Genomic DNA, 72,089 nt, shown 5'->3' on the forward strand with positions numbered 1-72,089 from the left:
TAGCCTTTGTCACACATTGTGTCCTATCTTTGGGCCTTGATAGGTTGAGAATTATGATCGATAGAAATTATCACTGTCTACCTATAAGGGGCAGTGTGACAGTAGCTATTCAGGAAACTATTGTGAGGCCTCTCCTCATGAAAGCATCTTTGAGGCAGACACTTTTGTTAACTATGGACCGGTTTCTAATCTTCTGTTTAAATATTGTAATGGCAGTTCACTAATGATAAAATTTTAATTCCTGTATTTAATTTTCCTTGAGTTTATCTGTGGAGACTAGAATATGAGAGAGATGGGTGTAGTTAAAATCTAAACAAATAATGTGAAATTTACTGAAAGCTGGAAGCTAGACTGTACCGACAAGATTCTGAGACCTTCAGAGGAGGGCTCCATGGTGGCATCACTAATTCAGAAAATGGCCAGGTCAGTGTAGTAGTGGGTCAGAGAGCGGTTACTCAGTCACTCTGTGGTCAGGACACTTTGAGACCCAGAAGAGGACAAAGCAGCTCATACAAACAAAATCCATGCCTCATCAACCTGGTTTCTGCAGATTCTGACCTGCCTCCACCCCCAACCTCTTAGAGAGGGATTGCAGGATGTAGCCCCCATTGAAGGACTTCTGTGGAAAACAGGAGGCCTCAGAATGGGTAGAGTTTGGGAGGCTCATGTAGGAACATGGGTTTCTGTTGGGTCTCCTGTGCTTGCAAAAGGGAAATGAGGGTCCAGGAACTGGTTATAGTTACTTTAAGAACTACTTGTAGTTCATACAAGTTTCAGATAGAAAGTTGACAATGTCCTTTTAAAGTACCTAGAAATGACAATCATGGGATCTTAATAAATATGCACATAATAATTAAATAATAATTATTAATATCTAGCTTCTAATGGTCTCCTGCCCCATAAAGACTCTGAGCCCCTGAGGCTATTTAAGGGTTCCCTCACTGCACCAAACTGCAAATTCACTCCTAGAAGTTTTATTGCTGAGCATTTAACAGGGTAGAGATTAGGGAAGTTCTGTTGTACTCCTTTCACTATTGCCTGGCATCTGGCTCATACATTTCCTAAGTATACAAAGGGGTCCTCTGAATGCACTGTGCTGGAGATGGTGGTGGTTTTCTGCCTACTTGGAGAAGACTAATCCCACTCTCTCCCACTCATGAGAAGCTGCTTCTCTTCTCCCCTGCACACTCAGTGTGATCCACTGGCCTCTCAGGCTGGTTCCTTACCATTCAGTCAAGTTGGAAACCAGCAACGTGGAAGAGGCTAACAAGTAGAGTTGAGGCTCAGTAGTGGATAAAGCTGACATGTAGCTCAGAGGAGATCAATGTATGGAAGAGAGACTAGCAGTCTAGGCAGGGGAGGAAAGGCAGAGTTAGGGAACTGAGAAGTTGGCATAGCTGAGGGTGATCCAGAACTTGGTTTGGAAGCAGTATCAAGGAGATAAGAAAGAATGGAGGGGCCATATTTTGCTCAGAAGAGAGGGACAGGGGCTCTAGGTAGTGGATGACAACAGAGAAAGAAATGGATATGAATTACAATGAAGACAAGTTTACTCATCTTCAGTACCCTAGGGCAAAGTTTATAATCTGCATTTAAAAAGCCCCTTACCTGTCACTGTGTGCTAGCTCCACGTACCAGTTGAATTCATGGTACAGTACCTGTAACAGTGATGTCACAATGCAGCTGCTTGGTTGACTTTGGGGTGAAGTATTTTTCAAAGATTACTTTGTCACTTATATTCTGAATGCCCTCTGCCCCATACCGATGAGGGATACCATTCTGCAGCACTTACTGATGCATGTAGTCCTCATGCATAGGAATAATCCCTGAACACACCTCTAGTGAGTAAGAGTTGCTACAATGAGTAAAGGTGACAAAACTGGGCTCATATCCCCACTATTTTTCCAAAATACTAGCAATTCATCTTTGAACTTAGATTTGCAAATGATGGTAAGAAAGTGACATCTTCTGGTCAAAGGACAAGTTGCACAGCACCGAGACATTTTTCTCTGTAGCTGGAATGTAACACAAGGTAAAAACAGGAAGTTTTCGGAATTATACAACAAACAGAATAAGCCATTGATATCCTTGCTTCTATTTTTCTTTTCTTTTCATTTTTCCCCAAAATTTTGTTTTTGACTTTTAACTACTTTATGCTGATATCTCAGCACTTCCACTGACAGATAATTATAATACTTTACCATTCCCTATATTTGATTATATTTAGAATTAGATTGCATTAAACAAGTGAATATTTGAGAAGTGAAACTGTTATTTTTCAAATGCTTTTACCTTTAAAAGGCATTTTATAAAAATTCAGGAAATGGGACCAAACTAAAAATATATCACAATTGATACGATGTGCTAGTTCAGGTTTTACTTAATATTCCTCTTCCTGTTATCTTGTTGGATGCAAACTGATTCTAATGTACAAGTACTCAGCATGAGACGAAGACTTGACTTAGCATGCAAATCAATGCAGCGTAATGTCACCTAGATAGTAAAGTCTAACTTTCATTTTTCTTTCTACAGTACAGTATCTGGAAATTGGTGGATAGCTTAACTTGCTGATAGGTTTCAGAGTAGCAGTCATGTTAGTCTGTATCCACAAAAAGAAAAGGAGTACTTGTGGCACCCTAGAGATAAAAGCTTATGCTCAAATAAATTTGTGAGTCTCTAAGGTGCCACAAGTACTTCTTTTCTTTTAACTTGCTGAGTATCTGATATGCCCTTGGATAATTCAGTTCGACTCTCCTTTATTACTTCTTATCCAGTGAATTGCCCTGTATTTTCAGAAACTCTCCACAAAAACCTCATTGATTGAAATGACATCTACTGTTGCAGACACTGACAAATGGAATCTGGTGAGAGCAGAGGGAATTCAATTGCAGGTTCTTTTGTTGCTTGGCTCAGACTTGTACTCTTTTAGGTCTACAGAAACTTTTTGAAGAGCCATATTGGAAAGCTGCCAGTATCCTTGAGGTGACCTGATACCCAATATCTCAAATTGATGATTCACTCCAAGGTACCTGCACTTGAACAACGGCCACCAAAAGGAGAAAACTTAAACAGATTGGCATGTTTTTTCTGCTCACAGTTAGAACAAATAGGAATGTTAGTGGTCAAGATGACCAAAACGAATCGCTTTAGAAAAAGAAAACTGACTTCTATTCTTTTTAAATGTGTATAGATAATAAAATGCTGGGCCTCAGTCCCATTTAAATCAATGGGAGTTTTGCCATTGACTTCAAAGACAGCAGGCCTCCTAGCTAAACACCTCTACTCAAGGGAAATTTCCATAATCAGTGACTCACTGAACTAAAATCTAATTTGTTTTCCTAACAGTGACTTCTTTCAGGAATCGTTTCTGTCCTGTTCTCTTCAACAGTAATCTCTCTTTTCCCTCCCTTAGCCAAACTCTTGCCTATTAGGGTGTATCTACACTTAACACTACAGAAGCACATCTGCGCCGCTGTAGTTCTTCAGTGTAGATGCTATCTGAGCCATCGGGAGATTCCCTCCCGTTGGTGTAGGTAATCCACCTCCCCAAGAAGTGGTAGCTAGATCAATGGAAGAATTCTGTTGACCTCGTGCTATCTACACAGGGACTTAGGTCAGTTTAACTTTTTCACATCCCTGACCGACACAGTTAAATGGACCTAATTTTGTAGTATTAACAAGGCCTTATATTATCTTGTCTTAGAACATATCCTGTCTTAGATTTTTGGCTGTTTTGACTTTGAAGAGATTTTCTGTGACTCCACCTGAACCTGTGTTATGATTGTTATTAAACACTCACATTATGGTAGCATCAAAAGGCCTCAGTCAGAATTGAGGCCCCATTGTACTACAAACACAGATGAAGAAAGAATCCCTGTCCTGGAGTCCATGGGACAATCTTGGTCGTCAGAGCTGTGCTTGCAAGTAAAACTTTGCAAACTCTGATCCTAGATTATCAAATGATCTGGCTCTGCTGGTAACGATAGCAGTGTTGTTTTCTTTCTTTGTCTTAGCCTTTCATTGGGTTCAGGAACAGAGGATGATGCTGATGGGAGTCATTTAGTTTTGCTGGGGTTGGTCAGAGACTCTTCTTCCATGTGGGGTGAAGTATCTAGTCAAAAAAAAATCACACTGTTTACAAAAGGATACATATTCTCGTAATAAAAAGGAAACTGAGACACAAAAATGATTTAAACAGGAATTACCTAATTTGCAGAATGTCTTGTTTACTTTAGGGCAGCCTTGAAGAATTCTAGTCACCTTCTTATTAGGTGAGTATAATCTCATTAGCTTTTTCATCATCATCATGGAAAGGGCAGGTGAGTAGCATTTTGGCCTGAGCTAGCAAATCTTCATGATGATTTTGCAAATCTGGTGAAGGTCTCGCTCTGATCCTATTTTTTGTTTAATTTTCGTAGTCTAAAAGACATTCTGAGAAACCCCTCAGAGTTTCCTGACTGACCTCACAAAGGAGTTATCCACTTCTAGCTGGTAGATCACTTAGTCAACTGGTTAGGAATAATTTAAAAAATGAAAACAAAAAACCTCTTTCCCCAGGAGTCTGGACTGTATGTTTTCCAGTACACAAGTTTGCTGCATCCAAGGTTCACTTTGTAAATTCCTGTTTCAGAGGGATGAGAAGAAACCATTTACATGGTGTGCCAGGGCCCAGAACTGGGAAGAAGAAGATCTGGTTCTTTTTATAAGTAACTGTAGAAAGGTAGTGGAATGTCTCCTTGTGGCACAGTGGCTCTCTCTCCATCTGGTACCTCCTGCCACCAGCCACTCTTATCCTCTGCTGGTCTGCCTCTTCCCGTGACTTGACCTTCTGGGCATATCACAATTTGTTTCCACACATTCCAAGGTTAGAGAGTTTTTTAACCAGTCCAACAGAAATATAAAAGTAAATCTTCAGCCCAATCAGCAAGCCTCTCACTAAGGTGAATCTCAGCTATTGTGTGACTTCTTCACATCTGTCTGCAGTCTCCTGTGCCCCACTCTAGATGCAGGCCATCATTCCTCAGCTGCTCCTGATCTTCCTAGAGCCTTCAGGCTCACCTCAGGAACAGAGTGTCTGCTTCTGTACCCTCCCAACCTTCTATCAGATCCCTTCCCAGAGAAAGGGCACTCCCTCCCTCTTTCCTTTGGGTCTCTTCCTCTCAAATGATCTCTCACTCCTTTGCTAATTCCATCTGCTTCACCTGGCCATGTTCTCCCCAGATACAATCAGCAAGGTTACTTGCACTCTCAGGCTCATTTAAGAATTTTGGTGCCTGCATGGGGCTTACACCCATCACAGCGACATTTTTAAATGCCTGATTGTCTTCTATAGAATTCTCTCTTTGGGTCACATTGGCCAGGGGAAATCACTGGAGTTTTGCCCAAATACGTAACGTTCCAGCTGTCTTGGACGCTGTTGGGTTAAAAGAGCAATGGGAGCAGTGCAAGTTGGCTGCCCAGGAGAAGCCTCATGGTATTTGGAATGTTTGTTTGTTTGTTTGTTTTTTTAAATGGGGAGACCAAAACAGGTGCTTTGGGGGTGGGCATAGGGGGTGGGGGTCAGCATTAAAAGACCATTTTATCCTCAGGGCCAGCATTTCCAACCAGTAAGTGAACAAAGGTGACGAGTTATGTTTACCACAAGTAAGAGTGCTGATGCTTTAATAAAGTATATAAATAATTACTAGCCTGTATCCTGCACTAGGCTAGACTAAGCTACGCCTGAATGGTACCATTGACTCCTTTTCTAGTAACCTGGTTATTTGACTTTCTTTAACCACCCTTGGTTGGAAATGCTGGCCCTCAGGATAAAATATTTCAACCTTGCATCATGACATTTTCATGCAGCAAATATCTCACTACCATGAGGTCTCAGTTCAATCATTGTAGTGTTGAACTAGGCCACTTTTAGGCTTAATCCAACCCAAGGCAATGGTGTTATAAATGGATAGAGTGAACAATTTACGACTATATCTACAAAATATTGTTTGTACTTATGTTTGCTTTGCCTTAGTTTCATTTTCATCCCACAGCAGGTTTAGGTCCACTCAGAAGTGCCATTGTCTATCACATGGAAGATTTTTCTCCAGATGCTTTCTATGCTTCAGGGTTTAAAATGATCTCTAACTATTAGAAAGCAGAATAAACTCTATATGGGGCACAGAATACACACATCTGTCTAGTGGGAGGTTCTTGCACCTGTTTCTAAAGCATCTAATGCTGGGCGCTGTCAGAGGCAGGATACTGGACTAGATGGATCTCAGATCTGATTCAGCATTGCAATTCCTATGTTCCTCAATGAACTACTCTGGACTGAGGAGGGTGTGAATAAAGTTTGTCTGAATTTACCACCATGACTGATATTGCCAACAAAATCTCGTGACATTTCTCTAGACACTCACCCATCCACCCACTCCTTCCTTCTGCTTGGCCACTCCCTTTACCTGCACCCCTGCTCTAGAGATCTCACAATCTCTCCTTCCTGCTGCTTCATTACCTCCAAAGGCTAACTGATCTGACAGATATGCTCTTATTTATCTCTGCTGAAGCGTACTATGTCAGAGTACATCAGTTTTAATAAATTACAGTATATATATATATTAAAGGATGGAAAGAGGCTGGGAAGAACATCTAGGTACATCCCACTTGTTTGAGTTGGTGTATCTTACAGGATTGCCTTCTTCCAAGTATTTCTCTAATTCCATAGATACATCATGTATATCCATGGGGGCAGTGACTTGTGTGGCCCTTTGGACCCACAACAAAACCCAAAATTTGATCAAACCGCTGCACCAGCAAAACCTAATTGTGCAGCAGCATGTCATGACCCAGCTGTGGGCCAAACTGTGTCCATAGCTTGCCTTGGGAGTCACACCACCATCAGAAAAATGTAATCTTCAAGGAGCACAATCTCTCCCCAGTGCTCGAGGAGAACAAGTGCACTGCATCATCCCTTCAGATGACTTCAGTGGGACGTGTGGATGCTCAGCATCTCTGAAAACCAGGCCATTTACTTAGGTCCCCCATATGTAAATTTAACATTAGGCTCCTGAGGTTAAAAATGTTGGCCTTAATAAAGATTAATTCTGCACCAGACCCTTCATCCATAAATATTATGTCATCAAGGGATTAAACTACAAGCTTTGTACAATGTATAGTATTTACTGCACTGCTGCCATTGGCAGTTTACTTCTTTTTCTGAGCTCCGTGGAAAGAATTTGTTTCCAAATTCCTTGAATGCCCTTAACTTAAGCTGCCATATTTCTGGTTTGTTTGTACCTGGCATTACTTTAAATATCATCTTTTTTTTCCCCCTCAGATCCATGTGCGCCTCAGTGAGGCTCTGTCTTCATCACTATATTATCACTAGTAATAAAAGAGCTCTAAAGAATATAGACCCCATTAATCTTCTCTTTCGGAATAACTAAGATCCTTGAGTCCCTCTCCTGTTTTAGCATCCCCCAGCACTTCCTTTTTCATTTTTATTATATATTTATTTGATAAAGAAATGCAGAACAGCACATGATATTCCAAATGTGTGTCTTCATGACATCTCAGATCTGTTTTTTGTACCTCTATTGCACATCTTACACTTGTTCAGAGTGTGGAGTTCCTACTGATGTCAATTAGCCTTACTTATCCCTGGTGTAGTTCCAGTCATACACGGAAATAGAAAGTCACAGAGTAAATCTGAAAGAATGAACTGTTAGGAAGATCCTACAACTGTTAGCTGTATCTGCATCTCTCTGTGCATGAGCAGATGAGTGGCAGGTAGATCTTAGGTTTCAGAGTAGCAGCCATGTTAGTTTGTATTCACAAAAAGAAAAGGAGTACTTGTGGCACCTTAGAGACTAATAAATTTATTTGAGTATAAGCTTTTGTGAGCTACAGCTACATGCATCCGATGAAGTGAGCTGTAGCTCACGAAAGCTTATGCTCAAATAAATTTGTTAGTCTCTAAAGTGCCACAAGTCCTCCTTTAGGTAGATCTTAGTGTTGCATATCTAGCTGAGGGAATGTTTTCACCTCAGTTGTATACACCTCAAAGAAGTGGTCAAGACCAAGTGGCTGCAGCTCAGACAAACTGGTTCAACTCTAGCCTTGAATATGAATCAATATTTACATGTGTGCTTAATAGAAGCTGATATGTTTCAGCTTCCAGCTGTCAAATGTGCTCTGTATTTTCCCTGTCACCTGATTGCATGCAAAATACCCTTCTAAGACTGATGCATAGTTGTGCGAGTGTAAATGGCACCCTTGTGAGCCCACCTCAAACAGCAGACCTTTGGTTGTTGTTTACTGAAAGCCTGAGATGATTGTTTAGTTGTGGTACATATGATATCATGTGCTGCATTACCCAGTGAAGAACTCGGGAGTCAGATATTTAATAGGTAGAGCTGTTTGAATAATTTGTAACAAATAGTGAGATGAATTTTCCCTTTATTGCTTTTGTGGAACATCTATGGGCAGATCTGTATTTTCTTGAGTGTACACTATTCATTACTCTAAATTATTCAGTGACTTTGTTACATATTTCTTCAAGACTATGGCTTTCATAGTTGAAATTTGAGCTGTGTTGCACCGCTTGGTAATCACATAGTATTATTTCAGCTGTCTGAGCAGAATACAGGGTTCAGGGCAAGTTTACAGCGGTCAGGACAAAATATAAAATGACCGGCTTCGACTCTCTTGCCATCTTCCCCTCATCTCCATTTTTAATGTAGATTCATAGAATTAAGGCCAGAAGGGACCACCAGGTCATCTAGTTGGATCTTCTGTAAATCACAGGCCACCTCTACCACCTACTCACAAAACACTAAAATCAGCAACCAATACTAGACCCTGGGGAGATTAAACAGTGGTTTCAGCAGGGGGGCATTTTTATTATTATTTTAATCGTCCAGCAATCAGTACAGCTTTTTGTTTGTATTTGTATTTACCCCAGTAGACAATCTCATGTGAGGCAGCTGTTGTGGGAGGGACAGCAGGCAGAAGAGGCCAACATCAGGGCCCAGCGATGTTGTTCAGTTGCTGGAGAATACTGAGCACGACACCTTATCCCTCCTCCCCCCAACCACTGTTATCCTATCACTCCCCCCCAAGCATTCACCTCACACAATCAATTACCCCTACCACCACTCCCCCTCCCTCCAATTCCCTTCAGTCAATCCCCAAATACCCATGTGCTCATCCTCACAGTTGCTCACCCCAAACTCTCACAGGCATCAAACCTACATGCTTAATAAACCAGGACAAGAGTTCTTCCCTCCTTACCCCACGGTTCAGTGGAAGGGAAGCAGGAGCTTGTAGCAACAAGGATATCCCTTCATGGTCCTATCTAGGAGCCCTAGGGGTTCTTTTTTCTTCTCCCCCAAAGACCAAGAAAAGGTTATTCTTTACCCTCTCTTTTCCCATGGGGATAAGGAATTCATCTGGTGGTGGAGGCCCACTGGGCTCAGAGTACACTACTTCCCTTTTCAAGCATCTGTCTCTCTCCCTGTGCCAGGGGAAAACAGCTGAAGGGGCTGCCTAGAAGAGGATTCTGGTGACCCTTGCTACTGTTTGCAGGATATTAGTGGCTTCAGATCAGTGAGACTATTTGGGTAAATAAGGCAAACAGGATTTGGCTCTGGACATATTATAGGACTGAGCTGTTACCATGTTGTTGTTGGGAAAGAAGAGAAATAAAGGATACTAAGAAAGTCCCATGGAAAATCCACTTTTAAGCCTGCAATAAAGAAAACAGTCGGTCACCTCACACAGAATTATTAAATCCCATCTGAACATACCTATGGGTTTTTGAGAAACTTCTAGGTAACTTTTTGAATTGTAAATGCTGCCATCTACAGGTAGACACTATGTGGTAGCTCTCAAACCAAGTATAAAGAAACAGTGCAGAGATAGTAACAATAGTTATTGTATGTACACTTACTTTGAGAGCAGGCAATGTAGCTTGTCAGTTTCTACCATGCAGCTACATTGTCTCATAACATAGGCTGCATGAGTGTGCAGATGTGACTAATGCTCTATGGCTGTGTTGCCTAGAACTGTGACTGGGCAGTTGTGAAATGATCAGATGAAATGGGATGCATTCCTTGTGCTCAACGTGTAATAGAGTCTTCTCAAAAACAATATACAATAATAGAACATAAGAGCCATGGCCTGGTAGTTTGTTTGATTGATTCTTGCATGCTTGCTCTGTGCCTTCTTGATTGAAGTTTACAGTGTGGTCTGTTTGGGGGGCTGTATGCTGAGTTTAGTGGCCTGCTAGGCAAGGCTGAGAGCTTCCTAATGAGGCTCTAGCCTGCCATCCTTTGAACCCTAATTCCTTTAGGATCCCTGGAGGGGGGGGCAGGGCTATTCAGGGAAAATGGGAGTTTAAAAAGCCAGCTCCTAAGTAACCAGAGGAGCTAGCGAACAGGAGAAGCAAATAAGGAAGTTTTGCAAGACAGTTTAAAGAGGGAGCGTGAAAGCCAGATACACCTACCATTCTCTAAATCAGTGGTTCTTAACTGTGGTCCACCGCTTGTGTAGGGTAAGCCCCGGCAGGCCAGGCCGGTTTGTTTACCTGCCACGTCCGCAGGTTCAGCCGATCGTGGCTCCCACTGGCCGCGGTTCGCCGCTCCAGGCCAATGGGGGCTGCGGGAAGCGGCACGGGCCGAGGGATGTGTTGGCTGCCTTTCCCGCAGCCCCCATTGGCCTGGAGCCGCGAACCGCGAACTGTAAACAAACCGGCCTGGCCTGCCAGGGGCTTTCCCTGCACAAGTGGTGGACCACAGTTGAGAACCACTGCTCTTGGGGGAAATATTTGAGGGATTGCTGATTGGAGAGGGGGCAACAGAACATCTCCTGTGAGTAAGATAAGCAAGGTTTAGCCTTAGAGCGCAAGATGTGTTAAACACTAAGTAGCCACAGCCAGCCCATAAATACATGTCAACTATTACAGCTAGCTCCAAGCCAAAGGATCTGAAGAATTAAATGCCTGCAACTAGAACTAGGTGTATGTTGTGTTTTAAGGGAAATTGGTTTAAGGATTGATTTGGCTTTGACTCTGTATTGCTTCCCTTCATTACTGGAACTAGATCTTAGTATTATTTTCATAGGATTTTTGTTCTTGATGGGTTTTTCAGGGTCAAAATTTCAAAACTGGTGATCTAAATTGTCCTGACTAAATCTACATTTGCATGTTAAAAAGGTATACATAAGTAACTGTTTTGTGCATATAGAAATTGGGTTATACTTTCTCATGGAATATCCAGTTGCCTATCTTGGTTTTCTGATTCACAGAACAAATACATCATGATCTTTTGCCTATAGCAACTATTCTACATTCTGTGGTGGTACTACAATGTCAGATTATAGTGGACCAGAAACTGTGAGGTGGTGTAGCAAAGTGAGACTTACTGCCACAGTGCCTCCTGCTGCTTATCCTGGGAATTAGGTCTTCCAGCCCAGAGCACCCTCTGCAGGCCAGTGACTCACCTGCCTTAGGGCCCCCATGTCACTCCCGGACCCCGGTGCCCCTTACCCTGGTGTTGTGCCCCTGCAGTACCCCCACACTATGGGTCTCCCCTCCCAGGGGGAACCTCCACCCTCTAAACCCACCTTGCCTCAGTGGCTACTACCAGTCATTCATAGAATCATAGAATCATAGAATATCAGGGTTGGAAGGGACCCCAGAAGGTCATCTAGTCCAACCCCCTGCTCGAAGCAGGACCAATTCCCAGTTAAATCATCCCAGCCAGGGCTTTGTCAAGCCTGACCTTAAAAACCTCTAAGGAAGGAGATTCTACCACCTCCCTAGGTAACGCATTCCAGTGTTTCACCACCCTCTTAGTGAAAAAGTTTTTCCTAATATCCAATCTAAACCTCCCCCACTGCAACTTGAGACCATTACTCCTCGTTCTGTCATCTGCTACCATTGAGAACAGTCTAGAGCCATCCTCTTTGGAACCCCCTTTCAGGTAGTTGAAAGCAGCTATCAAATCCCCCCTCATTCTTCTCTTCTGCAGGCTAAACAATCCCAGCTCCCTCAGCCTCTCCTCATAACTCATGTGTTCCAGTCCCCTAATCATTTTTGTTGCCCTTCGCTGGACTCTCTCCAATTTATCTACATCCTTCTTGAAGTGTGGGGCCCAAAACTGGACACAGTACTCCAGATGAGGCCTCACCAATGTCGAATAGAGGGGAACGATCACGTCCCTCGATCTGCTCGCTATGCCCCTACTTATACATCCCAAAATGCCATTGGCCTTCTTGGCAACAAGGGCACACTGCTGACTCATATCCAGCTTCTCGTCCACTGTCACCCCTAGGTCCTTTTCCGCAGAACTGCTGCCTAGCCATTCGGTCCCTAGTCTGTAGCTGTGCATTGCGTTCTTCCGTCCTCAGTGCAGGACCCTGCACTTATCCTTATTGAACCTCATCAGATTTCTTTTGGCCCAATCCTCCAATTTGTCTAGGTCCTTCTGTATCCTATCCCTCCCCTCCAGCGTATCTACCACTCCTCCCAGTTTAGTATCATCCGCAAATTTGCTGAGAGTGCAATCCACACCATCCTCCAGATCATTTATGGAGATATTGAACAAAACTGGCCCCAGGACCGACCCTTGGGGTACTCCACTTGATACCGGCTACCAACTAGACATGGAGCCATTGATCACTACCCATTGAGCTCAACAATCTAGCCAGCTTTCTACCCACCTTATAGTGCATTCATCCAGCCCATACTTCCTTAACTTGCTGACAAGAATACTGTGGGAGACCGTGTCGAAAGCTTTGCTAAAGTCAAGAAACAATACATCCACTGCTTTCCCTTCATCCACAGAACCAGTAATCTCATCATAAAAGGCGATTAGATTAGTCAGGCATGACCTTCCCTTGGTGAATCCATGCTGGCTGTTCCATGTTGTGTCATTATCTAGCCCCCACTCACTGGGGCAGACTGCAGTCTGTAAACCACTCATCATTGGCAATGGGGTAGGACCTGCTGTCTTTGCCTATTCCCAGGCTACACCTTTGCAACCCCAATACCTTTGACCAGGCCCGCAGCCTGGGGGTTTGCCAGGCTGGAGCACCCCAGCTCCTCCTCCCTTTCCCCAGCACTGCTCTGTCCCAAGTACCCTTCTCTCCCAGACAGTTAGGTCCTCCTCTCAAGAGCTAGAGAGAGAGTGACTCTGCTCTTGGCTCACAGCCCTTTTATAGAGCCAGCTGTAGCATAAATGGGCGTGGCCCCAGCTGTGGCTGCCTTCCCAGTCAGCCTATTCTTATTGGCTCTCAGCCCCAGCCCTCTCCGAGGGCTGGCTTTTAACTCTTTCAGGGCCGGAGTGGGGTGACTGCCCCGCTACAGGTGGTTGGACACTAGAGACTCCAATTACTCTGGAGATTCTGTGAGATGGGAAGCCCAGTTACTCATAACTGCATTGTCCTTTCTTGATAATGGATCACATCCTGAGGTGTGCTGAGCATCTGAGACACAATCCTATGAGGTGCTGTACTCTCAGTGAAGTCAACAGGATTGCAGGTGCTCAGTCCTTTTCAGGATTTGGCCTAGTAATTGTAAAGTTAGGTGATGCTATAACAGCAGTTGTAATGAACAGGCATCCTCACTTGGGGGGAAAATAAATGTAAACGGTATTATTCTTTGGGTTCTTACTCACAGTTGCCATCACCACCATCTTTTAAACATGCCTAGGTATTTTCTAAAGTGCAGGCTGTTCTAAAATATAGTGAAAACACGCTATAAAATATTACTGTTTTTGTTCAGTAATTTTGCATTATCTTGTCTCCCAGTCTCTTTTCCCTGATGCACTGTCACAACTATAAAGTGTGGTATTTATGCTTTAACCATGAAATTTCCATTGGCCTTAACAAATTTCAGACTAAAGCTCCATGGTTCAAATTCAGAATCCACCATTAGTGTAAATACTTTTATTTATTTATATTCAGAATACACTAATTATGTCTAATGTGAAAATTTAGAGGGCTGTCACTGATGGCAAAGTGAATACTAGACACACAATGTAACTGTTCACCTTAAACCTCTCCTTCTAGTACTGTCTTAAATTGTCTTGCCTGGATGCACTCTTTATAAGGACACTTGCAACTGTATAAAGCAAAGTCTTCATGTTTGGTTGTTGTGCTTTGACTGTCTTGGAGAAACAGCATGTAATTATACAGCAATATGTGAAAGCTACTATTTAAAAGAAGAAAAACTTCTTTTATATTCTTCTCTAGGAGCACATGACTCCCACTAATGTTAGTTTGGGAATTACAAGCCAGTGTCAAGAGAAGAGTATAAGAACATAAGAACGGCTATACTGGGTTAGACCAAAGGTTCATCGAGCCCAGTATCCTGTCTTCTAACAGTGGCTAATGCCAGGTGCCCCAGAGAGAATGAACAGAACAGGTAATAATCAAGTGATCCATACCTTGTTGCCCATTCCTGGCAAACAGAAGCTAGGGACACCATCCCTGCCTATCCTGGCTAATAGCCATTGGTGGACCTATCCTCCATGAATTTATCTAGTTGTTTTTTTAACCATGTTATAGTCTTGGCCTTCACAACATCCTCTGGCAAGGAGTTCCACAGGTTGACTGGGCATTGTGTGAAAAAATACTTCCTTTTGTTTGTTTTAAACCTGCTGCCTATTAATTTCATTTGGTGACCTCTAGTTCTTGTGTTATGAGAAGGAGTAAATAACAGTTCCTTATTTACTTTCTCCAACCTGTCATGATTTTATAGACCTCTATCATATCCCCCCTTAGTCGTCTCTTTTCCAAGCTGAAAAGTCCCAGTTTTATTTCTCTCCTTATATGGCAGCCGTTCCATACCCCTAATAATTTTTGTTGCCCTTTTCTGAACTGTTTCCAATTCCAATATATCTTTTTTGAGATATGGTGACCACATCTACATGCAGTATTCAAGATGTGGGCATATCATGGATTTATAGAGGCAATATGATATTTTCTGTCTTATTATCTATCCCTTTCTTAATGATTCCCAACATTTTGTTCGCTTTTTTGACTGCTGCTGCACATTGAATCAATGTTTTCAGAGATGTATCCACAGTGACTCCAAGATCTCTTTCTTGAGTGGTAACAGCTAATTTAGATAATTTTATATGTATAGTTGAGATTATGTTTTCCAATATGCATTACTTGGCATTTATTGTATTGTATTTGTAGTATTACATTAACACTGTATAGTATTAACATATATCATAGACGCAATAGACACAATGGACCAGAGTCTCCACTTCTTGGAGTGCACTCCTAGCCTTACTGAAGTCAAAGTCAATGGCAAAATCATATTGACTTTCGTGGGGGGCCAGGATTTCACCCCTTAACTTCAAGGTGACTTTCGAATGCACCAGCAACGCAGGACTAGGCCCTGTGTAGAACAGTTTATCATCATGAATAAACTGTCCTTATCTCTAACAAATGGCTTTTTCAGATATTTTCTTTATCAGAATATTATCCATGCCACTATTTTGTTGCAAAAAATATATTCAGTCTGCATTATACAGCATCTAATACAAAGCTTCTTAATTAATCATACTTTTTAGTTACTATGCTTTCTACAAAAAAGCCATAATCTTAGAATGTTATATTTTCAGATGATTAATATACAAGAAGCAAGTCAAGTATTTTCTTTTTTTTTTCTCAAGTTGCATATATGTTTACTTGTTCTAACAATAAATGCAAATCTGACCATGATAAAATTTCATGTAAAAACCTATAATTAAGTTTTGCTTTTGGTTTGATGTGCAGCACACAGAAAGTTTGAGGCTGAGTATAATTAAGCACAGTATCTGGACTAGGGAAATCTTTATCAATGATCTTTATCCAAGTATTTCAAACTTCTGTTCTGCTCATTGCTTTTATTTAGGCTTTTAAATGTGTGCTGGTTAGGCTACAAATCATTAAACTCATATTCTTTAGTTTCATTTAAAAACAGGTCAGACTGGATATCGATTTCCAACAACCCACAATACAATCAGCAGCTACAATTTCCAGACCCAGGAAGATTGTAAATGAAGTTTTATTCCCTTCCAATTCTCTGCCTGGTGTGTTTTAATGTGGTTTCTTTTCTCCTTCTCCCTCTCGAGGGCAAAATGACAAAAGGCCATTTTGGGCTGTGCAATTTAAGATTTTAAGAGATGCTTTTGTTTTCTCCTGCAACAGGAAACTTGCACATAATTATCTGTGTTTGCTTAAATTATTATTTTATTTAAAATATACAATCAGGACAAAGAGGGAATGGTTTTTGATGATTGTTTTCAAATGAAGGAGAAAAATAACATGCACAATGTTCCCTTGGTATAAACAAGGGATTCTTAAATTTTCTGTGGAATAAAAACCAGGAGCTTGCAATAGAAAAGTAGTTGATTATATAGCTTGTACGTTTTTTATTTACTGAGTACATACTATAATTAACTAGCACACTTTAAAATTAAACTGCCACGACTCTCAGCTGTTCTATGATAATACCATAAGCCATAATGGCAATGCTATATAATAGTGCTATCTGCAGCCATACCACTTTGTGCTGTGCTCCTTATTCCCAGGGGAATTCTGCACCAAAAAAATAAAAATTCTGTGCACAATAGTTTCAAATTCTGAAAAATCCTGCATATTTTATTTGTCAAAATAATACAATATAATCACCAAGTTTCAATTATTTTGGTAATTTATTTCAAAATACTAACTAGCAAGTATGTTTGTAACAATACAGACAACAAAAAAGATTCAGGAAATGTTTTTTGACAAATAGATACCTTACTTGACATATCAGTACAGAACTCTGAGTAATAATTCATTTAAATTACTATACAGAAACATATTGCAAAAGCTTGGGGGAGTCAGGGATAACCAAGGAGCTGAGGGAGAGGGAAATAATTGCTGGGAAGGAGCCTGGGAGTGAATCTGGAGGGTTGTTGGGTGTGGATGGGAGAAGTATGGAACAAGGTTCTTGTTTGTATTTTTTGGAGGGGGGGATTGTTAGGGGCTGGGATGTCTCCCCCATGCAGATCCTGGCTAACCCCTAGCCTTTCCCATTCAGGCAGGCTCATCTGCCCCAGTCCCCATGTGTCCCTGCACCCCACCTGACCTCATGTGTCCCGGCAACCCCCAATCCCATTCAACCCCTGGCTCAATACTGTCACCCCACTAGCTCCTGTGCCCCCACCCCAGTCTGTTCCCCCCACTAAACCTTCTGAACACCAGTCTATGTGATCTCCCTCCAACAGCCCCATGTGCCCTGCTCTGTTTGTCCCCCACATATCCTGTGCCTTCTGAGATAGCCCTCTGGGCAGGGTGCTGTGAGGAAGGCAGCCACTGCCCCCTCCATCTCCATGGCTGGCTGCTCTGGCCCTCAGCTGGCTGCCCTTTCTTATGGTGGCACAGCAGCCCCTTGAGGGCAAAAGGTGTAACTGCAATGTCTCCCTGGCAGAATCTATTTTCTGTGGGGGGGAAATCTGCAGGGGACATGAATTCTGCGCGTACACAGCGGCACAGAATTTCCCCAGGAGTAGATCCTGCCAAATCTCAAGAGTTAAGCGGAATTAAACCTGTTCTGTACTTGGATGGGACTCTACCAAAGAATAGTCAAGGATGCTACAACACAGAGGTACATATAACAGTGCTCCTGGAAATGCTGTCTTTTGGATAAGAACTAAGAGTGGAGCCCTCTCAATTTGTGGTCATTGAAGATTTTATGGCAATTTGCGTAAGAGTAGGGACATTAACCCAAATGTTCTGGTTACATTCAAGTTTGTTTAATTACATTCCACGTAGACAACATTCTCCCTGGATTTTAAATTGGTAACAGGTTATTTTTATTTTATTTCAGATTATTTATTTTCATTCACTTCCTGCCCTAAAATAGCACTTTGGGATTCTTTGGAATGAAAGGCAATATGTAAATTTGCAATACAAATCTGTCTTAAGTGTCCACTAAAAGGATGGCCAAAAATGGTCACTTCAGGTGCGCTGTCTTCTAGTAAAGATAGAACAGAACTGAACTCATTACATGTGATGATATTTTGTCAAAACATGAGGTTGCCTAGTAAGGGAATTCTCTTGATATATAAATCAATGCTAGGACCTTTTAATGTCAAGCTTATTTATTCGTTTGTTTAATAATTTATAAAGTACAAAATGTCACATTATTGTACAAAAAATGGCTCTTTGTTAGGCCAGGAAATCTTAAGGCAATGTGCATCATCTTAAATTTCCAGAGTTCACCATCTATTTCTTCCTAATTGCAAATGATGCTAATCAAATTTGGGTTTAAGAATCTTCATAGGAAATGATAAAACCCTTAATATTGTGTGGAAAATATGATAAAGGTCCCTCTTTGATTATTCCTTTGGTGTAAAAAATGGCTTTGTGTGTTGTATTTGCTTTGTCTACCAGTAAAAGATATTTTCTCTAAGACGTTGTGAATCTGAACTTACATTGTAAAATTTACTGTCAGCTTATAGTGATTCTTATCTTGCATCATCTGCTCACTCTGTGAAATCACTAAAGTGTTGGGTGATCTATGAATGCGGGATCAGGCCCAATGTAGGACGCAAATATTATACAGGTTAATCTTCTTAACCAATTGGACTGAGGCCAGAAAGTCTCAGTAGCATAAAGATTGACTTTTACCAGTAAGGAGACACAAACACAACAACAGACATTTGAGAGTACATATGTATAATGTCAGGATACAATATAGTCTTTATAGAATAACTATTTGGCAAAGAGGCAGTTTCATGTTTATAGTTTAAAAGCAGAATAGGAGATCTTCATTATTTTTGTTACAAGTCTAATGAGCTCTAATTAGAAGCATTGTAGATATTTGAAATGCATAGCCAGGTACATCTTCCTGTCGTTTTGTGATGGTCAAATGATATTTCCTTTTTGTTGGTTTAAAGTCTCCTGAATTAAACAGAACATACATATTATTGTTTACTGACACAGATGCATTCTATTAATTGTTTTATGCCTGCAGTTTACATTCTCTAATTTCTTTATTTGATCTCAAACTTCATTTTGACTCAGTGTTGGATTTGGGGTAAAAAACATTTAGAAGTGCCTAAGTCCTATTTCCAAGGCCCTTAGGAGTCTATGTTTCATTGAAAGTCAGTGGGGGACTTAGAATCCTAAATCAGTTAGGCACTTTTGAAAATTGTACCTTTAATCTCATTCTGATCTGGTCACTCTCTTCATGTGGGACTCACTTCCCAGTCCTCAAATGCAAAGGGGGTGGAAGCCTTCCACAAGTCCTCGATTATGGGGGAAGAGCCAGTGAATGTAAAGCCAGGGGAGCCACCTTGAATGCCAATGTCCCATGTCAAAGACGACACGTCAAGTTCCAGGAAGGGTGAATAGGGGGAGTAGCTAAGTGCACACTATTGTCCTCAGCTGTCAGACAATCCATTGGGAAAGATTGCCAGTCGGCACAAGTTAAAGTAGTCTGTGCCAGGACTGTGATTGGAGCAAAGAATCAGGAAGGTTGAACCCGTCTCTGAATTTCCTCTCTTTCTCACCACCACCACTTGCACTCCTTCAGCATTCTCATCTACCCCTTCTGTCACTCACTTCTTTCACAATGACCAATTTGTTACTTCTCTCTCTTCTCTGTTGCTCATGGTCCTCTACCTCCCTCTCTGTCTTTGCTCCCTTTTGCTGATGCCATGTCACCTACTTTGAACTCTGCCCTTCCCACTATCCTTGACTCCTTCACTCCCTACCCTCACTGTGCTATCTACTCCTATTGTTTTGGGGCCTAATCCTGCAAACTCTTAGTTATATGAGTAGTCCTTATACAAGTGAGCTGTCACACTGACTTTAATGGGACTGTTGGTATATTTAAGGACTACTCACATGATTAGGGTTTTTCATGTTTGGGCCCCATTTTTTTAAAAGTGCTGTGCAAATTTACAGTGTTATGGAGATGTAGTAAAGTAATTATGATGGTAATGATGAAGATAATAATAATGAATTAAAATATAGCTCTGAAAACAGCACTGAACTTGATTTCTGAGTTAAATACAAAGGGCCCTTCAGTCATGAATGAGGTGTACATATTATTTGTTCCAGTTCTGTGCCACTCCCACATAATGTATACTGAAAATGTACTAGATAAGGACAGTAGAAAGATTTTTTTTTGTCCTTTGAAATATTCTGCTCATAAAGAGCCTAGTAAGTCTCTAATATATCTTCTCTTTTACTTACCTTCCTTTAGGAACTGACTTAAACTTTTCGGTGCCTGGTAGTGCTATTTTCTACACCATTGCTATCTTCTGATTTACTGAAGAAAGAAACAAGTTTAAATCCAAAACCCAAAATAAGCTTTTAACATGCATAGACTGTATAATAAAAATCATAGTGTTCATCCCAATCCAATGATTTAATTACCTAGCATGCACTAAAAGCATTTTACATTTTTCCACTGTGATATTACTTGAAGGCATGAGAAAAAGGAAAAGAACAAATATGTATTTTATATTAAAATATTATTATAGCAAAATAACCTATTCAGAGACCTTTACCAATCAGGTAGTGACTAGCCTAACCATACAATGCTTTCTGCATTCATTTCCTGAAGCCATAAAACCCTTGGAAAGGATTATTACAGTGAAAAATTTACAATGTTTTTTTAATAGGTTGTGCCAGTGTTCCTACTACAATAAATCAGTAGTATAAATTCATTTTGTGCTGAAAATCAGGATATAGGGTGTTGTTTCCAAGTGGAGGTATAATAAAAACACACTTAAAATTACACTTCTGTAAACAAAACATAAGAAAGATACTGATTTTATTATTATTAAATTATTTTGCAAGTGTTCAGTATGGTTCATCAGTTCACCAAAAACTGAGGAAACAGTGTATAGTATGGTTCATCAGTTTCTGGTATTTTGGCTTAAAAAGGGCCAAAATGTTAAGCTTTTAAATATTAATAATATAGGGCCCAATCCTTCAGTTGTTACTCTGGAAAATCAAGAAGGTTTTTGTCTAGCTACAGGACTGAATCTACTCAGTGGCTATTTTCTAAAGGTTTTTAAAATCCCTTGTTCTTTTTGAAGTTGGGAGTGAAATCTGTTCTTATGAAGAATGTCAAAGAGGCAGTCCTGGAATCCAGTCCTATCTGTTAAAAACATGGTTACACTACAGGCAATGAAAATATGATTCCAATATGCGCAACCCATTCTGGAGGGACCACCTAAGGACGAGAGTGTAGTTTAGGCTCCATAGCATTCAATCCTTAGCCTCTCTCTGATGACTGTGCTAAAAAGGGGCACATTAGCACCAATTGTTAATGTGGTTTTTGTGTGATGGACACTTGTCCAGCAGGAAAAGGACTAAAACTATCATTTCATTTCATGTAGTCTCCCCTTACAGTGCCTACATCTATTATACAGCTAACTGCTGTTGGTCAACTCAGACCTGGGCTAGATTTAACTAGTGTAGACAAAAAGTTCTACTTCTCCCATTACTTACACCTGAACCATCCAGTCCCCCTTGCAATACACTTTTTTGATGAGACTATTATTTATGACACCAACCATAAGGATTCAGGACAGCAACACACATCACAAAAAGTTAGACTCTGATGGAATGGCTCCAAAGGAAAAATTCCAGGCCATCTGCTACATAACTCTTTGCTTTAAACAGCTACTAATATATAGCTACTTAATTTAATACCAGAGAGCTTTAGCAATCACACAAACAGTACACACTATAAAAACACCTTAACTGTGTATTTATCCAGTAGGATAGAACTCCAACCTTGTAGATAAATAATGTATTCAATAAAGATCAAATGGCTTCAAAGGAGACTTTGCAGGCTTTCCAGTGAAAATAATGTGCATTTTATATACTACGAGTAAGAACTTATTTTTTTCTCTTTTAAAAACAATGAATCCCAGTTTCAGTTGGATTGTTTGTGATGAAAGTACAGCAATGTAAAGCTAACACAGCTACTCAATCCTCAACATAAGACATACCCTTGGTATCCCAAAACACTTTCCAGAGTAATCAACATAATTACAGAGTTAAATAAATAACAGCAGCACTAAAGAGGAACTAAGAGGTATAATCAAGGAAGAAAATACTATATTTTTAGCTGCCTTTGGAAATGTGTGGGAGGGGGATGAGCAGGAGACTGCTCCAGATGGTAGGAGAGGTAGAGGAAAAGGCGCTTGCATCAGCAGTGTGGACATCATATAGAAGGACAAAGAGGAGACCAAGCTCTTGATGAATGGAAGGAGCGAAGAGTGGAGTAGAGAAAAACAAAGTTCATGGGAGCCTAGAGCAACTCCATGAAAGGAAGAATACTTTTGAATAGGATCTTTAAATAAATGGGAAGCCAGTGGAGGAGTTTGGGGAAAGTTATTGTGCTTTTTAAGGTAATTATAGTTTATTTCAATAAACTAGTACATTAATCCTGGTATAAGCATGGGTATCAAAGAAGGCTAAAGCTTGTCTTTACTGTACATCCAGAGTTCCATAACCCTCTGGGAGAAGGAATTCACCCATAAGCTACAGAGCAGCAGCCGAGCTGCCTCCCACCTACTTCTTCAGTCACAGTGTTGCAGTACTTCTTGTGGCTGGTGTACTCTGCTACACTGCATGGATGGGAAATTGGCTAGTGCATCGAACTAGCTTCATAACCTCAGCTCCTGCCCATGACCTTCCCTAAAAATCCTCTACCATGGTGGCATGGTGATCTTAACTCCCAATAAAAGCTCCCCAAATCATCACCACCCCATCCCCCCACCACAAAACCTACCCACACCAGTTCTACTGTATGAAGGGTCTTTCATGTACTATATACAGAAGAGCCTTGTGTGTCCCATAATGCAGACTAAACTAGAAACACAGTACAAGTGAATGGACGGAAACATTCTGGACGAGTTTTCTATCTGAGAATTATCTCCCTCACCCTGAATAATCTTTGATGGGAACAGTATCAGGCCATTCTACCAGGTCGATTCTGTGATAAACAATAAATGAAAACACCCCCTACCACCAAAAAAAAAACCCAACAAAATATATAAGAGGGAAGATGGCAGCATTTTACAAATGCTGGACTTACAGAGAACTGGGAGCTAGGGATGTATTAGGAAATGAAATTAAAACAATACTTTGGCATTCATACTTATACCTTACAATATCTTATGTTAAGAGCAATATATATTTCTTGGCTCTAAGTTACCTAGTTTCAAAGTTATTTAATATTCCATTAAATGTTAGTACAGTCTAAGTATTGTAAAAATATTAGTCACTACTTACAGTTGCTCAATTTGTTCAAATTCTTTTTCATCTTCTGTGGGACAAAGAAAACTGTATGTTATTATATTATGTGTTTACTGTTAAGAAGTTATTTGACACTGAAAACTGTTTCACTTCATTTTTATAATAAATTAATTGTCTAACATATAAAAGAATCAGTAAAACAGTAAACAAGGAAATTCTATACTAATCGGCATACAAGATACACAGCTGAAGTACAATTTTACTATTCTCCCTTTTGTTCAAAATTCCTTCCTGTATCCTGCCTAAGATTAAGCTGTTGAATTTCCTACAGACTTCTCATTTTAGGAAAGTTTGGGGAATCTCCAACAGTTTATAAAACTGAGCATTGAGCTTTTTCTCTGTACAGAAGTGACTTTTAAGTTACATCCCATCAGTTGTCCTGAACACATGGCAGTTTGAGTCACATATACGTGCTTTTAACTTTTCAGACCCTGGGGATAAATTCAGCCCTCAGGTTATGCAAATGCCTAAAAAGTCACCACTAAACTATGGAATTCAACTTAAGCATCCTATTCCAAAATCCACTGAGATCACACTCTGCAGGTCTGTCCCAGTTCATATCACAGAATGGATATCTGAAAGGGATATTTGTGCACAGGGGCTGCGATCAATGCATTTTGTTTTAATACATTGCTACCTTCCCCCTCTCCACTATAATATTCTTGACATGAGTAATCTCCATCAGTGCCTGTGAGTGTTTGTGCACTCACTGTTCTGGGAGCATTTAAAATCAATCGTTGAAATCCTTATCTGCTAATTTTACTTGTGTGAGTAAGGTTGGATTAGACCCTATATAGGCACCTGTGTCCCTACTAAAAGCATTTAGGACATGAATTTGACCCTAAATATTAGGAAATTAAAACTGAAATAATGATTAATACTCAAAAGAAGATATTTTCATTTAGAGAAAAATATATAGACAACTATCATGCAGAATTAGGAGCCACATTTTGTCCTTGACTATAATTTAAATTGAAACGGTGTGTAGAGTATGCCTCTGTATCTAACAGATTATAGTATTACAAAGTGCAATAAGTGTTACTTAAAAAAACAAACAAAGAGATCATACCTGCATGCTTCTGTTTCTTTTTGGAGTACATCTCATACAGGAAAATAATGGCTACTAAAATAATAACTTCAGCAGCTATTGCAAGAAATGGTTTGAGTGGTGTCATATAGGTGAGAACTTTAAGGGATACTTTCCCTTTGCTCTCTCCTAGTTTAAATACAGCTTGGCACCAGTATGATCTATCATCTTTCTCTGAGATCTTCAGAATCTTGAGTTTTGTTATGTTGGCATATTTTTCATCGATTATATACTTATCTGGCATCAAAGAATCATTAACAGCAACCTAATATAAAAAGATATTTGAAAATTATATGATTGCACTGTCAAAAATGTTTAATAAAATCCTTTATACTTTGAAAGTGGAAAATCCCTGTATTTACAACAGGTAATGTTAGTTATAACATTAAATGGTGTTGCATATGATCAATTCAAGAAAAGGCACTAAATAATAGTAAGTGAACATTTAGTTACTGCACAAAGACCATATGCTCCTCTAGATATCTGTGTAAACCATTAAGTGATACCAGTGGGCATTTCACTTGGCACTGTGTGGCGCGTATAGGCCTGAATTTATATCCCAGCTCACAGATAATAATTAAACATAGAATTTTTCCCTTTCTTCCAAGATAAGTTTGACATCCCTGCTTTATAGACTAATTACAAGCTATGTCCACACAGCCACAGTACACAACTGTTCAGTTCAATACATAACAGCACAGGTGAAGAAAGAATACCTTATTTAGTTCAAATAAGAGGAATTTTAGCTAGGCAACTCCAAGGAAAACAAAAGTGCTACAAGAATCAGGGCTTGTCTACACTTAAAATGCTACAGCGGCACAGCTGCGCTGGTATTGCTCTCCAGTATAGACACTGCTCACACCGACGGGAGGCATTCTCCCATCGGCGTGGGTGATCCACGCTCCTGAGAGGCAGTATCTAGGTCGATGGAAGAATTCTTCCGTCGACCTTGCACTGTCTACACTGGGGGCTAAGTCATTATAGCTACGTCTCCCAGGGGTGTAGACATAGCTATCTATACCAGTGTAAATTCCTAGTGTAGACCAGGCTGAATTGTACCTTCAAAGTCATCAGTGAATTAATTGCTCAGTGTTCTCCTAGAGGTGCTCGCTTCTGGATGAGATGTAACACCTTGTTCTTGATCACTTAAAAATACCATTGCACTTTTGGCAGACTCAGTGCTCATTCCTGATTAAATTCTTATTGGATCATCAGTCTGCCTGGCTAAAATGCCTCTTTTGTGCATCCCCATAACACCTCACTGAGCAGTTAGTTCATGCATGACTCTGAAGGTAGAATTCAGTCTAGTGAATTACCAACATTGATTCTACCAGCATTTGTTTTTTCCCTGGAGATTATTAACCTGGCCCAACCCTGCTTGGTTTATGTGATCTGACAATAATACTGCCTGAGGTGGTACAGCTGCAGATAAACTACACGTATTCAGGGATAGAAAATGGGAAGCGTTGAGTACTTGATGCATCCCTTGAGCCTGATCTTCTGGCACTTGCCGGACTCTATAGGAGATTTGCTTTTGACTTCACTGATGTACGATCAGGCCTATTAACTAAAATAAGAGTTGGAAGTGCTCAGCACCTTCAGGACTTGGTCTCAGAACATACATTATTTTCCGAATGTGATCAACATTTTTGTTTTGATCAACTTCATTTGTTGCTGTCCTTTGCATTTTGCCCACTCACTGGCACAGTTTCTTTGATGTTGAAACTTTGGGCCAGATCTTCAGCTGATGTAAATTGGCTTATCTCCACTGAAGTCAGTGGAGCTACACTGGTGTAAACATGTGAATTCAAGTATTTGTAAATAATGGGAATTGGGAGAGTGTGATGGCCACTTAAATAACATCTCCAGGTTAAAAACTGATCAATCATCAAAGCGAAAAGTTGGCAAAAATGAAAAATGTAATCAGTCCTAATTATTACTTAGGATGAGACCTGGTATAAATGACTAAGGAACATTATAGCTGTAAGGGTTAATGTGGCTGGGTTGGTCTAGAAATTAGAGCAAGGAGTCATATGGATTTGGGTTCTAATCAAGGCTGTACTTCTAAATTACTGTATACAGTTGGGCAGAACACTTACCTTCTTTTGTCTTAGTCATCCCGAATGGATAAAAATCAAGATAACTTGATTCTGCATTTTAGTTAAACTTTGTTAGGAAACTAAAGCCTCCTGTCTTTCCTATATAGAGTTATCCAAGCTACTGAAAAATTAAATATCTGCCCTAAATGTACTGTAGTGGTCCTTATTCAGGACCCTGGGCTCCACCATAATTCTCCTAGAAGACAGATGCTGTAGGGGAAGGATGGATGGTGTGGAAATGTGGAAGCAGTGATCTTCCCATAGGTCTTCAGCTCCACAGTTGTGGATAGTTCAGGCAGATCGTCACAGATGTCTTCCAGGACATCATTCCTCACACCAGTGGTGATACAGCAGTATAAGACAATGATTATGCTCTCGGCATTACCTTGTGCTTCCTTCCCCTCTGTGTTGCAAAAAATCTGAGAGATTATTTTAGACAGCAACAAGGTGGGAGACCATCTCTAGATGGGTTCTGAAGAGAAGCCATGTTGCGTGAACAAAAAGGTAACCCAGGGTATATTGTGGAGACACTGGAAATACTGTGAAGCCATTGGACTTCATACAAAACGCCTGCCCTCCGGACTCCTGAGGATTAAGAGAGATGGCTAAATAGGTCCCACAACAGGATGATTAGGAGGAAATTGTAAGTTGAATGAATAATACATATTTTTCCCTATGGAGGACACTATGTCTCTCGGTTCCTATTCAGAAAAAGATCCCACAGGAGTCAACAGAAGTTTTGACTGAATGTGGATAAAGTGAACACCTCAGGATTGGGCCCACCCATCTGATTTGTTTTGAGTACATTTGATTGCGTAATCATATGGTGCAGGTCCTCAGTAAAGATATCTATGATGTCCGATACTGATAGATTATAGTTTTATCATTTGGGTGAATTCATATCAACTCTATCTAAAGGATAAGGTAGGATTTGTGAAAGCTGCTGTAGGTCTACAAAGCATGAATTAATTATACCCTGCAAAATGACAATGTGCTTGCAATCAATTGTTTCATTGTTTTGTGTGATCAATTAAGGGAAATCTTACCTTGTCACTTCCATTACTCATGTACCAGATCCAGTTGATGGGAACATATTTGATACTTTTACATACCAGAGTAACAGAATCTCCTACATAACTGACTACGTGATGTTCTTTTCCTTCAATCTGAGGTACTAAGAATAAATAGAGAAAATTTACTAAGTTAGCTCTAAGGGTTTTAACTGAAATATATATCACATCAAAGCTTTTAATTTTTAAGAATGTATTAGTAGCAAGTCCATTCTCTTTTCATATCCCCAGTTAATTTGCAAACCATTGTATAGCATATGGCTTCTAATGTGTGAACTATGTAAGGGTTACTTCTGGCTGGTGTTCCACATACAGAATTTTTATTGATATCTATGGGAATTCTGCTTGCAGAGCAGTTGCAGGATTTGGCATCAGTGCAGTAGCTATCATAAATTAACTTTAAAAGCTAAAGTATTAACTGACTTGTGGTATTTCTACCCTCCCACCCCCATACCCATCTGTGAGAAATCCATGATTCAGATTCTGCTACAATCTATATGAATACATAAGCTAAGCATAAAAATTCATATAATTTCCAAAACTGCAAGACTTCTTTTCAGACTATAGTAACATAAAATAATAGTATTTGGTCAGTTTTGTGTGCTGAGAAATATTGCTTCAGAACAGTTTTCACTTCATCTTGATTGAAAAAAATGAAGGGGTGATGGAAATGTTATACTTTCAAAGACTACTAGATGTAGATGCCAAGTGAAGTGCCAGCCCAAGCCTGCAAGACACAGTACGGGGCCACAAGAAACAATGAATAAGATGTTAATTTGGAATTACTTGTGCTATAATTTTATCATCATTCTAGATGACCTAAAGCCTTCCCAGAAGCCCATATCCTCTGTTGAACATATTGCTGCACCCCCGATATAATTAGAACTGAGCAAATAAACCATGACAGATCATTTATCTGATGAATGTCACCTCTTTTTTTCCTGTTCTTGGAATGTCTACTAGCCGATCATGATTTTCTCAAATGTATTTTATTTCTTACATTTCACTGGCTCTGCCTTGCTATTTGGAATATGAGATGACGTGCTTAGTGATGCTACGTCACCACACAAGACATAACAGGCCAGATCCATGCCTTCAATGGAGCTATGATAATTTATAACAGCTGAAGATTTGCCTCAAGTAATTTTTTTCTCTTCCTTAATAGGATGAGTTTAAATTCTATACGTTTTCTGTTTCAATTTAAATAAATAAATGTAATATTCACTTTCTGTGAGTATTCAAGCTTGAAGTCTTCAAATTCACTTTCCAGGAGCATTCATGCTAGTATAATGTGATTGCTTGCATACTCTGTGATTGCAGAAAAGTGTGCAAATGTGACTGAAGAGAATTCATAAAAAATTCAAATGAATATTCAAGAACATTTCTCACTACTTGCTCAATTCTAGATGAGTCTTACTAGTGGAAGCTTAGTTGTTACACACGTTAGCAATGTACACCAATCCAGCTGTCACCGTGTACCATCATTCCATATTTTACTCATTATATCTTTAAAAAGGGCCTTTAAAGTCAGAGTAACTTTACTCATTAGCCTGTTTTAGTAAAAAGGGACAGTATCAGTAAAAACTGTTGCCAATCCTGCGCAATTTGGGAGAAGAGGGCAAAAACAAAACTAAAAGATCAGAGCAAAGGAACTGGTACAAATAATAAAGGTGGCAAATTTGAGTAAAAAAATCTGAAAATGCTTGTATTCTTCCAGAGGATTTTTACTGAATTAAGAAATATTTTCGCATGCAATGGCAGAATATAGTTCTAGGTATTACAAGTACAGCTGCCACTGGCAGTTTATGTGACTAACACTATACATCAGGGAAGCCATACACATAATTCATGCAGGGAAGAGAGTTTGGAGTCTTCGCCCAGGCTTTTGCATGGTCTTCTTGAAGGACACACAGAATTACAGCTCAGGGAAATGCAGTGGCCGTTACCAAATTGATCCACTTTTGCAGCGCCTTGGAGGCAGAAGGGGTGCTCAGTAGGCAATGACTTTGCCCACCTCTACTTGCACTAGGGTTAGAATGCTGTGTTGCTTAAAGTCCTAGATTGCTCCCTTCCTGTGGGGAGCCACAATATAGCCCTAAATAAGGATGAACAGTTACAACTGAAAAATAAACCTCTCCTTTTAAGGAACAGCAGGATTTGAACTCAGGCTTGGAGGGGAACTAGGTAACAAACATCCCCACACTACATCAGTGGCAGATATAAGCTAGCTCCTCCTTTTGACCAACAATCCGCAGAGGTGTACTAAGAAGTGTTCAAATTACAGTGTGGATCCTGAACTGGCTGTCATGACTGCCCTGCTGCTGAACACCTAGTAGTGACCGTGCTCTGACTTGGATTCTGACCCCTGGAATCCTAACACAGCCCCCAATACCTGGTTCTGATCCTTGGCCTGATTCCTAAGTCTGGCTCTGACCCTTGGCTGACTCTTCACTCTGACTCCAGCTTGACCTTCAGCTTCACTCTTGACCCTGATACTGGCTCTGACCTCTAGCTTCAGTTTCTGGACCCCAAACTCCTGAAACTAGTCCTGCCTACGTTTGCCCAGGATCCTGATGCTCCTATATCTTCTTGCTTATTGTAGATATGTATATGTGTTGTGTGGACATTTAATATTAATGAATACATTAGAGCACTCTCTGAGTGTTAGATCCTATGGTCTCTATAATCTCTTTCTCTTAGCTTCTCTTACATTCCTGTTATTTCTTGTAGGCACCCTGGGTGAAATCCTGGCTCCAGTAAAGTCAATGGAAGTTTTGTCATTGACTTCAGTGGGACCAGGATTTCACCCTAGGTCTTTTTCACAGAATTCTAGCATTCAAGCTTAAGTGCTGTTAGTGCTAAATTCATCCCTTGTTTGTAATCATGGAGTTAATTTTAGTCGTGTGGACTTTAAACCACAGTGTTTAGCAATCAGATGTACTAGCATATCTGTCATTGCTTGTGATCTGGAAATTATTCTCACCACATTAGCAACTGGAAGATTCAGATCTCACTCTTTCCCCATTTCCCGCATATTGGCATCAATCTGAGAGCATGTCAAATCAGCAGCTTTTATAGCATCAAAAGTGGCAGCTCTTGACCATTCTGAAGCAATTCTCCCATCTTATGGTGATAAATCAACCAGTGCCTATTCATCGTGTTTTGACAGAGGTGACTTCTCTGATTAACTTTTCGCAGTAGCTATTTTATACTTTCAAAAGAATAAGAGTTCCTTTGGCCTATTTAAAATACACACTAGAATAGGCACTCAGCTAAAACTTATTCAGATGCTCATAATGAAAAAATATATTGCCATTTCAGACGATGAAAGAGAGTTTGAATAAAACACTATGCTTCTTTCTTTCTTTCATTATCAACCCAGAAGTAATTGCACTGTAGCAGTCTTGCTCTCCAGTGGTTGGAGATTTGAAAGCAGATGTCGTGCTTCTATGAAAGACTGCAGTGTAAGGGATAAAGTTTCTTCTTTTTTATTTTTTCAAAGTTATGTGGCCAGGTCCTCAGCTGATGTAAATCAGCAGAGTTCCACTGATTTCCTTGGAGCTGTGCTGGTTTCTGGCCCCACCGATTACAAGTTCTGTATGGTTTATTTTTTTTATTTTAAAGAATGTCTCCAAGCAGAGTTCTACCCAGTGCTGCATACTGGCTCCACTGGTTTTCTTAACAAACCAGTGAGTGCTAACCTCTTTCTTGTTTGTTTGCTTGCTTGCTTATTGGTTTTGGGTGGTGAGGGTAGGGGAGCTCCTCAAGAGCACTTTACATTTCCTTATTTGAGCATCTCTTTTCATTTTAATGGCTCCAAAAGTTAGCAAGGGGCAGAATGTCTTTTGGATTAAATGTCACTAAATTTTACAGTCCATTTTACCTGTTTCTCAGTCAACTGAATTTCACCTGCCAGTATTTAGGGTACATCCTAAAATTTCTAACATATTCTAAAATGCATATATTTAATGGACACACTAATACAGTCTATTCAAATAGATTGCAAATATATGTGTTTTTTTATATATATATATATATATATATATATATATATATATTCTTTGTAAATTCGCAAATGCTCATTTGAATCTGAAATTGCCAATATTCATCCAAATCTGAATTTATCCCAGATCGGTCTCAACTGTACCAGTCACTAGTGATTTTCCTATTAAACTCAATTATGTTTTGAGGTTTACATTTTCAAAAGTGACTAGTGATTTGGTTGCCTCAATGTCTTTTGCAATGTTTAAATTGAGACACCATTAAGAGGTCTGATTTTTCTAAGAGTAATGAGCCTCCACTCTGAAAATCAGACCACTTTAAGATGCCTCAAGCTGGGCACTTCAGAATTTAGGCTTACACCCTCTTTTAGCCTTTTCCATGTAAAGAAAGGAACTAAAAGGAAGGAACTAATTTAATCCATTGTTAAATAAAAGGTTAGCCTTTGTTCAAAACTCTTCATTTCATATCTTTGGAAGGGCTAGCATGGATAATTACTCAAGATTCTCACTATGGCCTGGTCTACACTGGGGTGGAGGGGATCAATCTAAACTATGTAACTTCAGCTACGTGAATAACGTAGCTGAAGCCAATGTACTTAGACCTACTCACCGCGGTGTCTTCACTGTGGTGAGTCGACTGCTGCCGCTCCCCCGTCGACTCCGCCTGCGCCTCTCGCCTTGGTGAAGTACTGGAGTCAACAGGAGAGCGCTCGGAGGTCGATTTATCTATCGCGTCTAGTTTAGACATGATAAATCGACCCCCGTTGGATCAATCACTGCCCGCCAATCCAGCAGGTAGTATAGACATACCCTTAGCTTAAGAGGCTTAGCAACTACTGCTATAGTTTTAACCATAAAGAAATAATAACGGTTTTCAGCTTTAATGGCCAATTATTAATATGATTAGCCAACTATGATTATAGTTCAATGTGTTATATTGTAGGTCAGAATAGATGATCACAATGGTCCCTTCTTGCCTTATAATCTATTAATGTTTATATGATTTTCAAGTGAAACAACCAACGTTAATACAACTTGCCATGTAAATGAAATGTGGCTTTAACTTCTTGGTCCCTTTTAAAAACACAAGTGTAATTTCCCATTTGGTTTTTATCTCTGATCTTCAACCTAAAAAAAAGCAAAATAATTAATGCCTATATCTTTGCTGTCTCACATTTAAGATACTAGACACTTATAGAAAAAAAGGAAACTAGAAAATATTAGTACTGGAACATGAAATACAAGTTGCTAAAAGGGTTGGGTTCAGGTTTCATGCAGTCTGACAGAAAGAGAATAAATAAACTCTATGAAATATAAAAATTAGAAAATGTATGCATGGGTGAATATGCACATATATTGTACTCTTTCTGTATTTCACAAATTCACACATAGATACACTCTCAAGACAGGATGTCTTTCTAAATGCTCTATTCAACCACAAGTTACTGGGTTACATGCAAGTTTACTGAGTGAAATCTAAGGCCTGTGTTATGCAGGAAGTCAGACAATATGAGTTCCTTCTGGCCTTAAAGTCTATGCATCATCATGAAGCCTATGGATTTTGCAGCTGTAGATCACCCTACAGAATAATTTTTAAAGGGATGTCATACAGTAGAGCAAGTGCTGGACTCCCATTTGGCTCTGTCACAGCCAGTATGGAAGTCACGCGTGTAGACTATGCATGCACATGTGCAGTAATGGGTAGCTGCGTATGTGTACAACCCTGATATTCCCTATCCCAATTTCTACCACAATGGAGAATTTGTAGTGTTATAAAAATGGTGGCTCTAGAGTGTTCTTCTCTGGAAACTTTTGAAATACCTGATAAAACTCCCTTTTAGAAGATTTAAATACAGTTCAATATTTTCCCCCAAAATATATCCACCAATATATGGAGGAGGAGTTAGTGCAGCGGATGGAGTGGAGGGAAGAGAAAGGCAAAGAGCTCTTCCATCTCTTCTTCCCATGGTAGTGAATACAGGTGGTTTAGAAGAGAGGCTAACAGGTAATATAGAGCAGTGGTTTTCAAACTTTTTTTCTGGGGACCCAGTTGAAGAAAATTGTTGATGCCCATGACCCAATGGAGCTGGGGATAAGGGGTTTGGGCTGTGGGAGGGGCTCAGGGCTGGGACAGAGGGTTGGGGTGCGGGGGAGAGGGCTCCGGGATGGGGTCAGGAGTGAGAGGCTCTGGGTTTGGGGGCGCTCAGGGCTGGGGCAAGGGGTTGAGGTACGGGAGGAGGTCAGGGCTCTGGTCTCTGGGGTGGGGCCAGGGATGTGGGGTTTGAGGTGCAGGAAGGGGCTCCGGGTTTTAGGGGGGCTCAGGGCTGAGGCAGGGGATTGGGGTATGGGGTTGGGGCGTGGCCTTACCTCCGGCAGCTCCTGGTCAGCAGCGCAGCCGGGGTGCAGAGGCAGGCTTCCTGCCTGGCATTGCAGACTGTGCTGCACCCCAGAAGCAGCCAGCAACAGGTCCGGCTCTTAGGCGGAAGCATGCAAGCAGTTCCGTGCGGCTCTCACCCGCAGGAACCGCCCCCTCCCATCTCCCATTGGCCGGGCCGGTGCTCGGGGCAGGGGCAGTGTGCAGAGCCCCGTGGCCTCCCTGCCTAGAAGCCGGACCTGCTGCTGGCTGCTTCCGAGATACAGTGCAGGGTTGGAACAGGTAGGCACTAGCCTGCCTTAGCTGGGCAGCACTGCCAACAGGACTTTTAACATCCCAGTCTGAGGTGCTGACCAGAGCCGCTAGGGTCCCTGGGTGCTGAGCAAGGCAACCCAGTGCCTTACATGCCATGACCCAGTACTGGGTCACAACCCAAACTTTAAAAAACACTGGTATAGAGGCTGCTCTAGTTAGTTGAGCGAAGGGAAAACCAACTTCTCCTCCCTAGCCAGGCACCATCTCCGCCTACTACTCCCATTTCAGATTCCGCTGCCTGGAGCGGTCCTCTGTTTACCAGACAGAGAGGAGAGGGGACTGAACTACCTCAAGCCAGGAAGAAGCGACAGAGCTAACCCCAACCCCTTACATAATCCTTGGCTCCCATGTATGGGTCATGGAATTGTTCCTCATTCAATGTGACCTTTTTAATGTCTATATCTTTTGTAACATACCTGGTTTTATAGATATCACACCTTTACATGGAAAACATTTTTCATCAGATATACTACAGCACATACAGCCCAAGCTGATAATGGTTACCCAACAACATATGTATTTGATTTAATTCCTTCAGTTGTGCCAGACAAACTGTAAAGAAGACTCACGTATATTGAGTACTCCAGACATTTTTGGTTTCATTAACGGTGACATTGCTACTTTTGACTGTTTCATTATCCTTCTTCCACATCACTTCAACAGTTCCTGAATCAGTGGATGGGCGAGTCAAGTCACACGAGAGTGCAATGTTAGCTGGACTGTATAATATCACATTTTTTTCCTCTGGAGCACTGGAAAACCCTATCAAAGAATAAAACAGATGAAATTATCTGAAGGAAACATAATACTTCCTTTTGGGGGGTTGGGATATCTTTCAATTATTGGGCCAAATTCTGGTTTCATTTACACTGGTGAAAATACAGAATAACTGCACTGACAGCAATGGAATTAATCTGGATTTTACCAGCATAAATGAAGGCAGAATTTGGCCCCATTTTTTCATATATATGCTGCCTAATGTGGACAGAACCACAGTTTTAAGCAACTATCCTTTAAGACAGTGTTAATGGAGAAAAGAGTGCTTTGCGTAAGTAAGACCATAGAACCAGAGCTTTAAATTACAAAAGAGACTATGGTTGTCACTTTCAAAAGTGTCCAGTATGTGTGACTGTCTTGGGGGTCACACATGTGACTGTTTTGCTTGTGTGCCTAAGTCACTTAGGCACACACATCCCACTGAAAGTCAATAGTATGTGTACTCCTAAGACATTTAGGTGCTTTTGAAAATTCCACACTCTGGTCCTTTTGGGCCTACAGTTTTAGATAGTCAACAGCAAAACTCCCAAATTCAATGCTGCTGAATCAGGCCCCAACACGACTGTTGCTTGAGCTGATCATGTGTTGTTTAAGCTATCTTTAGATCCATCTGCTGCTGCTGTTGCTGCTTTCCCAATGGCAAACTACCAATAGTGCAAGCGGCAATGTGAGAACATTCCCATATCCACAGTGAAAATGACACATTTTTGGCTTTTAACCAGTTCCTTTTGGGTGTAATGATTTGCAGAACCAAAAGGGTTTTGACTGCAAATAGACATTTTCTACAGGTTGAAAAACCATGTGAACAACAAGCCTTTTGATCCTGAAAGATATAAATAAATCTTCATATCCCCAAGCCCTGTGTTGACATTGCATTCCATCCTTGCACCTTCCTTCTTGGCCTGCTGCCTTAACTGCTGTTGGCCTGACTGTATGTCTGATGGAGTTCTGCTCTCTGGGAGCATACCCTGCAGCATACCTTGCATATAAGAGTTGCACTGCATTGCACAACTCAACTCCTTTTTGAGAAGAACAGCGGTTGAAAGGAAGCCATAAAGCATGCCCCACTAGTTCATCAGAGAAATTGGAATCTAAGAGTCAAGTAAGATACAACACAGGAAATGGAAAAGCATCATTCCAAGGCACACAAGGCCTCACCACAAAACACTTTTTTTTAATATGCTTTTGACATAGGCATTTGAGGCTTACAGATCAAGGGAGCTTAAAATTCCACAGGTGGAATGTTAAAGCCCCAGATCAAGGAATATTAAACTTTAAGTATAAGGCCTAGGTCTTGTGTTTTCTTCTGTAGGAGAGTGGAGTCATAACCACAATCCATTTACTAAAAATAACTATCTATTTCTGGTGACATCTCTTAGATGCAAAAATATAATAAGAGCATTAAATCTGCCAGATTTGTGTATAATCAAGAATCAAGGTGATTCTTCAAATGGATATTAGTGTAAATTTTGCAATCAGATGAATCATGAAGGCTAAAACAATATGAGTGACATTCAAGATTTGTTATTTTTAAAATGCTGCACTCCAGATGAATGGGAAATTATACTTCTCTGGTGTTAGATGCAGGAATTTCTATAGTGCCAATCACCATAGCATCTGAGTAGCTAGAGGAAAATGTACTGAGAGATGTAAAAAGATAGAGATAACTGTTAGTGAAATATTAAACTCTAGTGGCTTCACATGGAAGTCTAGCACAAGGTCTATGCATCACTTCCATCCCAGTTCAGCCTTCAAAATATTACACTGGCCCAATGTACGGCATGAATTTCACCCGATGGAAGTTGAGGATGCTCAACACCTTGTGGAATTGGACACTTAGAAACCGCTGTCTATTTTAATCTGCTATAGTTGGGGATGGCTTGGGGTTTTTGTTTCTGCTACTAATTTGTTATAGCTTCCAGTTCGGTAACTGGAAGTTTCTGCCTTACATGATCCATCTGTGGCTCTCCGTTCATCCTCCCAGAGTGCCCACTCCTGTGAAATGCCGAGTGTCTCCTGCAAGGTGCAGTATGCCCTAAACTTATCTATAGGTGGATTCACTAGAACAGTGTATTTCCCACGCCTTAAAGTGATTTATGGTTCACACATTTTGTCATTCCTAGCAAAGAAGACAAAATACTTATTTCTCCAACTTGTGTTTTTAATAAAATGCTGAGTCTGATTTTCTGCAGCATAAGTGGCTATTAGAATGGAATAACAATGAATAATGGGCCAAGCTTATTATTCTTTTCTCTCCTAGAAGGCATGTAGTGTAAGATTTTGCCTACTGTGTTATTACTAGTTAAACTGTGGATAAGAGACATGCCTACCTTAAATACATTTTAGGCATAAAGATGAAGCAGTACAAGCAAATAATTTTGTAACACCACAGCCATTTGATGTTACAGAATAACTGGAAAAATAATTCTAACATTAAACATGCTACAGGGTGAAGAATAAGCACATTTACCATCTATGGATATGCTATACACCGCTAATGTGAGATTAGATACAGTCTCCTCAGTCTGCTGATTAAAATCTTGTGTGGTGAGATGTGAACCTATCAAAAAAGAAAAGTTGAAGTGATTATCATACAGCTGTCATTATTCAGCAGAGTGTTATTGATATATTGTAACTGTTTATTTTAATAATCTTAATAGAAATGCAGGGACATTATAGAAGACTAATTTCCACTCAGCTTTTTTGCCATAATTGTCAGAATATGAAATTAGTGGTGGCGTGAGATCATCATTATTATTATGCCATTTTAAAATGTTAATTTCTGCCCGCTGGCTCTTGCTACAACACTGTAGCCATGACCATGACAAGTGGAATATCTAGCTATGCTAGGACTTGATTCAGCAATGCAGTTAAGCACCTTGATGAAATGGGTCCTCTATGAATAGCTGGGATTACAGTGAAAATAAGAATCACCACGACTAGACATACAGTCCTGGGGTAAAATCAATGACAAAACTCACATTGATTTCAATGGAGTCAGGATTACATCCCTGGTCCATAAAAATTCCTCCTATCATGAAGAGAATCTCCTGCTCTGCATAGTGATCCTATTAAATAACATTGCTTTCATGTTTAAAAGACACTTCCTTCCTGCAGGAATAGAAGGAATTTTATAGGGCAAGGACTGCAATGGAAACTGGGGGTGGGGGAAAATTCCAGATTTTCCACATAAGAAGTTAAAACTCCTGTGCCATTAGACAGGAGACAATGAGCTGTTCTGAGGCTGCCTTTTCAGAGCTCTAGATAGCCTTACTAATGGAGGAAATAAGCAGCTGTCATGCAAACAGTAACCACTGTAAAGCACAATTCTATTTCTTTCAAATTCAATAGTGCTGTTTGCTCTCAGGTGTTGTCTGTATTTCAGGAATAAAGCAGGGAAGTAACTAAACCAAAAATTGCATATTTGAACAACAAATATATTTTGCACAACTAAAAAGACATTTTCTGATTAAAAAAACCCACAAACTGAATCTGTACAATATTATCAAGACCGACAAATGTGCGCATGCAGATCACTAATAAATAGGAGCCCAATCCTGAGAGGTGTCAGTGACTGTCAATAGAGCCATTAGAAATTGAGGCTGGGGAATGGTCAGCGTGAAACCTCTGCAAAATCATAGGAATTCAGAAAAAAATGACTTGCAACGACTGAGGTTTGCAAAACTGTGACCTAGAGGGTTAGTGCAATTTTTTTTTTTTTTTTTTTTTTTAAGAAAAAGTGTTAAGAGGGGGGAATTAAAACACAGAGGTTGAGCAACTTGCTTAAGAGACATCATGGTGTAGCTGATTTGGCCTGGCCCAGGACGTCAGAGATATGGGGTAAAATCCTAATTCCACTGAAGCCAAGGCAAAACTCCCACTGATTTCAGGGTTCAACCCATGAGTTCAAATTCTGATTCTTACAATGACTTGTTGTATGACCTTGGACAAGCTACTTAAACGTTCTGGGCCTCAGTCTCCCCTTCTGAAGAATGGAATTCATGAGAGGTACTTACTTCATAAGACATCATACTGTCACGGCCATTTGAGAAAAGGGATAATGGGGGAAAAGAATTATAATCTTAAACATACTATAGTATAACAATTAAGATTTCTGTTTTTTACCAGGGGTAGATAAGTCATGTCCCTTTTCGGTATAATCTGAAATGCTCTCTCGAGTTTGCTGATTGATATCTCGTGTTGTCATAGCTGTACCTATTGGGAAGAAAAAAGGGTTAAAACTATTTTATTTCCTTTCAGTTGAAATGATGGGACAGATATAACTGAATTAGAAATTAGTTCTTTTCATGACCTAAATAAAAATATTGGCTGAATTTCTTTCAAACAGCTGTCTGGCTCAGTGTGCACAGCTATAGTTACCTTGCAGAAGAATTCCATTCAGTCAGTTTCCTTTACCACATACATGTCAATTGTCAGGGTGTGATATTAGTGGTAAAGCACTAGTGTGAAGTCTTCATTAAAATTGCTATGGGCCAGATTCTGACTGGCCCCACATTGGTACACAGTAGGCAGGGAAACCACAAAGATCCTCCCTCCCACCAATTAATAAGGGATAGAAACATTCCAGTATGTATACTTAAGATGGGGAAGGGGTTGCTCTGTCACTCTTCTCTTGAGAATGCCTGATGCCCCAAGGTGGTGGAGAAAGATGAGGAGGAAGTAAGGTCATGTCTTCAGCTGCTCCCATACGCTGGCTGACAGAATGTGCCAGTTTTGCAGTAGGCTTGCTATCTCTGTGTGCCTAGGAGCTCCCCAAAGGGGTACTATGGCTCCCCTAAATGGCATAATCTCACCTCAAGTTATTTAATAATTATTATTACATGGGCAATAACCACAAACAAATGATTGCTACATTTATGACTAAAAAGCACGGAAAGAACAAAATTTGTTCATGTCTATAAGTAGATGAGATTGAAACAAAAACCAGGTTTTGCTAAACAGCCAGTACTGTAGCAAAAACAGGATGTGAAAAATTGCTGCTGCCCTTTGAGCAACTGTGAGCAGGCGTGTGTCTAGATGGAGTGACACTGTGTACTACCTTCAGCAGAAGTCAAAATCAGAACATTTGCCAATTCCATAAAGTACTTTCCTCTTCCTACCAACAGCACTGCTGTCCAATATAGATTGAGAAGGATCTCTTTGACCTCTCTCACAGGTGTCTACAGCACAGAATCATATGAACTCTTTGTGCCACAATCAAGTTCAGACCAGACTTGTCTGACGCCATCTGTACTAGTTCTTTTCCTTCACACTTCAACCAGTCACGGTCATCAATGAACCAGTTTGATCGGAGGGATGATGTTGAGGGACAATGCAGCTAAGGGCCTGGGTATTAATGGGGTTGACACCAGGTATTTAATTGCATCTTACAGATAATCAGTACATTTGTTCCATAGCCAAACAGCTTTCTCCAACAAAGCATCAGACTCTGGGTTTTGTTTTTGTTTTTTCCATATTTGCTATATCCCTAGAGTTTTACAAATTCTTCAACCCTCTTTACTAGAGTGCCAGGACCATGCTTGAGGAAGCTGGCTGATTAGCAAAGCTTGGGATTTGGCCTGCCTCTTTTTTTTCTTTTTTTTTTACAACTCAGGCTGAGTTAGGTCCACCTGCCTCTATCAAACAAAGACCCTGGCAGCACACGGTGGAAGCAAGTAGGGTTAAGAACATGAGGGCATCACTGCACATTGCAGGAACTAATAAAGAAGGGATGGAAAAATCCTAATCCATCAGCTAAATGAGGTAAGTGTTGTTATTGCACTTGGAAGCCCAGAACTGCTGCAGGGGACCGGTCTGATCAACACAAGGATTGCCTGGAATTGTGTCTGGCAGCAGGGTTCTAATCCTCATGGAAGGACAGCATGTACTTGCTGCTGTATAGACATCAATGCACTTAAAGAAACAGTAGGTTTTGAAAGCTTACAGAAGACTTAGTAGAAAGGGACTCTTTCTGGACTTTTTATCTTCTCACATTTTCATAATAAAATTATGACAAGGCCATGCCATATCAACCTGAAGAAAAATATGTGGGGACGAGGCAGAAGACGCCAAGAAACTACATGAGTTTCATATTGCATAGACTGACTCAAACAGCCCTATCAGAGTGGAGAGGTTTGTGAAGACAGTTCTCATCTTACATGCCTCTGCTCAGCTTTTATCAGTTCCCCCCACAACTATATGCATTAGTAGATGGGATTATAAAATAGTTTTAAAATTAATAAACCATAAATAGCAGCAATACAATGTTCATTTATATAGGCCATGTCTTTTTGGCTGTAGTACAGGACACTCCAAAATAAGATAGAAAGTGCCTTGTGTCAGAGAAGTCACTGACCAGAGCTTTCCTTCCACTACTTATCTATCCAGCTCTGACACACTTAATTCAAGAGAAAAGGAGTACTTGTGGCACCTTAGAGACTAACCAATTTATTAGAGCATAAGCTTTCGTGAGCTACAGCTCACTTCATCAGATGCATATCGTGGAAACTGCAGCAGGCTTATATATACAGAGAGAATATGAACCAATACCTCCTCCCACCCCACTGTCCTGCTGGTAATAGCTTATCTAAAGTGATCATCAGGTGGGCCATTTCCAGCACAAATCCAGGTTTTCTCACCCTCCACCCCCCCACACAAATTCACTCTCCTGCTGGTGATAGCCCATCCAAAGTGACAACTCTTTACACAATGTGCATGACAATCAAGTTGGGCTATTTCCTGCACAAATCCAGGTTCTCACATCCCCCCCACCCCCATACACACACAAACTCACTCTCCTTCGTGAACATGCTGATCTTTCCTCCGAATAGACTGGCAGGCCCTGGAGTTGCTGAGAACCATGTCAATTACCCACAGGGTACAGACCATAGTCTTTGGGTCCTATTTCATGCTCCATTGTTTAAGTGCTGAATTTTAAAATATCATGATGTCCAAATAAATAAATAAGATCTTCAACAGCTGCCAAAAGTAGGCTGTCATGGTTAGTTTACATGGAGTTTTTCCAACAATAGCTTTCAGAAAGTGCCTCTTTTATAAAACAAAGACTTAAATAGTAGTTTTGGCATTAGACTAGGGTTCTCGATTAATCGCAGGTAACTCACGCAATTAACTCAAAAAAAGTAATCATGATTAAAAAAATTAATCACGATTAATCACAGTTTTAATTGCACTGTTAAACAATAGAATACCAATTGAAATTTACTAAATATTTTGGATGTTCTTCTACATTTTCATAGATATTGTATTCTGTGTGTTGTAATTGAAATCAAAGTGTGTATTATTTTTTATTACAAATATTTGCACTGTAAAAAAGATAAAAAATAGTATTTTTCAATCCACCTCATACAAGTACTGTAGTGCAATCTCTTTGTCGTGAAAATGCAACTTACAAATGTAGATTTTTTTGTTACATAACTGTACTCAAAAACAAAACAATGTAAAACTTCAGAGCCTACAAGTCCCCTCAGTCCTACTTCCTGTTCAGCCAATTGCTAAGACAAACAAGTTTGTTTATATTTATAGAAGATAATACTGCCCTCTTCTTATTTACAATGTCACCAGAAAGTGAGAACAGGCATTTGCATTGCACTTTTGTAGCTGGCATTGCAAGGTATTTACATCCCAGATATGCTAAACAGTCGCATGCCCCTTCCTGCTTCGGCCACCTTACAGAGGACATGCTTCCATGCTGATGATGCTTGTTAAAAAAAATAATGTGTTAATTCAATTTGTGATTGAATTATCTGGGGGAGAATTGTATGTCCCCTGCTTTGTTTTACCTGCATTCTGCCATATATTTCATGTTATAGCAGTCTCGGATGATGACCCAGCACATGTTGTTCATTTTAAGAACACTTTCACTGCAGATTTCACAAAATGCAAAGAAGGTACCAATGTGAAATTTCTAAAGATAGCTACAGCACTCTACCCAAGGTTTAAGAATCCGAAGTGCCTTCCAAAATTTGAGAGGGACATTTGTGGAGCATACTTTCAGATGTCTTAAAAGAACAACACTCCAATGCGGAAACTACAGAACCCGAACCACCACCACCACCAAAAAAAAAAAAAAAAAAAAATCAACCTTCTGCTCGTGGCATCTGAGATAATGAAAATGAACGTGCATTAGTCTGCACTGCTTTGGATTGTTATAGAGCAGAACCCGTCATCAGCATGGACGCATGCCCTCTGGAATAGTGGTTGAAGCACGAAGAAACATATGAAACTTTAGTGCATCTGGCACATAAATATCTTGCGATGCAAGCTACAACAGTGCCATGCAAACAGCTGTTCTCACTTTCAGGTGACATTGTAAACAAGAAGCGGTCAATATTATCTTCTGCAAATGTAAACAAACTTGTTTGTCTGAGTGACTGGCTGAACAAGAAGCAGGCCTGAGTGGACTTGCAGGCTCTAAAATTTTACATTTTTTTATTTTTGAATGCAGGTTTTTTTGTACATAATTCTACATTTGTAAGTTCAACTTTCATGATAAAGAGATTGCACTACAGTACTTGTATTAAGTGACTTGAAAATACTATTTGTTTTGATTTTTTACAGTGCAAATACTTGTAATAAAAATAAATATAAAGTGAGCACTGTACACTTTGTATTAATATATTTGAAAATGTAGAAAACATCCAAAAATCTTTAAATTGTATTCTACTATTATTTAATTGTAAAAAGAAAAGGAGTACTTGTGGCACCATAGAGACTAACCAATTTATTTGAGCATGAGCTTTCGTGAGCTACAGCTCACTTCATCGGATGGTGTGATTAATCGCACAATTAATCGTGATTAATCTTTTTAATCATGTGATTAACTTTTTTATCATGCGATTAATTGCGATTAAGTTTTTTAATCACTTGAGAGCCTTACATTAGACTGCTGATTCTTAGACCTTTTGCAGCACTTGACATTTTCAAGTACCCCCATTAACTAATGAATCCTCCCAATAAATCTGTGAGATAGGAAATTTAAACTCTTAGATTAGCCCCTGGATTTTAGTATCTAATATACCTATGTGTAACCCCACACCCGAGAAAAAGAGGAGATTGGCTACTAAATAGACTGTGACATGGAAGATGCTCTAACTTGCAGTCAAATTAGGTCTCCTCAAAGATCACAGTGCAAGAACTACTTTGCACTTTCTACTGGTACACACTGAGACTGTTCTTAAAGTTTCTAAGGAGCAAGAACAATCCCCAGCCACTGCACAAGCACAGAAGGAAGGGAGGGTGATTGAAAAAAAAAAAAAAAAAAAGTCTAGTGCAAAGCGGCAGGAAGCGTCGGTCGCCTTCCAATTAATGCTCTAGTTTCTTCTGAAGAGGAACAAAAACAAAACAAAACAAAAAAATACAGTAAAAACCCCCGAACCCCTGCATCAGACAAATCTGACGTGCCCATATAAAGTGATTATTTTCTCATGGGGCGTGTGGGAGAATTTCACTATCTAAGCTAGATGCTTCAGGGCGGAGGGGATCTTTGCTGGGCTGCAGTTAACAGAGACAAGAGAGCACGTCCTCACTCCCACTATGACCCAAAGAGGGGATGGATGGATGTCCTGAAGTTAGCCTAGCGAGACCGGCGGCGGCTGGCGACGCCACTTGCAGGAGACCCGCGGGCTTCGCTCGCCTCGCTGCCCTCCAACACCCCCTGAAGGACGCAGCTGCCGGGGGCCGGTGCGGAGAACAACAGGGAGGATGCTCATATTTACCTGCTTCGTTAGCATCCGACAGCCACAGAGCGGCCAGGGAGAGCAGCAGCTGCAGCCGCACGGAGCCCGCCCCGGAGCCGGAGACGCGCATGGTGCGGGCCGGGCAGCTGCAGTAGCTCCGCAGCGAGACTCCTTCTGCGCCCGGCTGCCGCGCCCGAGTCACGCAGCGGCGCCTCCCGCCGGGCTGGTGCTCAGCACGCGCGAGGGACAGGAGCAGGCTCAGTGCGGACAAGAGAAGCCGCTGTACTGCGCCCGCCCTCACTTGCCGCCCGCCTCTGCTCCGGGAGCAAAATGGGACAGAGGTAGGGGGCGGGAAAGAGTCGGAAGGGAGGGGAGGGAGAGCAGATGGCTAACAATGGCCGGTGGGGGGGGCGGCTCAATCTGGGGGCAAAGGGGGTTTGTGCTCCTCTCCAGCCAGTGCGGCTCTGGGCTACTGCCTAGGCAGGGATGGGGCATGATACCCACAGGCTAGGCCCAGCTTCCTGTAACCCTGCTGCTCTATCAGCAACGCCAAGTCTTTGCCCAGCACAATCCCCCTCCCCTGGCCCAGCATCACTACGCCTAATGTTGGTATTTAACTACGGTTGCCAACCCTCCAGCATTGGCCTGGAGTCTCTGGGAATTAAAGATTAATCGTCAAATAAAGATTATGGCATGTGGTGAAATCTCCGGGAATACACCTAACCCAAATTGGCAATCCTATATTTAATAGCCTGGAGCCCCTACCAGCAGCCTTTTGAAAGCATGGGGCAAATTAAACAACATTACGTGCCCTGGAGAAGGGAGACCTGGAACTGCAAGGAAGTGGCTGCATCCGCCCGTTCCCCCAGATACTCGATAAGTGTGAGAAAATGACAGGTATAAAGCATGGAAGCCCTTCTATGACCAATCTCCATGGCTGTGTGTGATCTCTAAATGTGGATAGAGGCCTCAGTAAGATGAATAACTAAATTAATTTAGAAATTTAGATTAGGGTCCTAAATCACATGAGCTTTTAAAAAAATGTTACCTTCAAAGTTTGGGCTCATCTAGACCGACTATTCCTCATTGATGGCTCTGGTCAGAGTTATGTGGGGATCCTTAACATTCCGTTTTCTTTGAGAAAAAAATGTTTTGCTTCAAAGCAGTAGTGCTGGAACTAGGCGTGCTGGAGGTGCTGCTGCACCCCCTGGCTTGAAGCAGTAATAACAACCACCAAATACATAGTTTCCATCATCAGCACCCCCACTTTAAAAATTGTTCCAGCACCCCTGCTTCAAAGACAATCCTTTATTTTTAAATAATACATTTTAGTTTTGTGCGTAACTTCATAATTGTTTGCAGTGTTGTAGCCATGTTGGTCCCAGAATTTGAGACAAAGTAGGTGAGGTGATATCTTTTACTGGACCAGTTTCTGTTAGTGGAAGGGCCACGCTTTTGAGTTCCACAGAGCTCTCTTTTCGGGTCCAGGGAAGATAACCTGTATTTGGCTAAATACAATGTGGGACAGATTGTTTAGCATAAGAGGTTCACACGTGCTGTAGGAGATCTGTAACAAGGCAGGGCCCTGCTCCTCTGTCTTTTTAAGTTACATACAGTTTGGAAACCTTCTGGTAAGCACATCATGTTGTTTATTTCACTGTCCTCCCCACCACCTTTACAGACTGTGCAGCACCATATTTACAGTAACGTGTAGTTCTCCTCAGTCTTAATCAGGCCTACTCTAGTGCAACTAATTGGAGCTGTAGTGACCAGAGTGCTGGATCAGTGGGTGTTTCCCAGCACTCTGTCACATACCTGCCCCCTTTCATAACAGAAAGGTTTTTTCTTTCTCCATGTTCTCCCTCCTTTCCCATCCTTAGGGTAATTATACAGGTCCCCCTTATGAGGGCCTCTCAGTCTCCTCCCACAGAAATCACATTTGGTGGGGCAAGGTTGCCCCCACAGCTGTGTTTTGGCTCACAAATCTTCATACCATAGGCACCCTGGGGAGCCCATCTCTCCCGAGAATGGTTGAATGGTCTCTCCTCACCTTCCTGATTACTCAGGGACTTGGTCTCCTAACCCTCCAATCTGCACCTCATCTTCTTTTCCTTGGCATTCTAGTGTTTCATTTGTGTTTCATTTCCCCCCTTCCAGGATTCCTTTCGGACAACTTTGGCCCCTACATCAGCTCGGTTTCCTATTGGGAAGGGGCTTCAGTCAGTGCCCAACACAACGGGTAGAGCAACCCCTCCACTATCCCAACCTGTTTTCAAGGAGGCACCTTTGTCACAGGGCAGCATTTCTGATCCCCATGGATACATTCAGTGTTCAAACTTGCTCCTGGAATTATCCAGTGGGGTTTCACCAGCTCCTACTAGACCAGAGAGCAAGCTGAGGCAGTATATACGAGATCCCTTTGAAGTTTTCTCCCCAATATTACTGAAATGCAGGACAGTTTCTGTCCCTTTTCCTTTCCTCCAGTCTTGGCCCTGCCACAAACTTGGCAAACCTGCATTCCATGTACGGCCAATCCTTTTTCATTTGTTCCTGATACCCACACTGGTAACATGTAATGGACGCAGCCAGAGCTGCTCTGGGATCTTCCTCTCTATACCCTTTCCAGGTGTAGGTTCTCTGGTCCTCCTCCCAAGCTCCAATCCCCTATACAGTTGGCCCTCTTTCCTGGGGTCATCTGCCTCTGAAAATTCCTCTGTCAATTTCATGGCTGCTTCCACAGTACCCAGTAAATGCCACCTGACCCACTGCTGTATATTCTTATATATTCTACGTCTGGTTGTCATTCCCCACCATGGGCTTACCACCTTCTGCAGACATTGCTGCTGCATGTTGGCTTGTTCTCTTACAAAGTCCTATGAACTCTTTTGCTCCTCCACCTGCCAGGCGACCAAGGCCTACCGTCCCAGGTGGCGGGAGCATTGGAAACTTTGCAGGGTCTTCTGCATTTCCTCTTCTTGTTTCACCAGCCATTGCAGGGTCTCCAGGCCACTGAACCTTTACACCAGCTTCCCACATCCAATTCTTTGTCTACTCAGACACAGGAGGGATCTCAGACAAGCCCCCATGTGTGATGGGGTGGGGAGGGAGTCCCACTCCTCTCTCTTTTCAAGTTGCAAACAGTTTGGAGACTTCTGCTTGTGTGATTTATTTCACAGTGTTCTCCCCAGCACCTTTAAAGACTCATGCAGTCCCTCATTTACAATAACATACAATCCTTACCTTCCTTGGCCAAGGATAGGGGGAGTTGGAAGGGATCTTCCTCCTTAGAGATCCCTTGGACTCTGGAAACCTCCCTTTCCCCTTTTGCACTTCCTCCCTGAGTCTTTTCTACCTTCTGCCTAATGGACTAATTGTCTTCTTAGCTCTCCTCCTCCCATTCCAATCTATCAATTAGGCACAGCTCTTAAGGCCTACTCTAGAGCACCTAATTGGACTTGTAGTGACCAGAGAGCAGGGTCACAAGACCACTTAAAATGAAGTGGGCAATTACAGGACAGCAGGCAGGGGTGTTAAAAATTGTTTAATGAGTCATAAACCAATATCTTTATTAAGTCCATGGTTTTTAGTGTCTAACAGAGTTATGAATTTCAGTTCTCAGGCTCATCTCTTTAAGGTTTTGTGCAGGTTTCCTGTAAGTAGAAGTAGAATGACTCATGAAACGGGCCATCCAAATGCCCTGAGAGAATCTACTTCTATATGGGAAAAAACCTCCAAACACTAACTGCACACCCCTAGTTGTCACCTACTACACCCACTGGAATCCACACAAGCTATCATGAAACAATTAAAACCATTACTCGATGGGGACCACATCCTGAAAGAAATCTTTCCTGAACTTTCTCTCCTGGCATTTAAACAACCGCTCCAACCTCACCAGGATCATCATCAGAAGCAAGCTCCCCACAGACCGGGGCACACCAACCAAAGCAACAACAGACCCTGCCATAATAATAGATGAAAAAGCTCCAGACATATCTCCAGCACTACGAGGCTCTGTATTCCCCCAACACACCTTTCAAGATCTTTAATATGATTCACCACCCCTCCCCCCAACCCTACACTAATTTCTCTGCCTCAGTTTCCTCATCACTCCAGGGCATTCTTTGGGCTGGGCTCTGAGTCCTTTTGGCACAGGCAGAGTCCTACTGCAGTACATGGCTTGTATTCTGAAACATGGAGCCTTCTCCCTAAGTCAGCTTGCTTGCTCCCTCTGACATTGGTAAGTCTTGGTAATGGCTTTGGTAATGGCTTCCTCTGCCCAAATTTCCGGTATGTCTTCCCCACTTCTCTCCTATGACATTTTCCAACCTTTTGCTGTGGTAACCTGTCTTTGTCCTGTTTTGGTAACTTTCCATTGTTCCCCACTTCCTACCTTACTTCCCCCTCTGTCTGAAGGATCTGTTCCCAGCTTGAGCAAACTCCCTTAGCATATATATTGTCCAGTCAAAGCACTGTCATTAAAATAAAGTACGTATTTGATTTGATTGAAGGCCCGATGAAGGATAGTGGATACACTTTGACACGGGCTGTGCATGATACAGCAGTTCATAATAACTTAATAAAACCAACCAGAATTTGTATGTTACAAAGAGAGATCTCCAAATCATTGCTGTACTGAAATGTAGGCATCATCTGTGAAAATAAATCCATTTTTTATTAAACATTGGATCACTAGGTTTTAGAGATGGGTTTGAGCTACTAAGTTTGGATCTGAATGTGAATGTCTTTAAAGTTCAGAGATGTTTGAATCTGGACCTTCAAGTTCATTTGGGTTCAAGTCCATCTGTAGTTTTTAATCAGACACCTGATGTATTAAATAGGCAGTATATAGCAGATTTAATCTGATATGTTAGATACTATAGTTGCAATGTCTCTCACTCTCATCATCTGACTAATGGTTACTGTTTAGGTCCCATGTTTACATGGAACCATACAAACTTCTATTTACAGGATAAGCACAGTCTATTAACCATTCCTTCATGAGCTACTGGATCCTGCCACTCATGATATCAGATGGGGGAAAGCAGGTAGTAGGGGGGAGAAACAGCAAAACTTAAAGGACTATCTAACAGATTATAGCACAGAGGTAGGGGGAAAAATGTTTTCAGCAGGATTTAAAAAATATTCTGGTTTAAGGTCCAGAACTTGCAATATTGAATAGTGGATTACTCTCAGATAAAATAGCTTAAGGAAAGATATCTCACAAACCACCAGAGTTCTAAACAGTCAGACACCACTGAAAAACTGAGATTCTGGCAAAAAAAATGGGTTTAATGAATTAGATGTCACCTTTGCTTTAAGGTTCAAAACGTTTTGGCAGACCCATGATTCAAGATGCGGAGAGTGCGATTGCTGCTTAAACAGTGAGCTAAATCCATCCTTGGTGTAATTCATGTCCATCTAGAAATGTCCACAGAGTATTTCCCTGTTCTTCCCTGCCTACCTACTTCTCATTCCCATCACACTAGAACTATATTAGGACTTTGGGGAGACTTCTTTTCACAAGGCAATCATTAGGAAACTGTAACAGTTTCAGATGGGCAGCAATCTCTGAGTTGGAGCAGATGCTTGACTATCAAAAAATCTTGAAATCAAGTATAGCATCCTGAAAACTGCTTAATGTTGATTTGTGGATTTAGTCACCTGGAATGTCTATGCTATAACTTGTCATGTCAGCTGAGTGAAATGAGCCCAAAATGAGCTTTGAAAATAGCCTCAATATATCAGATATTGCTGAAAATAAACATTGTGTTAATAATTAATACTTGCAGCGTTTTATCCAAGTACCCCTCTCTAAGCTCATGAGAATTTTTGGTTCATCAGTTTCTTTTTATCGGTTACTGAAGCAAGAAATTCAACCCATTCCTCCTGATAACCAAGAAACCTTCCTGATCAGGCAGGCTGACAGCACTGCTAGTCCAAAAAAGTAACATGTATTTATAAAAGAAGTTAATGGGGCAAAAATGCAACTACATGGAACGATAACAAAGGAATTGTCAAAAGTGATTGGAAACCCATTGACCTGGCAATACCCAAATGTGTATTAGAGATGATGCCTGGTCTTTGTCTCTGAAGCTGAGTGATCAAGCTGCTCATTAGGACCTGGTGGGATTTTACTGCTCCAATAGTACTGAGTAGGGGGGACAACTTGTGGTGATAGTCAGAAATGTGGAGGAGTGAGAGTGAAGGGAAAGAGGATGAATGGGGAAGAGAGAGAAGGAGCAAAGAATACAGCGATAATCTAGGGGAAAGGTATGACATTATTGACATGAACTGTGACTGTATAGATCATTGTTGCAACCATGGTCCTATAGTTGCACCAAATCTTGTACAAAGGAGGTCAAGTAAGGTGTCTGTGGAAAGGCTGTAATTTGCTGGTTATGATTATGCTGTCTGTGTGTGTATCATTTTTGTATTTTAAGTTATGAATATTGGCTAATATTTGTATCTCATTGTGTTTGATTTGAAGTAGCATCAGTGAAGCATTTGGTCAGCTTCTTGAGAAAGGTCTATTCTGAGTAAGTGCCCAATCAAGAAACACTTAACTGACAATGGACTTTGGGAGACGCCAATCTAGATCTGAGTTTTCTGGGAATGTTCAAACTAAGATGTAAACAATGGTGTCAGCCTGCAAAAAGCAGCATCATTCATGGACATGTGACTTGCCCAGGTGGCTACAAACTCCATCTTGTTGCTTTGATTTTGCACAGAAGAACAAAGGGGTTTCCATGCACAAGAGAGAGAATATAAAAGGCCCTGGAAGCCCCTCCATTTTGTCTTCAGCTGGCTCAAGAGATGACCTCTCCACCCCAAAGAGATGCCTGAAAGAAACTAGAACAAAGGACTATAACTACGGGGATGTGAGTGATTGTGGGACCCAGACCATAAACCACAATGTTGGTCTGTAAAGGATTGGGCCCAGACTAGGAAGGATTCAAGTCTGTGAAAGAAGCTTATTGGAACATCTCTGAGGGTGAGATTTACCTGTATTCAGTTTCCTACTGCATTAGGCTTAGACTTGCATGTTTTGTTTTGTTTTTGCTTGGTAACTTACTTTGTTCTGTCTGTTATTACTTGGAACCACTTAAATCCTACTTTTTGTACTTAATAAAATCACTTTTGCTTATGAATTAACCCAGAGCAAGTAATTAATACCTGGGGGAGCAAACAGTTGTTTGCTATCTCTCTATCAGTGTTATAGAGGGTGGACAATTTGAGTTTAATCTCTATACGCTTTTTACAGAGTAAAACAGGTTAATCTGGGGTTTCGGCTCTCAGAAAAGACTGAATACTGGGTGCTGGGAAAGTCCCTGTGAACTGAGAAGCCCCTGGGCTAAGTGAGTCTTACTTTCTGTGTACTGCAGCGGCGTGTGGCCCAACCTCTTGATCAGTACTGTAGCTGACTGGAGTGTCTAACTCAGCAAGACGGGAGTGGAGGGAAGCTTTCTCTGGCAGGGGGGTTTGTACACAGTGGTATCCCAGCACATATAGTGACAGTCTTGAGGGAGTCTCTGTGACCAAACCTGTCACAAAAGGGAATGGCTGCTTTGAGTGAATAGAGGGAGTGCACAGTTGGCTACGTGTATATTTGGAGTGGGGGGCTGATAGACTGGGTTTTATTTCTCTGGACTCCTGTCAAAGACAGGTAACTGGACTAGATGGGACCAGTGCTCTGAATCAGACGTGCAAATAACGCTTTTTTTTTGGAGGGGCCAAAATAAAAAAATTTCAAGTCATGCAAAACCAAACTTTTTTCATCATCATCTCTTTTTTCCAATAACAAGGTTGGTTAGGGATGAGGTTATGAACAGATTCCATTCATGGCTGTTTTGAATCACTATTTGAGCCTGTTGGGGTTTTGCCTGGATGGTTTTATATACTATGTTTTACCACTGTCTCCTTAGATGTCCATGGCCATCTCACCATGCACTCTTCCATAGAGAACATTTTTTTAGGCAGTCAGTATAAAGTGATTCTAGCAAAATGACTAAACCACTGTGACTGGTGCCTTTTGATGATTGTAGTTATGTATTGTACTTTCAATCTTTTATGGCTATCATCATTTCTTGGTTTATCTAGCCTTGTCATGCCCAGGATATGCCACAGTCCCCTAATTTACAATGTTTACAGCTTTTGCTCCAGACACTTTGTCAGTACCCATGTATCATGACCAGAAAGTAATGTGGGTACAATGAGTATTGTATATAATCTGGCTTTAGCTGACAGGGACATTGATTTAAGGTTCCAAACATTTATATTCAGAAATACAAACTTTCTGCTGGCAAGCTATCCTCTTGTCAATGCCCTCTTCATATTGGTTGTCATTTGTTATGGTGGAACCTAAGTCAGTGAACGTGCAAAATTGGGGACTGCTGAACTCTGTGCAGGTCTCCAAGATATGACAAAAAATAAATATCTGATCTACAGTGGAATGTCCAGGTCTAAAGCCAATTTATGACTCAGAAAGGATTTACTCTACTCTTTTTTCATTCAGCCAAAAATCACTGTACAGAATACCTTGCTAGGAATGCTTATGAGACTTATTTGTCTGTAGTCATTGCAGTCTGTTGCAGGGGTGGCCAGCCTGAGAAGGAGCCAGAATTTACCAATGTACATTGCGAAAGAGCCACAGTAATATGTCAGCAGTTCTCCTGCCCATCAGCTCCCCCACTCTGCTCCCAGAGCCTCCTGCCCACCAGCAGTCCAGCTGATCAGCCTCCCCATCCCTCCCCGCACCTCCCAATCAGCTGTTTTGTGGCACGCAGGAGGCTTGGAGGAGTGAGGGCATAGCAGGCTCAGGGGAGGGGGTGGGAAGGTGTGGAGTGGGGCAGGGCCCCTGGCAAAGCCAGGGTTGAGCAGTGTGCACCACCCCCGGCACACTGGAATGTTGGCGCCTGTAGCTTCATCGCCGGAGTCGGTGCCTATACAAGGAGCCGCATACTAACTTCTGAAGAGCTGCATGTGGCTCCGGAGTCACAGGTTGGCCACCCCTGGTCTATTGGGCCACTTTATTTAAAGATTGTCAATGCTCAATCATTGTATCAATCTTCAGGGATTTCCCCTTTCATCCTAATGAGGTTAAATAGTCTGCAAAGGAGCATGACCATGCCTCTTGTGCCCTATTCTAACACTTCAGATGGGAAACCAACTGGACCCAGGTGCCTTGTTTTTCAGGAACCTGATTGTGGCTTCAGTTTCTGCCTCCGATATGTGGTGTTCCTCTTGTTGCAGTTGATAGCCGCAAGGACAGCTGTGTCTACTTGACTATACATGTTCAATAGCTGATGAAAATATGCTTTCCATCTTTTCAGGTTTTGATCTTTATCTATTACATAGGTCCCCTAAACATCACATAGCTTATTTAACACCTGTAACGCCTTTGATAGTAATCTTTCTGAAAAAGCCCTCTCACATTACTTTTTTGTAAGTGTGGTTCAAGCTCTTCATTTTCTCTCTCAATCCAGTTTTTCTTTAGCCTTTTTAGTTCCTTGTTGAGCTGTCTGTACTTTCTCCTTGGGGCAATCTTAAGCTTTCAGATGTTCTTGATATGCTTCCTTTTTTATTCTTGGTAGGTTTTTTTTTCCTCAGTTTCCCCGTCTTTTCCGTTTTGCATCCCTAAAATACTCCTTGCTCAAGGTAGGAATGATGTCTTTCATCTCTGCCCAGAGAGGTTCTACTGTTGTGTCCCTTAGGTCTAAGAGGGACAAAGCAGCCACCGATGGTGTTCTGAAAGGTTACCATAGTATCTGTGTTTTTCAAAACTTCACCACTATAAAAAGAACAGGAGTACTTGTGGCACCTTAGAGACTAACACATTTATTAGATCATAGAGTCTCTTGTCTAAAATAATAATAATAAAAAAAAATTAAGGACTGGTCTGATCCTGACTCTTGCAACCAGTGATGGTCTGAGTCTGCATTTAGGTGCCTGTAGACCTTGCAGTCTAGTCCACTTGTTTTCCAGCATGGCCTTACTAAGATGAAGTTGATCATGTTTTTTGTAGTACCATCATTAGAAATCCATTCTTCTATACGGACTTACCTGTGCTGAAGTGCAGTATGTCTTATAAACAAGTAATGTAGAACTGAAGCAAAAATCAGTCTGTCATCTCGCTCACTTCTTAATTCTATTCCTCCTTTTCCTTATCCACTTTAATCTTGGTATTAAAGTATCTCATTATGAGCAAAAAATCTCTAGATGGGGTTTGAGAAGTCTCTGAAGTTCACTGTACAATTGGTTTATGACATTATCTCCTGCATCGTGTGGGTGCATAGGTTTGTATTATGTCACAGGGCCATATTTCCCCTGTAGTTCAATGCTCATAATGTGGGCTGGTCTTCACTATGGGGAGATTGATGCTGCTGCAGTTGATGCAGCAGGGATCGATTTAGCAGATCTAGTGAAGACCCATTGACGCAGAGCAATGAAGACACTGGAGTAAGTCAATGTGACGGTTCCCTGGTGTTATCTGGACTGGTGATCTCCTAGGTCACTCCAATCCTTGACTCTGGGAGCCAGCCTTACCCTGCTCGGCTGTGAGAACTCCTGGGCTGTTCAGGCACAGCCTCTGGCATGTAAGATGCTTGGATTGTGCAATCGAATGACACTAGCCAATATCTACGGTCCCAGACACAACCCTAGGAGTTTTGCCTGGGCTTGTTTTAAGCCATGAGGACACATTTTCAGACTCATAACTATATAAAAGAAATTACAACCTATAACATTACTGTAACAATGCTCAGTGCATCATGAGCCTTCCGAAGACACCCGACATGACAAACTTTGCATTGGATACCATACAATCATATTATAAGGATGAACATGGGGGTACGGGGTATTTCCCCGAGATAGTGTCACACCTGCCCCACTGACTATCTCGAAGGCAGTTTGTGTTATAGTTCTCTTGGCATCCTGCCATCAAGGCCATGAGGCAGAGTGCCTCAGTTTCCCCCTCCCCCAGCAAACCAGGTTTGTTATGGTTTCTCTGCTGTCATAAGCTGTAAGTCTGTTTACAGGTATTAATTGAAAAGTTGCATTATCATAAGGTTTAACATCCATGTAAAAAATTCTTTCCCAAAACTCAACATTAATACCAAAATTTTTATCACAGATGTGCGTTTACAGGTATCTTTCATACCATGCCCTCTGTTCAGATATGTTAGTTTGTTCCTTACCCATGGTGTCCTTTGACTCTCTCCCATGCAATCAGTTACTGGCTCTTCTTTCCCTCCAGTGCTCCCCTCTATGTAGGCTCTTAATTTAATCATGTTTCTGGAATTTTGGTGCCTCAGGGTCTAGCAAGATAGGTGTTCAGGGGGATCCTGCACATTGGTTGGCCCTTTGGTGAGCAGTCTCCCAAGCCCAGGACTGTACATATACAGACAATTCAGCTCCCTTTTTTGGGGTTACCTGGTGTTTCCCCCTCCCAGCACTGAGTCCTTCCCTGCCCCAGAGGGCTGTGATCTGATTCACCTTTTCCCAGCAGCTTTCCCATAACTGTTCTCTGTGTCTCACCAGCCTGGGGGAAAACACCCCCTTCTCTGTCAGTTGGGTCATTTGTATTCTGGCAAACTACCACCCTGGCAATTTCCTGGTCCCAACTCCTCTGTTACCACAGGCATTGGAGCTGCATCTTGATTTAAAGAAACAGTTACTTTCCAAAAACTTATCAGAAATAGCATCCTGAAAAATTGGGACCTGGATTGGGGTACCCTCCGCCACCCCTTTCTCTGTCCCTGAGAAGTCAGCTGTGTGACTGCTCCCCTCCAGGAGATCAGTTACACAGTTCCGTCTCAAAACCTGGGTCAAAGGCTGAGTGCCTGGGTGCACGGATGCTGACCCAGCCATCCTCCTAGTGTCCTGGGCATCCTGCTTCAAGTGACTAGTGAGGAGACATTCCTGTATCCCCACTATTCCTTCCCCCGTTTCCACCTCTGGGCCCCCTCCTAAGACACATTTCGCTGTGCTCCGTAGGAAGGGTTCTATCCCTTGTTCAACTGCAAGCTAACAACTGGGACAGTTTCCTTAATCATTGAAAACACCTCTCCTGCGCCTGAGGGCATGTTGCCTTCTGCTGGAAAGGAGCTAGTCTCAGTCCCTCCCATACTTGGAAGTACACTGCTTCCCTGTGTTAGAGTCACAGGAATCCTCATCCACCTCAGTGGTTTCTGAGATTCCCTGCCCCTTCTTTGGGCTCTCCTCTGGGACATATTTCTCTATGCTCCCTAGAGCTGGGTTTGTCTTGGGTTCAGTAGCGACCTGCTGGCAGCTAACAACTGGGCCAATTCTCTCCTTTGCAGGCATTACACCCCCATCCCTTCCTGATGTATTGCCTCCAGCTGCAGTGTAGGAGTTGGTCTCAACCACCCTCCCACCTGGAAGCATGTGGCTTCCCCCTGCTGCAGAAAAATCCAGGAGACACACTCCCATTCTCTCAGCAATTCCTGAGATCTTACCCCTTCCCTCGGGGGTCCAAGCATAAAACTCCCTCCTGCTGCAGGCAAATACTTTAACCTGAGCTCCACAGAAAAAATTATTACCAAGAAGCAGGTCAACTAGGAGATGTTCCATTACCCCCACAGTCAAAACACTTTCCAAACCTTCCCACACCACATGGATTTTAGCTAGTGGTATGAGGAATCTGCTTTTGCCCACCCCCACAATCTCTGCGATTTGGCCAGATATACTGGCCTTTGGGACCACACTCTGCTTAACCAGAGAGATCTGGGCCCCTGTATCCCTCTACTTTAAGCATTCCCTGTCATTAATTTGGACAGCTTTAACATGCTCCATATCTGGTTCTGCAGAGGCTAATCTCACAAAACCAATATGATAGGTTCCAATTGCTTGGGGTGTTTCTGTGTTGAGGAGAGCAGAACTAACATGAGGTATTGGTTGCCTGCTTCCTCTTAGCACAGGGCATTTATGCCTCAGGTGATTAGTGGAATTACACTGATAGCACCTTTTGGGCTCTTCTGCTTTTACAGGGGATTTGGGATAGGAGTTACCAGTAGAGGGATTTCAGAGTAGCATCCGTGTTAGTCTGTATCCGCAAAAAGAACAGGAGTACTTGTAGCACTTTAGAGACTAACACATTTATTAGAGCATAAGCTTTCGTGGGCTACAGCTCACTTCATCGGATGCATAGAATAGAACATATAGTAAGAAGATATATAGATATATACATACAGATAAGTTGGAAGTTGCCATACAAACTGTGAGAGGCTAATTAGTTAAGATGAGCTATTATCAGCCGATGGCCCATTTAGACAGTTGACAAGAAGGTGTGAGGATACTTAACTTAGGGAACAGAGTAACAGCCCTGTTAGTCTGTATTCGCAAAAAGAAAAGGAGTACTTGTGGCACCTTAGAGACTAACCAATTTATTTGAGCATGAGCTTTCGTGAGCTACAGCTCACTTCATCGGATGCATGCCGTGGAAACTGCAGCAGACTTTATTTATGCACAGAGAATATGAAAAAATACCTCCTCCCACCCCACTGTCCTGCTGGTAATAGCTTATCTAAAGTGATCATCAGGTGGGCCATTTCCAGCACAAATCCAGGTTTTCTCACCCTCCACCCCCCCACACAAATTCACTCTCCTGCTGGTGATAGCCCATCCAAAGTGACAACTCTTTACACAATGTGCATGATAATAAAGTTGGGTCATTTCCTGCACAAATCCAGGTTCTCTCACCCCCTCACCCCCCTCCCAAAAACCACACACACAAACTCACTATCCTGCTGGTAATAGCTCATCCAAAGTGACCATTCTCCCTACAATGTGCATAATTAAGGTGGGCCATTTCCAGCACAAATCCAGGTTTTCTCACATCCCCCCCACCCCCATACACACACAAACTCACTCTCCTGCTGGTAATAGCTCATCCAAACTGACCACTCTCCAAGTTTAAATCCAAGTTAAACCAGAACATCGGGGGGGGGGGGGGGGAGGGAGGAAAAAACAAGAGGAAATAGGCTACCTTGCATAATGACTTAGCCACTCCCAGTCTCTATTTAAGCCTAAATTAATAGTATCCAATTTGCAAATGAATTCCAATTCAGCAGTTTCTCGCTGGAGTCTGGATTTGAAGTTTTTTTGTTTTAAGATAGCGACCTTCATGTCTGTGATTGCGTGACCAGAGAGATTGAAGTGTTCTCCGACTGGTTTATAATTCTTGACATCTGATTTGTGTCCATTTATTCTTTTACGTAGAGACTGTCCAGTTTGACCAATGTACATGGCAGAGGGGCATTGCTGGCACATGATGGCATATATCACATTGGTGGATGTGCAGGTATACGAGCCTCTGATAGTGTGGCTGATGTTATTAGGCCCTGTGATGGTGTCCCCTGAATAGATATGTGGGCACAATTGGCAACGGGCTTTGTTGCAAGGATAAGTTCCTGGGTTAGTGGTTCTGTTGTGTGCTATGTGGTTGTTGGTGAGTATTTGCTTCAGGTTGCGGGGCTGTCTGTAGGCAAGGACTGGCCTGTCTCCCAAGATTTGTGAGAGTGTTGGGTCATCCTTTAGGATAGGTTGTAGATCCTTAATAATGCGTTGGAGGGGTTTTAGTTGGGGGCTGAAGGTGACGGCTAGTGGCGTTCTGTTATTTTCTTTGTTAGGCCTGTCCTGTAGTAGGTAACTTCTGGGAACTCTTCTGGCTCTATCAATCTGTTTCTTTACTTCAGCAGGTGGGTATTGTAGTTGTAAGAAAGCTTGACAGAGATCTTGTAGGTGTTTGTCTCTGTCTGAGGGGTTGGAGCAAATGTGGTTGTATCGCAGAGCTTGGCTGTAGACGATGGATCGTGTGGTGTGGTCAGGGTGAAAGCTGGAGGCATGCAGGTAGGAATAGCGGTCAGTAGGTTTCCGGTATAGGGTGGTGTTTATGTGACCATTGTTTATTAGCACTGTAGTGTCCAGGAAGTGGATCTCTTGTGTGGACTGGACCAGGCTGAGGTTGATGGTGGGATGGAAATTGTTGAAATCATGGTGGAATTCCTCAAGGGCTTCTTTTCCATGGGTCCAGATGATGAAGATGTATTTGTGCTGGAAATGGCTCACCTTAATTATGCACATTGTAGGGAGAATGGTCACTTTGGATGAGCTATTACCAGCAGGATAGTGAGTTTGTGTGTGTGGTTTTTGGGAGGGGGTGAGAGAACCTGGATTTGTGCAGGAAATGACCCAACTTTATTATCATGCACATTGTGTAAAGAGTTGTCACTTTGGATGGGCTATCACCAGCAGGAGAGTGAATTTGTGTGGGGGGGTGGAGGGTGAGAAAACCTGTATTTGTGCTGGAAATGGCCCACCTGATGATCACTTTAGATAAGCTATTACCAGCAGGACAGTGGGGTGGGAGGAGGTATTTTTTCATATTCTCTGTGCATAAATAAAGTCTGCTGCAGTTTCCACGGCATGCATCCGATGAAGTGAGCTGTAGCTCACGAAAGCTCATGCTCAAATAAATTGGTTAGTCTCTAAGGTGCCACAAGTACTCCTTTTCTTTTAACTTAGGGAAATAGATTCAATATGTGTAATGACCCAGCCACTACCAGTTTCTGTTCAAACCCAAGTTAATTGTATCTAGTTTGTATGTTAATTCAAGCTCAGCAGTTTCTCCTTGGAGTCTGTTTTTGAAGCTTTTCTGTTGCAAAATTGCCACCCTTAAATCTTTTACTGAGTGGCCAGAGAGGTTGTTCCTGGGTAGGAGAATGTTTAGGCTCCCAACCCGCTTCTCTCTTCCCAGGGGCAAAATGGGATCTTCCCTTCCCACCAGTTTTAAACTCCTCTTTCTGTGGCCTGCCCTCAATAGACACCTGAGTCTGTTCAAAGGCATTAGCTAAAAAAGCCATCTCAGCCAGTCTTTACATCTTTGTCCCATAGACACTGCTTTACATCAGTCTTACATATGCTTAGGAAATGCTCTTGAGCAACAAGAGCCAACATTCCTTCGAAACTTGCCACCTCTTTACACCTCACCCATTTTCCCAACAAATTTTTCATTTTGTTTACATATCCCCCATTATTCATCCCAATATCCCTTTTGAGATTCCTAAATTTAATTCTATGTTTCAGGGGGTAATCTGAAAATTTTGCAAAACCAGTGTTTTTAAATTTACAATAATCTAAAGCATCTTCAATAGGAATTCCATTGAATACATTTTGAGCTTTACCAGTTAATTTCTCAATCAGGGTAGGAACTCTCCTATCGTCGGGGATTTCATGTATTATACACAGCCTTTCAAAGGTAGTCAGATATTCAGCAATATCATCCTCCTCACTGTATGTAGGACATAAGTGTTCCCATTTGTGGATTTTTGGAGTGATGGGAGTCAATGGGGACGGGGGAAGGGCTCTGGTTCTGCTTCTCTAGCAGGTCCAGCTGGGTTTTCTCTTTTTCTCCCATAGCCCTTCTGTGTGCAGCCTCCTCTTCTTTAAGACTCATTTCTGCCTGCCACATTTGAAACTCATGGTGCTTTTCCTTCTCTTCCACTTCCAGTCTGGCCAGCTCTAGTTTTGTAGCAACCTCACTGGGAGTAATTTTTCTGCTTTTGTGTGCTTATTTCCCTCACCCGAAATTAACAGAAAATAACAAAACTGTGACCGTGTCCTGACTGTTCTTAGCCACTGCACTTAAGACTCACTTAAAATCACAAATATCAGTGCTTAAAGTGTGAACTTCACTTGGAGTAACAAGCTGCACATACACCCTGCCCGCTGCACCACTGTGACATTCCCCTGGTGTTATTTGGACTGGTGATCTGCTAGGTCACTCCAGTCCTTGACTCTGGAAGCCAGCCTTACCCTGCTCTGTTGTGAGAACCCCCACTCCTGGGCTGTTCACACACAGCCTTTGGCATGTAAGATGCTTGGATTGTGCAACCGAATGACACTAGCCAATATTTCTGGTCCCAGACAGAACCCTAGGAACCTCCAACTTGCAGTGTCCACTTATGCCTGCTGGACACTGCAAGCTTATATGAGTGTGTCAATTTAACAAAGAAATTGATATGCACCAGGCTTGTTATACCAAGGGGAGTCTCTGACATGCTTCAAACCAAGCACACTGCTTCAGGTAGAATAAACGAATTTATTAACTACAAATGATAGATTTTAAATGATTATAAGTCAAAGTACAAGAAGTCAGATTCAGTCAAATGAAATAAAAGCAAAACGCATTCTAAGCTGATCTTAACACTTTCAGTGCGCTTACAAACTTAGATGCTGCTCACCACAGGCTGGCTGGTTGTCCTTCAGCCAGGCTCTCCCCTTTGATCAGCGCTTCAGTCGCTTAGTGGTGGTGTCTGTAGATGGAGGTGGAAGAGAGAGGAAAAGCATGGCAAACATCTCTCACTTTTATCATGTTCTTTCTTCGCTCTTGGCTTTGCCCCCCCCCTTCAAGGTCAGGTGAGCATTACCTCATCATAGTCCCTGACTGACCAAGGAAAGTGGGGGGTGACTCGCTTGAGAGTCCAGCAGATCCTTTGTTGCTGCCTAGGCTAGTGTCCTTTGTTCCTGTGAGGCTGGCCTGGGTTTGTCCCATACATGCCCTGAATTAGGTTTGAACTGCCCCCCTGTTCCTGGAGAGTTTTGCCTGGGCTTGTTTTAAGCCATGGGGACATGTTTTCAGCCTCATAACTATATATATGAAATTACAACCTGTAACATTACTATAACAACAATGCTTAGTGCATCCTGAGCCTTCTGAAGACACATGACAAACTTTGCACTGGATACCAAACAATTCTATTATAAGGATGACTATGGGGGTGCCGGGTGTTCCCCCGAGATACAAAGTGTCACAGTCGACCTAAGCTATGTCGACTCCAGCTATGTTATTCACGTAGCTGGAGTAGCGTAACTTAGGTCGACTTACCCCCATAGTGAAGACAAACCCTGTGTGATCTGCACCTTTAGATTTTGAAAGAACAATCAAAGAATTTCTTTTCAAATTCTTGAATTATTTTCAAAGAATTTTAAGCTTTTTCTGATACTATGAAAGCAACTTTCTCTGTGGGCATTCTGTCCTTTAAGAAGAAAAATATTTTACATCAGTTTATAAAAAATTTGCCACTGCCAGTCCAATGTTTCACAAACTGGTATCTATGGAAAAGGATGTAGCTCTAGTTTTTGAGTTCACCATTATCATTCTGGCTCTGCCACATTGATATAGAGTTCTCACATTCTATGTTCCAATGTGCACTCATGTTTTGGTAGTGAACAAACTTTTCTTTCCTAGCCAATTTTTTTGCAGCAACCAAAGTTTCCATACTGCTGGAATGAACCTTTTTGGGGCTTGGTGTTGTCTGATCTAGTATAGTTTTTTGATTTCTTGCTCATTTTGTCAGTTTCTTGGTTTAAGTAAGTGCCTAGATTGCCAGCCATCTGAAGTCTAGGCACCCCCTCCTATTCACTTCTCATTAAAAATACCTATGTTGCACCATGAGGAGATCAAAGTGGGTATGTCTACACAGCAAAGAAAAACCCATGGCTGGCCCATGCCCACCAACTCAGGCTTGTGGGGTTCAGGCTGCAGGGCTATTTCATTGCTGGGAAGACTTCTGGGCTCAGGCTGGAGCCTGGGCTCTGGGACCCTTCCAACCTGCAGGCTGGCATAGGTCAGCTGTGGGATTTTCTTTGCTGTGAAGACATACCACAAATCCAACATCTACTGGGTATGTTTGGGTCCTTGCTCTCACTTAAAGTACCACAGGATTGGCGCTGCCAGTGTTTGAGCCATGAGCAAGATCAACTAACAGGAAAAATCATTTGGGGTTGTACATAACGTTTTGTTCAATTTGAAATAATGTTTTGTGTTTTGACTTTTTTCATCCTTTTTTAAATTTTTTAATGAAGTTGAAGTGATCTTCAAAACAAAGTCACTTCCAATCAAACAACTGAAATATTTCTTTCTGAAAATGTTGAAACAAAACACTTTTTGAAATCTTTTTTTAATTGACGCCAATCTGCAGTTTTGGTTTAAAAAAATTGCCCTGCTGTATTCTGAATGGTGTTAAGTTCTCTAATATGTAACTTTATTTTATGAAAATAACAATATCTCCCTGTAATAAATATTGTTTCCTAAAGCCAGAATAAGTATTACGTGCTCTAGTAGTGACAACTTTAAGACTGCAGAACAATGTTACAGAAGCATTCCCAAGAATTAACTCCTTGTACAAAATCTTTCCATACTCATTTGCTACTCAAAAGTAAACTTGAAGAAATGAACCAAGTTTGAAACTTGAATCTGAGCATGAAATACAGGACTGATCTTGTGAATTCCTGTGGACTTCCTGGAAGGTTCTGAGTGCTTTCAATTCTCATGGCTTCCCAGGTAGCACTCAGTAACTAGCAAGACTGGGGAGGTAGCCTTCACTAAGACCTCCTATATTTCCTGGGTTTCAGGAATGAAAATGTTAGAGGACTGAAAAACCACTCCTAAGTGTGCTCCATGTCATTTACTACAATTTAGGTAGGCCTCTATATGGACATAGTGCTAGATCCACAAAAGGACTTCAGTGCCTAACTCCCTTTGAGGGGCAGAGTGTAGGCCCCTACCTGTCTCCTCAGCATTTCCAACTGGCTAGCTTAGGCAATTCCCTGGTTACTGTGCTGGCTTTTGCAAATACCACTTAAATTCCTAACTGTCCCTATTCATTTTATAGGGAGGCAAGACACCTAACTCAGGACCGTGAATTCCATCGAGTGGCAAGGCACCTAAAAGTTAGGTGCTGCAACACTCAGCATTACAGTGCTCAGGTGTCTTTGGGGATCTATCCCATAGTGCCCGTGGGGGTGTGGATTGTGGTGCCGTCATTAGAGAGGTGACCTCCACCTAGCAATCTTAGTTGGGGTGGTATGAATGGGCTATGAGAGGAAAGCTGGTGTTTCAGGAACACATTTAAAAAAAATAATCCACAAACATACAGAGCAGGTTTTGTTTCCATGGAAAAGTTTTGACTTTTCATCAAAAAACTGAAAACCAAAAAGTTTGCAGCCAAAAATTTTTTTTTTATTTTGAAGTTTTCTGCCAAAAAGAAGTTGAAATTTACTACAAAAGCAGATGCTTTTCAATTAAATGAACATTTTCCTAGAAACCCAGCATTCTGTGTGTGGGGGGTGGGAGAGAGTTAAGATGGAAACCTGATCAGCCCTACAAAGGTACTGTACAAGCGTCTATAGGTTTTGATAGGGATTTTATTAAATCTAAATCTAAAAATAATGAAGCTTTTCTCCCTTTGTGACATCAGTGCATATGTTTTGTCACAGGGTCTGATGCTCTGAAACACACAGCCTTGTTTTCCAAAATATCAGCTTTAGTATCAGGGCGAACAGAAAAGCATGACTTTGATGATAATCTCCTTCCTGTGATCGCTGCACTTCTTCCTGAATTTTTTCTCAAGCATCTGCATTCTTAAGTTTTGATCTTCTTCTTTTGCAAAGATAAAATCATCAAAGGTCTTGCAAGTAGTAGACTACATTGGGAAATCTCCCACCATTGTGCTATACTGCCCTTGAAGCACCATCGGGAGTAGGAATGGTGGGGGCATGAAACTTAGACCTTGTCTACATTACTGGGGTAAGCTGACCTAAATTACACTATTGCAGCTATGTGAATAATGTAGGTGGAGTCGATGTACCTGAGGTCGACTTACTGCGGTGTCTATTCTGCACTGTGTCAACGGGAAATGCTCTCCCGTCGACTTACTTACTCGTCTTGTTCTGGTGGAGTACTGGAGTCGACCGGAGAGCGCTCTGTGGTTGCTTTAGTGAGTCTTCACTAAACCTGCTAAATCGACCCCTACTGTGTCTACTGCAGCAGTGTCAATCCCTGGTATGTATAGACATGGCCTGAGACAACATCTGGAGACAGGCCGGAGTATGCACAGTCAGGAAAGAGATAGGTCTGAGTATGTCATAAATATAAAGGGAAGGGTAAACCCCTTTGAAATCCCTCCTGGCCAGGGGAAAGCTCCTCTCACCTGTAAAGGGTTAAGAAGCTAAAGGTAACCTCGCTGGCACCTGACCAAAATGACCAATGAGGAGACAAGATACTTTCAAAAGCTGGGAGGAGGGAGAGAAACAAAGGGTCTGTGTCTGTCTATATGCTGGTCTTTACCGGGGATAGACCAGGAATGGAGTCTTAGAACTTTTAGTAAGTAATCTAGCTAGGTATGTGTTAGATTATGATTTCTTTAAATGGCTGAGAAAAGAATTGTGCTGAATAGAATAACTATTTCTGTCTGTGTATCTTTTTTGTAACTTAAGGTTTTGCCTAGAGGGGTTCTCTATGTTTTTGAATCTAATTACCCTGTAAGATATCTACCATCCTGATTTTACAGGGGGGATTTCTTTATTTCTATTTACTTCTATTTTTTATTAAAAGTCTTCTTGTAAAAAACTGAATGCTTTTTCATTGTTCTCAGATCCAAGGGTTTGGGTCTGTGGTCACCTATGCAAATTGGTGAGGCTTTTTATCCAACATTTCCCAGGAAAAGGGGGGTGCAAGTGTTGGGAGGATTGTTCATTGTTCTTAAGATCCAAGGGTCTGGGTCTGTAGTCACCTAGGCAAATTGCTGAGGCTTTTTACCAAACCTTGTCCAGGAAGTGGGGTGCAAGGTTTTGGGAAGTATTTTGGGGGGAAGGACGCGTCCAAACAGCTCTTCCCCAGTAACCAGTATTAGTTTGGTGGTGGTAGCGGCCAGTCCAAGGACAATGGGTGTAATATTTTGTACCTTGGGGAAGTTTTGACCTAAGCTGGTAAAGATAAGCTTAGGAGGTTTTTCATGCAGGTCCCCACATCTGTACCCTAGAGTTCAGAGTGGGGGAGGAACCTTGACATGGTGGCATAGTGGTGGGATTAACCTGAAATCATTTTGAGATCCAGTTGAGATTTTTTGAACTAGAAATACAGATTTTAAAAAGAAATTTTTTTTTCCTTTGGAAAGGAAGTCCAGAAAGCAGTCGAAACTGAAAGCAGATTGTTTTTTCTCTACTTTGTGGCCAAGCAGAGACAAAAGGGGATTATCTTGTGAATTGCAGGTTTTCTTTGCCTGGAGGCAGGGTACTTAACTCCTGCAGGGAAATTCACAGTCTTCCAACCCAGAGGTTTTTTTTTCTTTTCTTCCTAAAAGTAAATAGGGGGTGTGTGTTCTACCCATTTGCTTTTTCTTTGGGCTGGGTAAACAGGTTTCCAAGTAGTTGGAGGTTTTTTGCTTTAATTTGGGCCCAGAGCAGAGACAAGGGAATTGTCTTTTTCTGTAGGCTGACAGTCACTATCAGAGAATAGGTATTCTATTCCAGCACAGCAAAATTTTACAGCCACGTTTTGTTTGTTTATTTCTAAACCTCGGGTGTAAAGTTAGTTAAAAACAGAGAGGTTAGAATGACCAAATCCTCAGCTCGACTACAGCTGGAATTAGCCAAATTTCAGGCTGAGGAAAAACAAAGGGAACATGAAAGACAGATAGAACTCATGCGGCTGGAGAAGGAGGTACAGGAGGCTGCCCACAAGAGGGAAATGGAGGCAAGGAAGCATGTGGAGGAGGAGAAGGAAAAAGAGAGGAAGCATGTGGAGGAGGAGAAGGAAAAAGAGAGGAAGCATGTGGAGGAGGTGGAGAGGATAAAGGCCCAGCAGAATATACCAACAAACCCTAGCAATCCTTCTCCAGGTACCACTTCCCATCCCAGAAAATTCCCCACCTACAAGGCAGGTGATGATACTGAGGCCTTCTTAGAAAACTTCGAAAGGGCCTGCCTTGGGTACAACATCTCTACTGACCAATACATGGTAGAGCTGAGGCCGCAGCTCAGTGGACCCTTAGCTGAGGTGGCAGCTGAAATGCCTAAAGAACACACGAACAAGTATGAACTGTTTAAATCCAAGGCGAGAGTCAGAATGGGGATAACACCCGAGCAGTCTCGTCGGAGGTTCAGAGCCCTAAGGTGGAAACCAGACATGTCATTTACCCGACTTGCCTACCACATTGTGAAACATTGGGATGCCTGGATATCAGGAGCAAGTGTTGAATCTCCAGTAAATTTGCCCTTCCTAATGCAAATGGAACAATTCTTAGAGGGTGTTCCTGAGGAAATAGAAAGATACATCCTAGATGGGAAACCCAAAACTGTAATCGAGGCAGGAGAGATTGGAGCCAGATGGGTGGAGGTGGCAGAGAAGAAGAAAACTGGTCGCAGTTGGAGCGGAGACCAGAAGGGACCACCCCAGACCACACCCTATTACCAGGGGCCGCCCAAAACCCCACCTACCTCCCAAAGAACCCTCCAGACCCCTTATCGTCCCACCACCCCGTTCTCCAGCAACCCACCTCGCCCCGGTGACCCGTCAGCTGGACGATGTTTTAAATGTAACGAGCTGGGGCATGTAAAGGCCAACTGCCCCAAGAACCCCAACAGATTACAGTTCATTGCACCGGAATCACACCAGAGGTCCACAGGCCCAGATACCTCCCAGATACCCTTGGAGCGGAGGGAAACTGTGAGTGTGGGCGGGAAGAAGGTCACCGCGTGGAGGGACACCGGAGCACAAGTGTCAGCTATCCATGCTTCCTTAGTGGACCCCAATTTAATCAACCCAGAGATCCAAGTGACGATTCAACCCTTCAAGTCCAACTCTTTCAATTTGCCTACAGCCAAGTTGCCTGTCCAGTACAAGGGCTAGTCAGGAATGTGGACTTTTGCAGTCTATGATGATTATCCCATCCCCATGCTGTTGGGGGAAGACTTGGCCAATCACGTGAAGCAGGCCAAGAGGGTGGGAACGGTCACCCGCAGCCAGGCTAAACAAGCCGTGAGGCCTAGCTCTGTTCCGGAAACTTCTATCAGGGCCCGGTCAGAGGTGATGGACCCAGACCCCAGGCCAATGTCTGCAACAGCAGTAGTGGATCCAGTCCCAGAGAGCCAGACGGAACCAGTCCCAGAACTGGAACCAGCCGAACAACCAACACCAGACCCCGTGTCAGCACTGAATCCAGTACTTGCAACCTCAACACCAGAGGGCCCCACCGAACCTGAACTGGCAGCAGCCGATAACCCTACACAAGAGGCTCAGCCGGAGCCTGAATCCCAACATAGTGCACCAGCGGAGAGCGGTTCACAGTCAACAGAAACAGCTCCATCCCCTATATCACTTCTAGAGGGACCAAGCCTAGGTCCACAATCCAATGAGGAACTGATGTCTCCAGCATCAAGGGAACAGTTCCAGACTGAACAGGAAGCAGATGAAAGCCTCCAGAGAGCTTGGACGGCGGCACGGAGCAACCCACCACCTCTCAGCTCTTCTAATCGATCCAGGTTTGTTGTAGAAAGAGGACTTTTATACAAGGAAACTCTTTCTGGTGGACACCAGGAAGACTGGCATCCTCAGAGACAGTTGGTAGTTCCAACTAAATACCGGGCCAAGCTCTTGAGCTAAGCCCATGATCACCCTAGTGGCCATGCTGGGGTGAACAGGACCAAAGACCGTTTGGGGGGGTCATTCCACTGGGAGGGAATGGGCAAGGATGTTTCTACCTATGTCCAGTCTTGTGAGGTGTGCCAAAGAGGGAAAACCCCAAGACCAGGTCAAAGCCCCTCTACAACCACTCCCCATCATTGAAGTTCCATTTCAGCGAGTAGCTGTGGATATTCTGGGTCCTTTTCCGAAAAAGACACCCAGAGGAAAGCAGTACATACTGACTTTCATGGATTTTGCTACCCGATGGCCGGAAGCAGTAGCTCTAAGCAACACCAGGGCTAAAAGTGTGTGCCAGGCACTAGCAGACATTTTGCATTTATGTAGTTTGTTGCATTTTTTTCTGAAAATGTAAACAATTGAATTGTTTACCCTCTGTAGGATATATCTTTTCCACCAGAAGACTGTAGAACCGCCACTATAAAAGACACAATAGCAGCATCAGTTAATCAAAGTTAAAAGTCAAAGAATGGACAAAAGTGGATAGGGATTGCCAACTCTATGTTAAAAAATCAGTAGTCGGGCCTAAATATTATGTGAGTAAATAAATACATTTCGGTTCATTTTCATTTGTGTTTTGATTTTTGAGCCCTTACGTTGCACTTGGATCACATGTTCAAGCTTTTATCTACAATCTGTAGGCCTAGAAGGTTTGTTTGTTTTTTATTTGCTTGGTTTTTTTAATGAAAAAGAAACCTGAGATTCTCATGTAATCACAAGACTCCATGAGCTGGAGCTTTGAGTAGAAATCTCAAACATCACAAAACTCATAATAAAATCTTGAGGTTAGTCAAAGTGTGGGAAGCAGAATTAGAAGTGGTTTATCTCTGTAAGGACTGAAGCACATTTGGAAGGAATGAGGAAGCTTGCACCATCATTAATTTTAGAGCATATGTAGCTCATGCAATGCACATTTCTCCCTGTCCTGGAGAGTTTACAGACTAAGGCCCCGGTCCTGCCAACAGTACTTAATTGTAAGCATGTCAGTAGAAGAATATGCATAAGCATTTTCAGGATCCAGGCCTAAATAAAGCAAGAAAACCATTAACTTTTCATGCAATTTCAGCTTTTCTACAAGTTGCAGCACAGTTGCCAACTTTCATGCAGTAAATAAGCACCCCCACTTTCACAATAAGCCAAAAACCAAGCTAAACTCATTTTGAAACAAGGCCAAAAAATCCCTATATATACATACAGAGAACATGAAAAGGTGGAGTAAGAGGCTAATTAATTAAGATGAGCGGTTTATTTCTCCAGCTGATAATAGCTCATTTTAATTAATTAGCCTCTTACTCCATCTTTTCATGCTCTCACGCCCTCTCTCTCTCTCTCTCTCTCTGTGTGTGTGTGTATATTTATATATATATATATATATATATATACATATATATAAAATCTTCTTATTATATGTTCCATTCTATCCATCCAATGAAGTGGGCTGTAGCCTACGGAAGCTTATGCTCAGATAAATTTGTTACTCTAAGGTGCCATAAGTACTCCTGTTCTTTTTGTGGATACAGACTAACATGGTTGCTACTCTGAAGCCAATCCCTGAGAACCCCAACTCTCTGTGACTAGATCTCATGCAGTCTGGAACTGTGGTGGGCCTGCTGTGCACCCCTGACTCTTTCTTCTCCCTCCCCCTGCCCCCCGCTTGCTGGGAGCCAATCAAAAAAAAGAAGCAACAAGCCAAAGAAGCAACAAGCTGCAAGTCAAAAACTAGCCAACAAACAACTCACAAGCCAATTAAGCCAAAAACTAGCCCAATTTCTGTGATTTTTTTCGTGGGTTTGGCATGCCTTGTAGCGGTCACTCGCTGTGTTATCCCTGTTCTTTTGACAACCCCAACGACTGAAGGTTTCTCTCTGTCATTCTGGTATTTTTCACATGCACTAAATTCCCTCACTGGTAACATCGTATATAACAGACACAGATATATTGAAAAATACTTATTGACTTTGAAATGATGCATGTATCTTCACTAAGCAGTGAGAGCTAATGTAGAAACAAAATTTATATAGCACACAAATGGAGTTGAGGGGCAGAGTTTTAGACTGGTTAAAATGTGTCCGATTCAGTCAAGCATAATCTTAGATATTGTTCTTTGGGAAAAGGTGTTTAAAACAACAAACCAACCTGCAAATATCTCTAGTTCCTTGCACCCAGAAAAGCCTCTCTTGGAGAGCCTGCATGCTTTTTGGTCTGCAAATGTTTTGCCTGTGGTTGAGGAAATTGCACACAGTGACAGTAGGGTTTTGAAAAAGGAAGGAAACCCACAAAACTGACTCATTTGTCTGCAATAAGAAACTTTCAAAAGAAAATATTTTTTGTCTATAGCCAGTGAATAACTTGTGAATAACATTAATGGAAAATGTTGGCATTTTAAAATCAAATAATCAACAGAAAATTTCCCCATGTAGCCAAGGCTTAAGAAAGACTGGTACATCGTTGTTTACTTCAAAATAAAACATTAAACATGAATATTAAGATGGAGCTCTTCTCTCACAGTCTACATTTCAGGGGTTGGATTCTGAAACTCTTGATAATTTTATATATTTTCCAACTATGCCCTAAGCTAAATTTTGGGGGGATAAGCAAAAAGAATGATCTATTTTCCCTTACTTCTCTCCTAGCTTATTGTATACTGCCTCTTAAAGGACCTTCCACAGGAAAATGTGGAGCTACAGAAAAATATATAGGATACATCTACACTGCAATGAAACACACATGGCTGGCCTCGGTCAGCTGACTTGGAGTTGTGGGGCACAGGCTGTGGGACTATAAAATTGCAGTGTAGGTGTCTGGGCTCAGGCAAGGGGAAAGGGCCCAGAGCCTGGGCTCCAGCCTGAGCCCAAATAT

General features: G+C 41.8%; 1 protein-coding gene across 1 annotated transcript; it reads right to left on the reverse strand.

Moving 5' to 3' along the window:
* Window positions 1–16,672: 16,672 nt before the first annotated feature.
* Window positions 16,673–45,054, reverse strand: EMB (embigin). Its single transcript, XM_073343908.2, has 10 exons — window positions 44,768–45,054; window positions 39,159–39,248; window positions 37,504–37,593; window positions 34,826–35,018; window positions 32,607–32,695; window positions 27,543–27,670; window positions 24,380–24,662; window positions 23,287–23,320; window positions 20,227–20,302; window positions 16,673–18,927 (listed from the first exon to the last, which is right to left on the reverse strand). Exons 1-9 carry the CDS (start codon window positions 44,856–44,858, stop codon window positions 20,245–20,247), a joined length of 1,056 nt encoding a protein of 351 aa, XP_073200009.1. The 5' UTR covers window positions 44,859–45,054; the 3' UTR covers window positions 16,673–18,927; window positions 20,227–20,244.
* Window positions 45,055–72,089: the final 27,035 nt, after the last annotated feature.

This window comes from Lepidochelys kempii, chromosome 5 (assembly GCF_965140285.1).
Source record: "Lepidochelys kempii isolate rLepKem1 chromosome 5, rLepKem1.hap1, whole genome shotgun sequence".
In the NCBI taxonomy this organism is placed as follows: domain Eukaryota; kingdom Metazoa; phylum Chordata; order Testudines; family Cheloniidae; genus Lepidochelys; species Lepidochelys kempii.

Bases quoted from the DNA above. Each gene is read 5' to 3' on its own strand.
- EMB (XM_073343908.2), bottom strand. From the start codon at position 44,858: ATGCGCGTCTCCGGCTCCGGGGCGGGCTCCGTGCGGCTGCAGCTGCTG. The intron at 35,019-37,503 runs GTAAATGTGCTT...ATTCTTTGATAG, and splicing joins GTATAGCATATCCATAGATG to GGTTTTCCAGTGCTCCAGAG. The intron at 24,663-27,542 runs GTAAGATTTCCC...TTTTTATATTAG, and splicing joins TGAGTAATGGAAGTGACAAG to GTTGCTGTTAATGATTCTTT.